The following is a 72,089-nucleotide window of genomic DNA, read 5'->3' as shown; positions in this document are numbered from 1 at the left end:
GTGAGAGATAACCTAAGGGTAAAACAGTAATTTGACCTAGTTGGAGTTACGAACACTTGTGAAGGACTAACTTGCTAATATTGGTATATATTCATGGATACATAAATATATCTGTAGTGAGAAGAGTGTAGTTGTGGGTATTTAGTAGAGTGTACCCACAGTTAACAAATATTGATTAACTTGGTTAATGAGTTTAGCTAATTAATCTCATATAGTTGGATCTTCTAATCTATAGATCCACCAGATCCCCTTGTTAGCTCACTAAAGAATATTAAAGAGGAATGATTTGAATTGTTCAAATGAATTTGAGGAAATTATATATTAATATGATTAATATGTAATTGATTATGGATGTGATCTATAAGTCAAATTAAGTTGGAAAGAAACATTTGAATGACATTCAAATAATTAATTCAAGTGAATTAGATTTACAAAATATTAATTAATAAGTAGGGAGGTGTTCCACATAGACATACGATGTTTATGATAATTAAATATATATGCGTTCAATTGGATTTAATGTATAAATAGTTATTTAATTTATGTGCTAACTAATTAAATAAGTGTTATTTAATTAATTGTGCACAAAAGAAAATTGGAAAAAGACTTGGAGAAAGGGGTTGACCCTTCCCTATATAAAGTGTTTCTTATGTCCCTTTTGGGAAAAGCATTCATTGTGCAACTTTTTTCCCTAAGCCACAAAAAGAAATCCTCTCTACTCTCCCGAATGTTTTTTCCTCCTCACCCTCTTCTAATAGTTGGATACCACCTATCATTCTATTGGAATCCTTGAGAATAAAAAGGTTATTCTCGTGGTCGTGTTCAAGAATGTTCGAGGAGATATTTGTGTTCATGATTTTTGGATGAGTTATTTGTTGGAATATCGAGAGGATCGTTCTAGTAGCTTGGGAATCTACAAAGGTGAGAGTGGTTCTTTCCTTTCTCTAAAGTATGTTATTTCACATGTTTATTCTACACATATTCTGTTTTGGTACACTGATTTTTTTTATGTAAAAATCGATTTGCGGGATGCAAGGCGTTCACATGCTTCCACTCAGGATTCAAATCCCATCAAGGAAATCTATTGCTTCTTACTGTGTGTTTATAGGGAACAACCTTGTCTCTTGGTCATCAAAGAAACAAACAACTGTGGCCCAGTCTAGTACAACAGTTGAAATTGTTTGGTTACAACAGTTGTTGACTTAGTTACATAGAAAACCAGCTTATAAACCAATACTGTGGTGTGACAACATTAGTGTTGGCGCTCTTGCCTCCAATCCGATGTATCATGCTTGAACAAAGCATAGTGAACTTTATGTTCATTTTGTTCGTGGTCACGTTCTTAATGGTAAACTCGAAGTCTGGTATGTTCCCTCTTCAGATTAGATAGCTGACTATCTTAGAAACCATTAATTCATTCACAGTATTTCTTGCTCTGTGACAAACTCGGTGTTGTTAATACCTCCATGAGTTTTAGAGGGGATGTTAGAGAGATTGCCAACAAGGATTAGTCAAAAAGTCAGAAGTTGCTAGCTCATAAAAAATATGCCAAGTCAGGAAGAAAAACCAGGGTGGAAAGATAAGGAGGAAATATGTCTACTATGATTCTTTTAGTTTTGTATCAATGTATATGATTGTGCCATCTATCCCAAGATTGTTAGACATTATTCTCTGATTTTCTTATTCCCAAATTGTAAGCCCTAATTAGATATTTCTATATTTAAGGAGACCAAGATTCTCGATGAATGAATAAGAAAATAACAAATAATTCTCTCAAATTGATATTTTTCCAAAGCTTAATGTGTCAAAAGCCAAATGTCACTCCTTCTACACCCTATTTATGTTGCCATGTGTCTTGTAAATACTCATTCTTAGTGTCTAAATAAACCATCTCCTACTTGCCATTTTGCCTATAAATAGAGGCATTTGGTGGAGATTGTAAGACACATATATTGGTGAAATCTAAAAGAAAGTTGGAGAAAGTGGAAGATTTTGGAGAAATTTCTTATTTCATATTTTGTTAATTTTATGTTTTATTTATTTTAAATATCTATTTATTAATTTTATTATATTATATTGATTTTAATATTATCTTTTCTTGGTATCCATGTTCCAGGTGTGTTGCTTAAATTCACAACATGTTATGAGCACGAACTCCTATCATTTCCCCTGCTGAAGTTAGGTCATAAAGGTAGGTCGGTGTTTTTTCTTTTTATTATAATTAATAAATTTAATGTTATTTTGCATATTTAATATCTATTAAAATTTTAATATAAATACAATATTTTATGATAGTGCTGCCATGAAAAATCACACAAAATTATAGTTTAGCACCCTTGATAATAACAACAATAATTATTTATCATGGGTGCTTGATACCGAAATCCACCGAGATGCTTTGAATCTTGGAGAGACTATTAAAGAAAGAAATATAACATCTAGTCAGGACAAAGTAAAATCTATGATTTTTCTTCATCATCATCTCTCCGAGGGATTTAAAATAGAGTATCTTACAATAAAAGGTCCTCGTATCTTGTGGAAAATTTTGAAAGAGAGGCATGATCAATAAAAAAATAGTTATTCTTCCTAAATCTCGTTATAAGTTAATGCATTTTAGGCTACTAGATTTTAAATTAATAAGTGATTACAATTTCACATTATTTAAAATTAATTCGAAATTTTTGTTATGCGGAGAGAAAATTACTGACACTGACACTCATATCTTGAATATACTCATGCAGCAGCAATATCGAGAAAAGGGTTTTAAACAATATTCTACACTAATTTCATGTCTTCTCATAGCCGAACAAAATAAGAAATTATTGAGTAGAATCATGAATCTCGACCAACTGGAACAATGTCATTCCCTTAAGTGAATGTTGTAAATTTTAATAATCTTGTCAAGGTCGTGGTCATGGTTGAGGTTGTGATCGTGGCAGAGGAAGAAGTAATTATTATTTTCGTGGTGGTCATTCCAATCATCTGAATTTCAAAAAAACCATATGAAATGGTGATCATAAAGGAAAAGCTCCACAAGATAAGAATTCAAAAGGTAATGAACAAAAATGTGATATGACTAGGCATTGGTCACGTATTTGTTGTACATCGAAACACTTAGTTGATCTATATCAAGCTTCCTTGAAGGAAAAGGGGAAAAATGTGGAAGCAAATTTTGTATACTAGGATAATTATATATTTGACTCATCAAATATGAAAAATTTGGATGTGACGGACTTCTTTGAATCTCTTGAAGAGAAGATCGACACAGTTAATGAAATATCAAGTGTTTTTTTTTTTTTTTTTATTTTACTTTGAAAATATCTAGATTTATTGTTGTTATTGATTTTTTTCTCTTAGTAAATGTTGACTTTTGTATATTCCAAATCTTAATTTTCTTATTGTAACTATTTTCTTTTAATGAAGAAACCTAGATCATTTTCATATGTTGGGTCATTCAAACATGGGCAAAGAAGATCTATGTCTAGCAGACAATGCAACTATACACCCAATACTTACAAGTAAAAAATACTTTTCTAAATTGACAATGTTGGATGTAAAAGTAAATATAATATTAGGTTCTGCAAACTTGATTGAAGGTTTTGGAAAAGCAAATATTATTTTGCCTAGAGGAACAAAATTTAGAATTGACAATGCATTATTCTAGCCAATCCAAGAGAAATCTTCTAAGTTTTAAAGATATACGTTGCAATAATTATCATATTGAGACTAATAGTAAGAATAATGTAGAATATCTATATTTATCTTTACTATCTCAAATGAAAAACATCTTTTGGAAAAGTTGTCTACTTTATCTTCTAGATTGTATTATACTTATATACAAGTAATTGAAACATATGCAACAATGAACCTGAAGTTCATGAATCGAGATATATTTGCTATTTGACATGACAGATTAGGCCATCCAGGGTCTATAATGATGCGAAGAATTATTGAGAATTCAAATGGACATCCATTGAAGAGCCAAAACATTCTTCATTCTAATGAATTATCATGTGATGCTTGCTCTCAAGGAAAATTAATAATTATACCATCACCAGTAAAAGTGCTAATTGAATCACCTGCATTTTTAGAAAGAATTCATGGTAATATATGTGGATCTATTAACCCACCAAGTGGATGATTTAAGTATTTTATGGTATTAATAAACGCATCCAGATGATGGTCACATGTGTGCTTATTATCAAGTCGAAATCTTGCATTTGCAAGATTAACTGGTCAAGTAATTAAGTTAAGAGCACAATTTCCTGATTATACAATAAGACCATTCGTCTTGATAATGCTGGTGAATTTACATCCCAAGCTTTTGAGAATTATTTTACGTCAATAGAGATAAGTGTTGAACATCTTGTAGTTCATGTCCATACACAAAATGGTTTAGCAGAATCATTTATAAAATATTTGCAATTTATTGCAAGACCATTGCTTATGATAGCTAAGTTTCCTTCATTTGTATAGGGACATGATGTTTTTCATGCAATGCCACTTGTATGCATTAGGCCAGTAGCTTATCATAAGTACTCACCATGACGATTAGTTTATGGTCATGAGCTAAATATTTCCTGTTTGAGAATTTTTGGATCTGCAGTACATGTTCCAGTTGTTCCATTACAGATGGGTCCCCAAAGGAGATTAGAAATATATGTAGATATGATTCCCGCATCAATTATTAAATATCTTGAACCCCTTGACAGGTGATGTATTTACTGCACAACCTTTTGATTGTTATTTTAATGAGACAAATTTTCCAACATTAGGGGGAGGAATTAAGAAATTGGAAAAAGAAATGACAGGAATGCATCGTTATTGTCTCATTTAGATCCCCATACAGATCAATGTGAACTTGAAGTTCAGAAAATAATTCATTTTCAAAATATAGAAAATCAATTACCAAAAACATATAAATCAAATTCCTAGAAATTGTATTCAATAAAGTTACAGAGATAACTATATGGATTGAAACAATTAAGAAGGATGTGGTATAATCGCCTAAGTGGATATTTGTTGAAAGAAGGATATCAAAACAATCCAATATGTCCGTGTGTTTTTATAAAGAAATCACAGTCAGGATTTGCTATTACAATTATATATGTTGACAACTTAAATATAATTGGAACTCCTAAAGAGCTTTCAAAGGAAATAGAATATCTTAAAAAAGAATTTGAGATGAAAGATCTTGGAAAAACAAAATTTTGCCTTGGTTTGCAAATTGAGCATTTAGCCGATGGAATATTTGTTCATGAATCAACCATACAAGAAAAATTTTGAAAATGTTCGATATAGACAACACATCCTTTAAATATTCAAATGGAAGTCCATTCATTGGATATAAGGAAAGATATATTTCGATATTGAGATGATATTGAAGAACTTCTTGGTCCTAAAGTACCATATCTTAGTGCAATTATGTATCTTGCTAATAATATAAAATCAGATATTGAATTTTTAGTAAATTTATTAGCAAGATTGAAGGAAATATTGTGAGGATAACTTTGATCTGAAGCGGATCGACCAAATTCCATAAATTATCGAATGAAATGTTTACAGTAAACATACAACAGATATGCATTTAAAGTTAAATTACAACATGCTTTTACAAGAAAAGGGTTCAAGATAAATTACATTTGAAGACCTTTTTCTTCATGAATCCTCCCTTGAATGGACACGAACCTTTTTGAATTCCTTCTTAAAAAAAAAAAAAGAAAAAAACTTCGAATAGAAACCCAGACACAACCACAATGGAGTCCTCAGTATTCTCAGGATGAGAACCTAGGAGTGGTGAGCTTTGACTATTTTGGTTTAGAGGAATAGTTTAAGTGGAGGAGGAAGAAGATTGAGACCTTTTACACTAGGCAAACTCACAGAACTTTCCTGTAACTCTCTCAATCGTTCAAAACCATTAGCAACAACAAGAAGAAAACCCTTTTCTTTTTCTACTTTGCCCAAATTTAACCACCACCCACTAATATGGGTGGAGAGAAAAAATGGGGAAGGGAGTTATAAATCCCTTCCTAATTATTCAAAATAATAATAATATAATATAAATAAATATGATAACTAACTTATAACATTATATTTATATTAAATAATATGTTATATCAAATATAACATATAACCTATAGTTTTAATATTGTATCACATACAATTTAAACTATAGTTTCTTTTCTCTGTTTTATGAAATTTAATATAAATCATATTTATATTAAATTTATCAACTATGAATCCCATTCATAGAAAATATATTTGAATCTCATTTAAATATTTATTTCCTTCTATTAAGTTATAATGTATCAAATACATTATGACAATTATACCATATTTTATTAATCACATGAAGAGTTTGTTCATACAATGTTTACAAACTATAGAACCCTAGGAGATTTAGGGCATCCACCGTGAAGGTGCCAAAGTTGGGTATTTTCTTTTGGAGAAATTCGTTGACGTTTAGATTGAGTTACGACAGTTTTAAAAAATTATGTGTTATGGAGGGAACTTATGGCTAATGGACTTAGCACATACAAGTTACTTTCTAGATACACTATACAAATATTAACACCATCTTTATGAATAAACACTTTATCCACATTAAAAGAAAGAGTGTATTTACATTTCAATAAGAACTTTACATAAATAAGGTTCCTCTTAAGTTTAGGAACAATATATACATCATGTAAAACTAGAAACCTGTTCTGTAAAGATATCTGGATCCTTCCCACTGCCACAACTGAGACGACATGCCCGGTGCCTACTCACATTGTCATCTCACCAGCCTCCAGCTTTCGCCAGGATCTAATCCCCTGAAAAGAAGAACAAACGTGATTAGTGGCACTCGAATTAATTATCTAGCTGAATCATCATTCTCCACTAAACAAGTTTCAAGTACAAGTAAATCATATTTACCTTTATCTGCCTTGGTCTTAGCCTTCGCGGCCTTCCTTTCTTTTAGTCAGCGGACAGTTCCTCTTCCAGTGTCCATCCTAGTTGCAGTGGAAACATTTTCCCTTTTCAATTAGTGGCGGACGCCTTCTTGAGGCGACAGGTGGCGGGTTTGCAGGCACCTTCGCTTTCCCCTTACCACCATTCTTCTTCTTCCCCTGTGTAGAGTTAGAAGTAGAAGGTGTAGACTTCGTTCTTGAGGTCGAACCTATGGAACTTCCTTGAAGATGAAGCAACATTTCACTTTGTTAAGAATCATATTGCTAACAAAGTGTAGGAAGTTCTCCGGCAGTGAATGTAGGATTATGCTAACCTGGTTGCCTTCATCGATAGTAAACCCATTGAACTTCACCACAATGAAGTGGACCATCATGTTAAGCACATGTTCAAAAACAGAGGTGCCTTCTTCCATTTTGGAGTTGAATATATACTTAAGAGCCTCGTGCTTGAGCTATTCAGGCGGTTGTCCAAACATCCCCCATAGGGACTCCATGATCTCACGCGCGGAGATGATGGGCTCATGCATTTTGGCCAAGACGTCATTAAGACTTTCCAAGTTATAGGCTCGAGCTTTCTCATTTTCTTGTGTCCATCACTCGTATCCCTCCCGAACATTTCGAGCGGTATTCGGAGCTGGAATAGGACAGGGCTCTGTAAGAGCAAACATGAGATCCTCGATGATTAAAATTGTCGTGATCATGTCTTTCCATGTTGAAAAATTATCACCAGTTAATTTCTCGGTGCTAAGCAAAGCTAATGTTGTTGTGGCTATTTTCAAAACTTGTTGCTAAAAAATGAACAAAACTTTTATTAGATTTTGCTAAACCACATTTTAACCAATTAATTTTGGAAAATAGTTTCAAGTGCCCCAAGTGAAAGACTTTTATTTTGCAATGATGCCCCAGCGAGGCAAGACAAACGTCACCGGTGGGGTGATCAGATGCCCCTTCACTGGGTTGAGACATTCTCAACCATTAGGAAGAACCAACCCTTGGAACTGAACCTAACAGCCACTATTTATTCGGTCCAGAATTGTTAATTCTTGATAATTCTGCGTAAGCTGTCTCTTATACACATCTAGATGTGTATAAGAGACAGACCCAAACACAGTCCTTTAGGGGGACACTCTCAGGGTGCCATGAAGCCGAGGGTAGATCTCACGGTGTGGATTGTATAGGAGAAACGTGAAAAGGTTAAATGAAGCATCATACCCCAAATGCCTCCCACTGAATGTTCTACCTAGGGGTTTATTAACCTAGACAATCCGACTAATGATTTTAGTCTAAGTCATCTTTTTAAGTCTGCTCATAAACAACTTTTGTCTATGAAATAAACAAGTTCAAGTAGTCACATTTAAACACTTTAATGGACTGGCTTTAACTTGCATGCATGCATCAAATCTATTTAATTCACCTTTCTAAGTAGGTTTCCAAGTAAGGGTGTTACATTTCCGTCAACTTAAATACCCCAACCTAGCCAGAACCCGCCTTAGACAAAAGGTCCCTTATTGATAGATCTGCTACACTTTAACCTTTTATTAGTTAATTTAATCCTATTAATCTGATTAAAAGATTAAAACCTAAGGGTTGCTAATCATATTAGAACCGTGATCTTAGGTCTATGTCATCCAAGTTTTAAACATTGTAAAATCATGAATTAAACCTAAGTGATCATGCATATCTTTCTTATTGCTTTTAGTTCTAATTTCTCTTTAACTGTTAAAAAAAACAACTAAAACACATTGTGCATAACTAGATATTTATAACGCTTATAAAGAAACCTATGTGTCATGCTTCATGCAATGCCTAGTCATTACTACACATAAATTATATATATATGTAATAACCAAGCAAACATGCTTTCCATACACCCTTATACTCTAACAATTATAATATAAAGATGATGCATGTCAATGCTTTTTATGCATGCAAAAATTTAACTCTTATATTATATGATGTGTGAGCATGCTTTTACATAATTATATTATGCTTCTCTAAATTATAACATTTACAATAAAGAGATGATGCATGACCAATGCATAACCTAAGGTGGGATTTACTATATGTGCATACCATATGACATATAAATAACCATAAATCTCATGTAATAAGCCAGAGATTAATGGATCGGGATGAACCTTTACAAAATCGGAATGAAATAATTCTATCTATTACATTTTTCATCGAGCAAATTGGTTTACAGGTGAACCGAGTCTACTGCCAAGCGAAACTCCATCATTTAGTAAATGTCGCAGGTAAACGATCGCTTAGCGCACACTAGACGATAGCTCGAAATGCTAAACGATCGCTTAGACGAATTTGAGGCTGCGAAGCCTGATCATCTAGGCGATCGCTTAACACACGAAGAGGTAAATGATATATCGTGCATTACTCCGCGATCGTATAGTTAGGTACTAAGCGATGAAGCTTGTTGAGCTAAACGATCGTCTAATGCGTGCGCGTGTTAAATGACATGGCTTTGAGATTCATGGCTTTGATCCATTCATCGACTCCATCTCGAGATTCATGGCTTTGACCCATTCATCCCGGTCAACATCCTCAATTGCCTTTTTATAGGACAACAGATTCTCAACGTTGCCATCTGTCACCATAGCTAGGATTTCCGTGAAACCCAGATAGCGATCAGGCGTGTTTATAACCCTCCCACTGCGTCGAGGTTCTCTTAATTCTTGAGGTGGGACTGACCTACCAGATGAACTATCATCAAGAATTCCGGTTGATGAAATAGGTTCTTGAACAACTCTTGTTGAAGTTTCAGTAGTTTCTTTGAAAAGCTTACTTAACACGACTTTACTACGTGGACTGTGCTCCCTGATATGATCCTCCAACAGGAAAGTAGCGTTCGTGGAAACAAACACCTTGTTTTCAGATGGATCATAAAAGTAACCTCCTCTGTACCTTTGGGGTAGCCTACAAAGAGGCACAACCTCGATCGTGATTCAAACTTCTTGAGATTTCCCTCAAGCACCTGTGCTGGGCAACCTCATATGCAGAAGTGATGTAAACTAGCTTTACGCCCGTTCCACAACTCCAGAGGTGTTCTTGCAACACTCTTAGAAGGAACACAGTTGAGAATGTATACCGCAGTCTCCACTGCGAAACCCAGAAACTGGTTCGATAAGGAAGCATAACTCATCATCGAACGAAACTGCTACACCATTTTGCTGAGGTGTACTCGGTGTCGAGAGTTGGGAAACGATTCCATGTTCTAATAAATAGTCCTGGAACTCAGAATCCAAAAACTCTGCACCTCGATCTGATCTAAGTGTTTTTATTTGTCTATCCAAAGTATTCTCAACTACGACCTTAAATAATTTGAACTTTTAAAAAAATTCATACTTTCATTGCATCAAATAGACATACCCATATCTCTTTAATATATTTATATTTATATATATTTATGTTTAGTATCATCAGTAAAACTGATAAATTACTCATAGCCTCCTCGAGCTCGCACATACATACGACCACAAAAGTCAGAATGTACTAATTCAAGAGGCTCTTTGACTCGATAACCTTTTCCAGTAAAAGGTCGTTTAGTAATCTTACCTTGCACACTGGTAAATAATTTTCCTCTAACTCGCTTAGAAGACCATTCTTCACCAATCTCTCAATCCTACTGAGAATTATGTGCCTTAATCGAAGGTGCCAAAGTCGGGCATTTTCTTTTGGAGAAACTCGTTGGCGTTTAGATTGAGTTACGGTAGATTTAAACATCTCCATGTTATGGAGGGAGCTAAAGGTCTTAGCACATATAAGTTGTTTTCCAGTTTAGCTGTACAAATTTCAACACCATCCTTACAAATAAATGCTTTATTCAATTTAAAAAAAAATATTGTAATTGTATTGTAATAGACACTTTACAGAAATAAGGTTCCTTTTTAGTTCAGGAACTACAAAGACATATTTTAATATAAGAAACCTATTTTGTAAAGTAAACTGGATGTCTCCCACTACCACAGCTAAGACAACGTGCCCGTTGATGACGAAAATCAGTGAACGCAATTATGCGATGCATGTCTTAAGGTATGCGTTAATTCTCATGCGTTGATGGTTATGCGTTGGAATGAAACTATGCGTTAACGAATGTATGTGATGACCATGCGTTCCCGTCACAAGTTTTCTGGCGCTCACGCCAAGTATAAAGGGAACGTAAGTTTCTCGGGTGATCCGAGGTTGAACTCAGGGACTTGTAACTAAATGCTATGCAGTAATGTGTATGCAGCAGATGAATAAAAGAATGATAGAGGGTATAGGCTACAAATTACTCCTACTCTTAACTAACAGATTAAGCGATGAGAATATGAATGAGAGGTAGAGACACGACATCCGTTGACGCATAGTAAATGGATGGAAAAACAGATAAAATGTGATGATATCTTCATCACAACCCTAAGATTGACCGCAAGGGCAACCCTAGCCAACGGCAACTAATGCGTTCATGCCATACATGCTCACCGCAAATACACGTGATTTGTATTAACAAATGGAACTTATTCCTAAGTCTCCATTCTTGCTTATGCGATCTTAATCTAGCTCCCTGAGCATAGATTCTAACCTAGCTCTCCCGAGTCTTAGGTTCTTTCTTTAGACTCTATCCCGAGTAGCTCTAAAGGTGTGATGGACACATACATAAGACAAGGTAACCGCAAAAGCCTGGTTGACGTAAGATTATTCCTATCTCTAGTGAACACTTGCTTACAATGCTTAATGCGACTGATCACTTACCCTCTTAGGTAGTTAGTTGTTGCTGATTTTACTCATAGACAAGCATTACGTCTGCTTATAGACAAACGTTGCTACAACTTCACACTAAGCAAATAAGGTTTTCTCACAATACTCATGCAACGCACACCTCCCGGTGGTTTGCTACATGCTTCATATTCCTATGCCGCATGATTAAGTATGCAATACTCTAACAGTCTCACTAAGTGATACAATGAATATTAAAGATGATAAGCAAAGAAAGATGGAGATGGAATCGAAGGAAACGTAGAAATGCATTGAACACACAATTTATTAATTTCTTAATCCAAAATGTAATACAATACAATATAAGAAGAGGAGAGAAAATGAAAGGCCCAGCTGGAAGTAATGTCTTGCTTCCAGCAGATGTGGGTCAAGACTGTCGGTGGTGCCATGGAAGGGCGGTGGAGTTGACTCTCTCGAGATCTAACTCTGTCGAAGGCTTCGGTCGTCACTCAGAATGGATGAAGGAATGAAGAACTCTCAAGCTTTCTTCTAACGCTTTGATCTGGATCACAAGGATCCACCCGAAGGAAGGAAACCTTGGAGGGAAACCTTTGATGGTCTGAAGTTATGCTCAGCAGCTTCTATTTATAGAGCTTGATCGTCGATAGCATTAATGGACCTACTCTGATTTTGACATTCACGGCGTGATAGTCCTTTTCAGAATCTCTACTGCTAACGGCGTAGTAGATGAAACGTCAACATCATCTTTCTATTTTCCCGACATATGCGTTGATGCTATTATGATTATCATCGTGTAGCCGCAATCTTGAAATGACCGCATTCGCTTGGTTACCGCAACTTCTACACGATGATCGCAATCGCTTGACGATCGTAACTTCTATGCGATGGACGTATGCAGTTGATTACTGCAACACCCATGCGTTGAACGTATGCGTTCGCGTTTGCAATGGAGAATTTCTCCGCATGCACTCGTCTATGCGATAACCCAGCTTCCACGTCTACGTCCGTTTTTTGCGTTAACTACAAAGATAGACAACTGCATTTTCTCATGAGTTATTAATATAATGTTGAACGACGCAAACTCATTTTCTCATGAATTCCTAATATAATTGCCACATATTCTACTTAACAACCTTCATACTTCTAAATAAAAGGCATAAGATTACGTGCATTTCTACATGTCATCACCCGATGCCTACTCGCAACGTCATCTCACCAGTTTCCAACTACCGCTAGGTTTTAATCCCCTGAAAATAAAAACATACATGATTAGTGACACCCGAATCTACTATCTAAGCAGAATCATCATTCTCCACTAACCAAGTTTCTAATACAAGCAAATGATATTTACCTTTGTCTGCCTTAGCCTTAGCCTTGGCAACCTTCTTTTCCTTCAGATAATGAGGAAAATTCCTCTTCCAGTGTCCGTCCTGGTTACAGTGGAAACATTTTTCTTTTTCAACTGGTGGTGGACGGTTCTTCTAGGCGACAGGTGGCAGTTAGCAAGCGCATTCCCTTTTCCTTTACCATCCTTTTTCTTCTTCCCTTGTCCAGAGAAGTTAAAGGTGCAAACTTTGTTCCTGAGGTCGAACCTCGATAGAACTTTTTAGAGGAAAAGACAACATTTGCCTCACCTCCCTTTTTCTCCTTACTTTTCAGCAAGGATTGGTAAGTCTGCAACTTGTTGAGGAGAGTGGTAAGAGAGTAGTCCACTTTGTTAAGAATCGTATTGCTAACAAAGTGGAGAAAGCTCTCCGGTAATGAATGTAGGATAATGCTAATCTGACTGCCCTCATCGATTTTAGACCCATTCATCTCCGCCACGTTAAAGTGGACCATCATATTCAGCATGTGTTCACGAACAGAAGTGCCTTCCTCCATTTTGGAGCTGTAGATGTGTTTCAGAGCCTCATGCTTGTGCTGTCCAGACGGCTGTTCGAACATTCCTCACAGGGACTCCATGATCTCATGAGCTGAGACCATGGACTCATGTTTCTTGGCCAACACGTTACTAAGACTGGACAGAATATAGGCTCGGGCCTTCTTGTTTGCCCGTGTGCAACGCTGGTATGCCACTCGAACATTTCGAGTAGTGTCTTGAGGTGGAATAAGAGGCCATTCCTCCATAAGGACAAACTTCAGATCCTCGAAGATGAGTATCGTCGTGAGCATATGTTTCCAACTTGAATAGTTTTGGCCATTCAGTTTTTTGGCGCTAAGTAAATTGATAGTGGCTGATGCCATTAAAAATCGTTGCTGAAAAAAAACAAATAACCTTTTATAAGACTTTGCAAAAACCAAATATTTTAATTAACCAATTCATTTTAGCAAAACAGATTCTAAGAACCCTAAGTGAAAAGACTTCTATTTTGCAATGATGCCCTAGTGAGGCAGAACAAACGTCACCGATGTGGTGATCGGATGTCCTTTCACTTGGATGAGACATTCTCAACCATTAGGCAGAGCCAACTTTTGGAACTAAACCTAATAGCCACCATTTGTTCGATCCAGAATAGTTAACCCTTAACAATCCTGCGTAGTGTAACCCCTCGTTTCCAGCTCCAGACTCTAGCACTAATGCGCTCACCGTAGGGAAAAAAGCATATTAGGACAAGAGACTAAGTAACCCTATCCTCTTACAGGAGATTAAATAAAGAAATGCGCAAAATAGTCATCCCATAGGGGGACACACCCAAGGTGCCACGAGGCAATGCGCAGAAACTTTATTCAATCCAACGAGGGAAACCGAGGGATATGCTTTCGCACTTCCCGCTCCCACTTACTATGAACACTCTCTCCATCCACCTTGATATTGACCTACCTAAACACCATCCATTTGGGGGACATGCCAAAGGTGCCTCGAGGCCGAGGGTAGATCTCAAGGTGTGAACTATGAGGGAGAAACGCGAGAGGTGAAAATGAAGCATCAAATGCCCGAAGAACTTCCCATTGAATGTTCTACTTAGGAACCTAGACAATCCGGCTACTGATGATGATCTAAGTCATTTATTAAGTTTGCTAAAAAATACCTTTTGTCTTTGAAATTAAAAAAAAAAAAAAAAAAAACAAATCAAGTAGTCACGTTAAACTCTTTAATGGGTTGGCCTTAACTTTCTTGCATGTATCAAATCTATCTAAATTACCTTTCCAGGTAGGTTCCTAGGTAGGGGTGTTTTGTTGCCTCATCTTAAATACCCCAGCCTAGACAGACTCGCCTTCAACAAAAAGTCTATTATAGATAGACTTGCTACATATTAATCTTTTACTAATTATTTTAGTTCTAATTTTTTTTTATAACCATTTATAAAATAAACAACTAAAACACTCATCCCACATAACGAAGTATTTATATGGATTATAAATATAACGTTAAATAAATAAAGCATACATATATATAACCCTTATATTATATGATGCATGAGCATGCAATTATGTAAATTAAATCATGCTTCACTAAATCATAACACTTATAATAAAGAGAATATGCATGACCTAAGGTTGGATTTATCTATATGTGCATACCATATGACCAAAAATATATATATATATATATATATACACATTACATGTATAAGACCATGGATTAATGGACTGGGATGAACCAAAACAAAATCGGAATGAGAAAACCTGTCTCTTATACACATCTTTATATTATATGATACATGAGCATGCACTTATGTAAATTAAATCATGCTTCTCTAAATCATAACACTTATAATAAAGAGAATATGCATGACCTAAGGTTGGATTTATCTATATGTGTATACCATATGACATAAATATATACACATTACATGTATAAGACCATGGATTAATGGACTGGGATGAACCAAAACAAAATCGGAATGAGAAAATAATCTATTTACATAATTCAGTTGAGCAAACCAATACCTGTCTCTTATACACATCTAGATGTGTATAAGAGACAGCGTCTAGTGCGCGTGCGCGTTAAACGATACGTCAAGCATCCTATTGTCTACACAACCCAATACTCAGCGATCGCGTAACCGATCGTCGACACGATGCGATCAACCCTTGATCGCATACCCCATCGTCTAACTGATGTGATCAACAACGATCGTGTACCCCATCATCTGCACGATGCAATCAACCCTTGATCGCATACCCCATCGTCTAATCGATGCGATCAACAACGATTGCGTACCCCATCGTCTGTAGGATGTGATCAACCCTTGATCGTCTTTTTCCTCGAAGAACCACAATACTTGCTCTAATCTTCTTCACGAATGACTCAAAAGTCAAACAGACTTTGAATTACAGACTCGATAACGATTATCAAAGCCCAAAAATGCAGTGGCCTTTACAAACAACCAGAGAATTCAACAAACTGAGGTTAAATCCCAGAAATTTCCATTAATCCACACATCCACAAACAAATTAACAATTAAAATAGAGAGTAGACATGTTGCACCCACCATGGATGTAAATGAAAATCTTTTGTAGCAATGAATTGGAATATCAGAAAACCTGGCTCTGATACCAATTGAAGGAACTCTTATTCAAGTGTACCTACGAGCGGAAGCAGATCTTTCTAATTCATTATGACAGAATTACCACATATACATTTAAAACATACTAATATGCATTCATAATGCTAAAGAGATCAAGAGATCATACCAGATGAAGATTTCTTCTTCACAGCGTCTAAAACCCAACCGTCTACCTCGAACAATCACCACTCGGATAAAAGGAAACAGAGATGAAACCACCAATCAGAGCCCTCAGTATTCTTTGAGTGAGAATCCAAAATGTGGGCTTTGTTCGGATTTGGTAGAGGGAAGGAGGAAGAGAGACCGTACACAACGATCAAGCAAGTGGGAGATGAGGTCGTCTATCGCATAGACAAGATGCTTGATCGTTTAGGTGAAGTATACGATAATGTAGGAAAAAGTAAGCGATCGTCTAAACTATGGTGTAGGAAAGGGTAAGCGATCGTATAAACGATCGTGTAGGAAAAGGGTGAGTGATCGTCTAAGCGACCATGTAGGAAAAACTAAGTGATCGTCTATACAATCTTTTGGTAAATATTGGGAGCTAAATGATTTCTTAGGAAAAGGTAAATGATCGTTTACTTAATAGCGTGCGAAGGTATAATCGGTAAGCAATCACTTAGCAATATCGTATATGTAAGCGATCATGGAGACACTATCGTATAGGCATTGATTTTCTAAACGATGACACTCTCTTTAACACAATATCTGTACCTCCATGCTCAACACACCGTCAGCTATTTATGCATCTCAAAGTGATCTTTCAATACACTCACTTGTTATTTAGAACAGAAGAGACACCGTCCCATTTCCTTTATAACCATCCAATGAATGTGATCTCATCATAACTTATAACTAAATATTATATATTAATTATAATATTTTCCTCTGCTAGATATAAATCATATTTATATCAAATTTCCTGCAAATTAATGTATCTTATACATAAAGTTAATCATATCATATTTAATTAACTCGTTCAATTATATCATATATAATTGAACTCCCTATTGTCAATTTGAACATTTCAAACTGACCCAAAAACTGACTCTCAACTTGTATCCAAGCTACCAAGGGGACCTTATAGACCTATAGCTCGAAGCTCCAATGGTACATGAATAGCTGACTGAACGCTTTAGTCACGATAACCACCATCCGTTAACTACCAGGCATTCCACTAAAGATCGCCAGTTGAACTCTTCTTGCCATAGATATATTTCTATGTTCATTAGATATAACCAATCATCAGTACGATGACCCTTCACAGTTGCTCGTAATTACAATAGGCCAATTTACCGTTTTTCCGCTGTAATTACATCTTCCTCCTTAAGTACCACTGATCCATCTAACGAACACAATCCCAATAAAAACTCAGTTCAATGGTAATATTAAAGAACTTCAATTTGATAATGAGGGAGAGTTCACTAGCATTCATCAGTTGTGTTCTTCTCTTGGAATTTTTTCTCGTTTCTCTTATCCTTATACTTTAGCCCAAAAAGATCGAGTAGAGAAGAAGAACAAAAACTTGGTTTAATTGGGCTTTACATTGTTGGCTGAAGCTTCCATGTCTTTGCACTTCTAGTGGGATGCTTTTCTAAATGCGACGATTTTAATTAACGGCCTCCCTGTTGGGGTTGATGTCCTAAATCTCGTAAGGTCCTATAATTTGTAATTGTAATGTACTAACATCTTATTTATTTAATAAAATATATGATATTGTATTTCATTTTGAGTTGCATTATTCACAAACCAATAAACTAAGTTCCAATGTTATCTTGTAGCTTAAACATGTATGTAGAGACATATGGGGCGGATCATATTTAAGTGATAACTTAAAGGATCTGTAGTAGATGGATAAGGCTGGATACCTTTTCTTGGTGACACTACGAGTATGACCTGCTTTGTAGATGTTACAATTGTTATAAAGTGCTACAAATGATCTGATCTTGATCATTCATGTAGCGACATGTGAGCGGGGATATTCTATTCAAAAGATTTTGTATAAGACTGGACCACAAAATGCTTAGTCTCATTATTTAATGTCGTTCATAATAGAGACTTACATTTCACTAGGATGACCATAGGTAACATGACCTGAATCCTAAGTGAGTTGTGAACTCCTGCCTATAAAGGTAGTCTTTTAATTTTATGGGTGAGAGTGGTCAGATCACTGACTCAAAAAGCCTACCAATTATAGGGATTCATCTGATTGGGAAGCTGGGAACTGTTGGGATTGGTGTCCTAATTCTCCTAGCAGTCTCGTAGTTTGTAAACACTCTGGAAAAAAATATTGTTATTAATGAAATAAGTGTTATTTTATAAGCATTTACTCAATCTAATAAACTAAGATCCAAGGTTATTTTATGTACCTTAAGCATGTATGTGGAGATTACAAGTGGATCATGCCTTAAGTAATAACCTAAATGGTATGTAATGTAAGGATAAAGTAGGGATACCTTATCCTGGTGACACTACGGATATGACCCACTTTATAGATGTTACAAATGTTGTAAAGTGCTACAAATGGTCTGATCCTGATCATTCATGTGGAGACATGCGAGCAGAGGTATCCTATACAAAGAGTTTGTATAAGACCGGACCACGAAATAATATCGTTCATAATTGAAACTTACATTTTACTAGGATGACCATAGGTGACATGACCTTAATCTTGAGTGAATTGAGAACTCCTGCTCATGAGGACGGTCCTTTGATTTGTATGGGTGATAGTGGCTAGTTTGCCAACTCAACAAGCCTACCATTTTGGGGTTTTTTCTGATTGAGAAGCTGGGAACTCAGCTACACAAGATAAAATTCACTCCTTCCGTTAAGTAGGAATAAGTAGATAAATTGCTTCATTAAGAGTTGATTCTAGTGGCCACACCCTCTCTTGGGAAGAGAGGTCTCAGTCATAGTAGGATTATGATTTATTGTTGATTAGAGGAATAAGTGGTACTTAAGAAGTTAGATGTAACTACAGGGACAAAACGGTAAATTGGCCCAGTTGTACTTAAGAGCGATTTGTGAAGGGTCATCGCACTATTGATTGGTTATATCCAATTGACATAGAAATATATCTGTAGTGTGAAGAGTGCAACTGTCAGTCTTTAGTGGAGTGATCAACAGTTAACGAATGGTGAATCTCGTGATTAAAGAGTTTAGTCAGTTATTCACGTATCGTTGGAGCTTTAAGCTATAGGTCCATAAGGTCCTCTTGGTAGCTCCATGGGTTCAAGTTGAGAATCAGATTTTGGGTTAGTTTGAAGCATTCAAATTAACAAGAGGAAATCTGATTATATGTGATATAATTAAATTGATTCAATTATATGTGATATAATTGATATGATGTATTTGATACATTATAAATTGGAGAAATTAATAAAAATATGATTTATATTAAATACCATAAATAGAAAAAGAACTATAGTTTATATGTTCCATATGATGAAATATTAAAATTATAGGTTATAAATATAATATGATAAGTTGGTTCTTGTATGTATTTATAATATATTAATTATGTGGTAGTTAATTAATCTTTTTCTATAATAACCGAATTGAGTGGGAGGTTATTGGTAGCTTTATGGTAATTGTGAGATAAAAGGAAAATTGTTGTCCAAGTTGGTTGGTTGATTCATTATATCATTTTACAAAAGAAAAAACTATCGAGTAAAATAGGTTTACTAAATGATAGCATCTCACAGCCTACATGATCAAGTATCGAGTTTACTATACGATAGTTACTCATTTACTCGTTGCTACATGATTAAGTGGTAAGTCTATACGATAGGCTTCTTCTTACTACACGACCGAGTATCTAGTCTATACAATAGACTTCTTCCATCTCCGACTTACTCGATCGTCTACTCGATCTTCTACCTCTTTCATTCCTCTATCCAAAGTCACACAGAGCCCACAACTCCTAGATTCTCACACCAAGAATACCAAGGTAACTCTTGTGGTGGTGTTCTAGTTCAGTTTGAGGGTCGAGGACCGAGTTGAACTCGATTGTGATCAAACTTCATCTAGTCATTCTTTGAGATCGAGTTTTGATCGTTGCTTTCGAGTTCGTGCTATGGAACGAGTTTCTAAATGATTGAGGGATACTTGAAGAAAGGTTCTTCAAAGATTTGCATACTCTATCCCTTGTCTATTCATTTAAAGAAGCATGTTGCAATTTATTGTTTATGCATAATCTGTTCTTATAGACTGTAATGTTTTGAGTTCTTTCTCAATGAGATTTGGAACAATCCACTTCTGCTCATTGGATGTCTATTCAGAGTTCCTTTAGGAACACAGCTACATAAGAGGGAGTTCTTTCCTTCCCCAACGTTGGGATAAGTAGAAAAATTGCTCCCTTAAGGGCTGATTCTGAGACTTGAATGATGTGACGCCACATCTTCTCCTAGCCTGAGAGGGGTTTAGTCATAGTTGGACTATGATTTATAATTCCTTAGAGGGATTAGTGGTACTTAAGGAGTTAGATGTAACTACAGGGGCAAAACAGTAATTTTTTCCTAACTGTACTTACAAGGAATTTATGAAGAGTTATCACATTATTGATTGGTTATATCCAATGGACACAAATATATATATGTATAGAGCAAAGAGTGCAGTTGACGATTTTAGTGGAGTGCCCATCAGTTAACGGATAGTGAATGATTTTCTTAAAGAGTTTAGCTAATTTTTCAAGTACCGTTGGAGCTTCAAGCCATAAGTCCTTGAGGTCGCCTCGGTAACTCAACGGGATTTAATGAGAATCAATTTTGGATTAATTGAAATTTTTCAGATTAATTAAGCGAATTAGTTAATTATATGTGATATAGTTAATTCTAATTATATATGATATGATTACTATAATGTATTTGATACATTATAATATAAAGTATTTATGAGAGGAAATAAATATTTGAATATGATTTAAATATTAATAATATGAACTGAATCCATATAGTTAAATTTAATATAAATGTGATTTATACTTAAAGCCATTGAAGAGAGAAAGGAAACTATAGGTTATATTGGAAATGATACAATATCTCTCTTTTCTCTCCATCACATTACTGAAAGATAGAAGTTGAGGGGTTATCATATCTATCATCTTCTTCATCGTAATTTAGGGTTACAAAAGAATTTTGTAAGTTTAAGAAAATCTTTCCCTATCGCTCACTTATCTTCCTCTTTCAATTAAGGTCTTTTCCTCACCAAATAGCCAGAGGCCCACACACTTTTGGATTCTCATCCAAAGAATACAGAGGCAACCTATAGGTGTGGCCATTTGGGATAAATTAGGGTTTCAAGTTCGTGAATTTTTCTTGAGAAGAGGATAGGTGAAGAAAACGTTCGTCAAGGGTGAGTCTCCTCTTCCATATTCTCTTTTTAATTTTTTTAACATGTTGTATTCCGAATTAAATGCATAATTTTTTTTCTGTTATGTATGTTGTAAAATTTCATTATGTAAAATCTTGGGAGGTGGGATGATCCACTTCCGCTTATAAACCCTTAATTGGATTCTTCACTCTTCACACCAGATCTCAATGGTAAATCACTGTTGCATCTTCTAAACAATAAGCAACTTGATATTTCTCAGATTTGGATCTTTGGCTATGCATGTTACCCATGCCTCTGTTCGTATCAACAACACAAATTCCAGTTTCACTCTGAAAAGTGTTTACTTAGGGTTAAGTATTATTCACAAGGGTCATCGGTGTTTAACGAAACAAGGCAAGATTTACATTTTTAGAAATGTGAAGTTTATTGAGAATGATTTTCCCTTCTCTTAAGGTTTTCAGGTGGAAATGTTAAACTCACCAAGCCAGCATGAGTAACCTGGATTTCACTCCCCTTATAAATAACCTTCTTCATCTTGGAGTGTTGTCTCCTGTTTTGACACCTTAGTCCAATAATGTCTCACCCTCTCTAAGCCCACTTGTTCTTCCTAGTCCATCAACCCATTCTCCAAATGAGTCGTCCAATCCGTTATCACCAAATAATCAAACCTCCTTGGCCTAACCATCGAACCCTTCACCGACTCAGTCCAACATCTATCTTGCACTAACTCAACTACTACCCTCTTCTTCAATTGTCTTTCCATCAAGCCCCCTTCACCTGAACATTCATTGTTGAACTCTTCCTCTCCGTTAGTGTCTGTGCCACCTTCTCGCCCTCAACCATCTCATCCTATGATTACCAAGGGAAAAACATGAATATTCTGTTGGGGTTGATGCCTTAAATCTTGTGGGTCCTATAGTTTGTAATTGTAATGTACAAATATTTTATTTAATAAAATATGAGATATTTTATTCGATATTTAGCAGCATTAACCCACAAACCAATAAACTAACATCCAAGGTTATCTTCTTTAGATTAAACATCTATATAGATGTAAGAGTTAAACAACATGCAGTGGAAGTATCAAGGATCTATAAGCATTCTAATTCACTAATTTTGGAAAAAACTAAAGCATGCTCTTCTTAAAAAGTGGGTTTTCAAAACATACCTTTGATGAACTCTCCAAGAAAACATATGTTCAGTTATTGTCTTCACTTGATATCAACGTGAACCACCTCAAAGCCTTCCCTACGATGCAAATTGTTGTTCGAGAAAATCCATTTTCCTTTTTGTGCAACCATGCAAATTGTTGTTCCATTTTCTTTTTAAAACAAAAATTGATTTTTAACCATTTTAATTCAAAATTGATTATTGTGCAAAAATTAATTTAATATTTGATATTAAATTAATTTATTTTCTTAAATTAATTAATTTAATATCAAATATTAAATTAATTTTTGCACAATAATCATCTTCATATAGTTAAATTTGAACGTTTCAAATTAATTTCTCAAGCTACCCTAAAGCTTACCCATTTACGAGCTAGTAGGGAAACCTCACGGACCTACAGATCATGGGCTCCAACGATTCGAGATTAATCGGCTAAACTCATTAGACCGATCTAACCCCCATTCGTTAACTAATGGGTGATTCCACTAAAGCCCATAGCTGAATTCCCCTCACTGTATATATATTATATCCACTCCTGTCTCTTATACACATCTAGATGTGTATAAGAGACAGATGTAACCCCCATTCGTTAACTAATGGGTGATTTCACTAAAACCCATAGCTGAATTCCCCTCACTGTACATATATTATCTCCACTCGATATAAACATGATTAGTAAGTTAACCTTTCACAGGTTGCTCGTAATAACGACTAGGTTGAATCTCTGTTTTACCCCTGAAATTACTTCTTGTTCTTTAAGTTCCACTAATCCCCTAATGAACAATTGATTTGTGATACAATCCACAAATCGAATCCCTCTCAGGCCAATAAGAGGGTGAGGCCTCTTTTTCAAGACACAAAATCAACACTTGAAGGGAATAACCTCTCTACTAACCTTAATCGGGTAGGAATTAATTCCCTCTTGCGCCCTATATTCTCAACTATTCATCCAGTCTTATCCCCAAAATGGTAGGCTTATTGAGCAGAGGCAATTGGTCGACTCTCACCGTTTGTAGATCAAAGGATAATCCCAAACAAATAGGAGTTCATAGTTAGCTCAGGATTAAGGTTAAGTTACCTACATCATCGCTTTGAAATAGTTAGTCTAAAACAGTAAACAACGTTATAAAGTAAGAGTGACAAGTTTCATGGTCCGATCTTGCACAAAACTCATTTTCATAGGACATCTCCACTCCTCATATCTCAACAGGCACAAATTAGGATCACTTCATATGTAGCACTTTACAACACTTTGTAACAACTACAGAGTAGACCGCATCCAATAGTGTTACCAGAATAAGGTACCCAACCTTATTCATATACGATAGATCATTTTGACTATTTACTCGAACCTGATCCACTTGTATGTCTCCACATAAAGTTCAAGTACTCATATAATAGTCAAGGGACTTAGGTTTATTGGATTTCTAAAAAACAATATATTCAACAACAACATTATCGAATTCTCAGAATAAGTTCTAATGTTTACAAACCACGAGTTTTAGGATATAGAACCTAACAATAGAAACATACACCTGGATCATATTTAAGCGATAACCTAAATGGTCTGTAGTAAATGGATAAGGCTGTAGATGTTACAATTGTTGTGAAGTGCTATAAATGATCAGATCCTGATCATTCACGTGGAGACATGTGAGTGCGAGTATTTTATACAAAGAGGTTTGTATAAGACCGGATCACAAAATGACTAATCTCATTATATAACCCTATTCATAATCGTGACCAGATCCCGAAGATGACCATACGTGCATGACTTGAATCCTGAGTGAGTTGTGAATTCTTGCCTATGAAGGCGGTCCTTTGATTTGTATGGGTGAGAATGGCCAGATCATTGGCTCAATAAGCCTACCATTTTGAGGATTCTTCTTATTGGAGATTTAGAAACACAGCTACACAATATAGAATTAAGTCCTTCCCTAACGCCTAGGTAAGTAGATAAATTGCTCCTTTAAGAGCTAATTCTGGGGCTTGAATAATATGGTGTCACACCCTCTTTTGGCTCAAGAGCGGTTTGATCATAGTTGGACTATGACTTATTGTTCATTAGAGGGATCAATGGTACTTAAGGAGCTAGATGTAACAACAAGTGCAAAATGGTAATTTTGGCCTAGCTGTACTTGCGAGCAATTTTTGAACGGCCATCGCACTGTTGACTGGTTATATCCAATGGACACAAAAATATATCTGTAGTGCAAAGAGTGCAGATGTCGGTCTTTAGTGGAGTGACCAACAGTTAATGGATGTTGAATAATTTAATTAAAGAAGTCTAATTAGATATTCAAGTACCATTGGAGCTTCAATCTATAGGTCTATAAGGTCCATTCTGTAGCTCAATAGAAATTTATGAGAATCAATTTTGGATCAATTTGAATTGTTCAAATTAGTCGAGGGAATGAACTATATGTGATATAATTATTTTAATTTAATTATATATGATATCATTAATATATGTTATTTGATACATTATAATATAAAGTTTAATTGAGAGGAAATAAATTAATTATGTGAATTGTATTCATATAATTAAATTTAGTATAAATGGGATTTATATTAAATACCACACATTAATGAGAGAATTAAAACTATAGGTTATATTACATTTGATACAATATTAAACTATAGGTTATGTGTTATATATGATATAACATATAGTTATATATCTATATCTATATATATAGAATAAGTTAGTTATTTTATATAGTTATTTTATATATATAATACAATATTTATTTAAATTAAAATTAATTTAATTTAAATTTAATTTTAAATTTAAAGGGAGGGAAATAACTTCCCTCCCCTTATTTCTCTCTTAAACTCACGTAGTGAGTGGGGGGCAGTTAGAGAAGTGACCATCATGTTCTTCATAGAAGATTTACAGAAATGTTTTTTGAGTACGCTCTCTCTAGATTCCACGAATTGTCACAAAAAACTCTTCCTTTCTAATTTTTTCCCCTCCCTCCCCTAAAACTCAGAGCCCACATACACTTGTGGGTTGTCTAACCAAAAGAGAATATGGAAGTCTCACTTGTGGTGGTGGTCATTTTGGATTGTGATTGTTTGAGGAGGGATTTCTTTAAGAAATTGGTTTCTTCAAGGGTAAGTCTGATCCAACCTCAACATCCTAAAAAAACTAAGTTAACAATTACAAATAGCAACGAGTCTCCGGTATAAATAGGCAAACCGAGTCTTGAACCGTCCGACAAATAAACATGTCTCCTTTGATCATGTACCAAATCCTTTTTACTCAATCGCTTACCAACGCTTCCTGAGATTAAATGATCGTTTAGCAACAATCGTGTACCTTTGACTATGCGATGAAGCATGAAGGCACGCGATTGTGCAGTGCACATCTTGCAACGCAAGCCTTAAACGATCATCTAAACGAAAATGATGCGGTGAAGCATAATCGTCTACACGATCGCTGAGCAAGCTTAAGGTATCATATACCGTGTGATCGTGTAATCAGTGACTATGTGATGAAGGATTCTAACTACACGATCATTTAGTGCACGAGCCTTTTATTAAGTGATGAACATCAAATTCTCTACGCGATTCAAAAGTATAAGGTGTGGTTAGTTACAGATGGATTTAATCAGCACCCAGGGGTAGTTTTTTTTTAGACGTTTAGTTCAGTGGTAATGGCTTTGATTATCTGGGCCATTCTGAATATTGCTGTTATGAAAGGTAGGGGTCTCTGGCAGTTAAACTTCAACAATGCTTTCCTCAATGGCTCCCTCGAAGTGGATGTGTATATGCATCAACCGTCAGGATATGTTGATAGTACGTATCATGATTATGTTTTAAATTGGATAAGGCCATCTACAACCTCAAATAGGCCCACAGGCATGAAACAATGCGTTATGTACAACCTTGATATGTTGGGAATTAAAAAAATTGAAGTCAGGTACATCTCTATTTATTTTTCATTATGGAATACCTATCACTTTGTTACTAGTTTATGTGGACGATGTTATAATAATCCATAACAATTGTCAGCTTATCAATAAGCTCATTCAAACACTTGATGCTCAATTTTCTTTAACAGATTTAAGAGCCTTAAATTATTTTCTAGGCATTCATATTCATTATCTCAATTCTGGATTTGTACTAACTCAGTCCAAGTATGTAGACGATCTCCTACATAAGCTAGACTTATCTAACCTTAAACCATTGACATCTCCATGCTCTATGTGAAGGAAATCAAACATGAGGATTTCCATGAGCAGCAGTAGAGATTGTTCCAAATTCCATTCTAGTAAACACAATCAATTACAATCTAAGAATGAAACTAACAGGTCATGCAAAACTAGAAATTACAGCATGTTTTAAGATGATACAAGGGATAGAGGATGCATACCTTTGAAGAATCATTCTTCACGAATCCCTCGATCAATCTCCAAGCATCCAAGAATAGCAATACTTGAATGCAAAGACCGAAACAACACGAACACAACGGACGACCAACACTTCCTCGAAACCAATAGAGTCTAACTCGATCCACAAACTGAGTGAGGACACCATAACAATGGTTACCTTGGTATTCTCGATGTGAAAATCTAGGAGTTGTGAGCTCTATATGATCATGGCTTGAGAAAGATACTGGAGGTCTACGATCGAGCAAGTGGGAGATAAGCAACTGGTCTAACGTATAGATGATGTGCTCTGTAGTTTAGTAAACGACAGCTTATCGTATAGACCTAGCCACTCGATCGTGTAGCTACAATCAGCTGAATGACTATCGTATAGTCAAAGGTAAGTGATCATTTAGTCTCTGCACAACTATTGCTTAGTGAAACTCTTTCTTTTGATAGCTTCTTCGTGAGCACTTTTCCGAATGAGGCAACCACTAATTTTAGGAAAACAATTTTCCTTTTATCTCACGGTTACCATAAAATCACCAATAACCTCCTACTCAATAGATTATTAGAGAAAAAGAAATTAATTATCATATAATTAATATATTATAAATAAATATGATAACCAACTTACCATATTATATTTATAACCTATAGTTTTAATATTTCATCTCATGAAATATACAAACCATAGTTCTTTTTCTATTTTATGGTACTTAATGTAAATCATATTTACATTAATTCCTCACACCAATTATATCATATATAATTGAATTTTCTCTTGTTAATTTGAAACTTCAAACTAACCCCAAGAACTGATTCTCAACTTGAATCTATTGAACTACCAAGGGGACCTTATAAACCTGTAGCTTGAAGCTCCAACGGTATGTGAATAACTAATTGAACTCTTTAATCATAGGATCCACCATCTGTTAACTGTCGGACACTTCACTAAAGACCAGCAATTGCACTCTTCTCACTACAGATATCTTTCTATGTCCATATCAACCAATCAACAGTATGATAACCTTTCACAGATCCTCGTAAGTACAGTTGGGCTAATTTACTGTTATGCCTCTATAGTTACAGCTAACTCCTTAAGTACTACTAATTTCTCTAATGAATAATAAGTCATAGTCCTACTACGATTGAGTCCTCTCTTCCAAAAAGAGGATGTGACCACTATGTTCAGGACTCAGAATCAGTCCTTAAGGGAGCAATCTATCTACTTACCCTTGCTTCAGGGAAAGAGTGAATTTTGTCTTATGTAATTGAGTTCCTAGCTCCCCAATTAGACAAATCTCCAAAAAGGTATGCTTATTGAGTTGGCAATATGGTCATTCTCACCCATACTAATCAAAAGACCGCCCTCATAGGCAGGAGTTCCCAAAACAACTAGGATTAAGGTCATGTCACCTATGGTCATTTAGGTGAGATGTAAGTCTTAATTATCAACGGCGTTATATAAAGAGACTAATCATCTAATGGTTCGATCTTATACAAACTATTTATAGAACACCCCCGCTCGCATGTCTCCACATGAATGGTCAGGATCAGACTATCTGTAGTAGTTCACAATACTTGTAAACCTTTACAAAGCGGGTCGTATTTGTAGTATCACTAGGATAAGGTATCCCTCCTTTGTCCTTATACTACAAACTTTTTAGGTTATTACTTAAGGTATGATCCACTTGTATATCTCATATACATGCTTAAGTTTACATACAATAATCATGAATCTTTGTTTATTGGATCTGAGTAAATACAAATAAAATAACTCTTATTTTATTAATAACAATGTGTACAATGTTTACAAACTACGAGACTTCGACAGAATTAGGACACCAATCCCAACGCTATGGATACTCACTTGTCTCCATCTAATGAGGTTCCCTTGGCTGATCCTTACATGTATCGAAGCACTATTGGCGCTTTATAGTACTTGACTCATACGCGATCGGATATCACATATATTGTGAATCACTTAAGTCAATTCTTAAAGGGCCCAATGTATGTTTGTTGGCAGGCCACTAAAAATGTGATACGATATGTGAGTGGCACTCAACATTTGGTCTTCTGTTTGAACTGGGCATGAATTTAGATATTACAGGCTTCTCCGATGCAGACTAGGCTTATAATATAGATGGTAAGAAATCAATGTCCAGATACTGTGTATTTATTGAGAATAATCTTGTCTCCTTGTCCTCTAAGAAACAAACAGTCGTGGCTAGATTGAGCATTATGTCAGAATAAACCTCTTGCTGATGCCTCCTCAGAGATTGTGTGACTTCAACATTTACTTAATGAAATTCAAGTTCCCTCTTCTCACAAATCGATATTATGGTGTGACAGTATCAGTACAAGGGCTCTTGCCTCAAACTTGATGTTTCATGCTCGCACCTAACATATTGAAATTGACGTTCATTTCATATGAGATCAAGTGCTCAAAGGAAAGCTGGAGGTTAGGTATGTTCCTTCCTCAGATTAGTTGGTTGATTACCTCACGAAACCATTGAGCCATTCTCAATTCTTCTGTCTACGATCCAAACTTGGTATCGTTGATCTCCCTACGAGTTTAAGAGGGGATGTTAGAAAGGATGACAAGCTGGACATGTTAAAAGGTCAACAAGTGACTCCTCAGGATAAATGTGCACATCACAGTGTAGTGGCAAGCATGACAAATGATAAGAAAGGTTGTAAGCTGTTACAATTCTTCCTCTTGGTTGTTATGCTGAATTCTCATTCCCCTCATTTGATTGGGCCATCTATTCTTTTTGTTCAGGATTGTATATTTCGTTTAATTAATTTTATTCTCATTCTATGTAACCCTAGATTGGGTATTCTTCTGTATAAATTGGGCCTTCAGTGCCTCAGTGAGCATTAAGATAAAATAATATCAAAGCATACATCTCAATTTTTCTAAGGTTGGGTTGTATGTCCTAAAAACTCACAGTTTGGAATCTTTAAACTTATTCTATTTACAATAAGTTTTTATTGAGGTTTATTCAATAAAGTTGTTATTGAATATATGAATTGTTTATGTCATTTTAAAAAATCCTAAATCTAATAAACTAAGATCCATGGCTATAACATGATACTTGAACTTTATGTAGCAATATTACAGTGGATCAAGTTCGAGTAAATAGTATAAACGGTTTATAGTATACAAATAAGGCTGGGTACCTTGTCTTAGGGAAACTATCTGATGTGGCCCACATTTGATTTAGTACAAATGATGTGATCCTGAATCGTTCATGTGGAGACATGCGAGTGGAGGCATCCTGTGAAAAGAGTTTGTATAAGAGCAGACCAAGAAATAAGTCACTCTTCTTATAACATCGTTTACTGTTTAAGACTGACTATTTCAAAGTGCTAGGTAACTTGACGTTAATCCTGAGCTAATTATGAACTTCTATGTATTCAGAATTATCTTTAGATTTGCATGGGTGAAGGTTGACTCAATAGTGCCAGCTCAATAAATCTTCCATTTCAGGGGTAAGACCGGGTAGATAGTTGGAGACATAGGGCGTTAGTCAGAATTCACTCCTACCCGCTTTTAGGGAAAGTAGAGAGGTTGTTCCCTTAAGTGCTGTCTCGGAGTCTTGAACAAGGAGCCCCACCCTCTCATTGGCTCAAGAGGGACTTGGTTTAGTGATTGGATCACAAACCAATTGTTCATTAGTGGATCAATGAGACTTAAGGAGAAAGATGTAATGTCATGGGTAAAACAGTTTTTGACCCAACCGTTATTATGAACAACCTGTGAAGAGTTGACTTACTGATTATGGTTACATCGAGTGGGCAGAAATATATCTACAGTGAGTGGGTTGCAACTATTGGGCTTTAGTGGAATGACCCCATAAATAATGAATATTGATTTATTGGGTTATAGAGTTTAGCCAGTTAATCTCGAATCGTCGGAGCCAATGATTTGTATGTCCATGAGGTCCCCCTACTAGCTCAAATCGAACTAAACCTTAGAACAGTTTGACAAATGAATTTGAAGTGTTCGAATTTGGGTTTTGGAGTAAAGTGTTAAAGATATATTTAACCTAATATTGAATTGTGAATTAAACCTAAAGGGAGAGAGAAAGATATTCAAATAAGATTTAAATATCAAGAAAATGAATAGAGATTCACATTGATTGAGATTAACGTTGGATTTAATATTAAATTAGATTAATTAAATTTTTAATTAATTATTTAACATTAATTTAATTTCAAATTAATTATTAAAGTTGGTTTTGAAATTAAATGAAATTGGTCAAAAGTGCATTAAAAGTCAAAATTGTTGACTAGGTCAAAAATACAATAAAAGTCGTTGACTTTTGAATTTGAAGGTCAAAATGTCAAAATGTCAAAATGTTGACTTTGGACATTTAAAGTCAAACTCTGATCTGTTGACCAAGTTAGTGTAAGAGTATATTAACATGTAGCGGAGAAAAACAGAATCAATAAACACTCTAATTATATTTAATTTGAGTTTAAAACATGCTTCAAAGTAACTATTACAGAAGAGGTTTGTTGAACACAATAGTTTTGAACAATCCTCTTCAATACCAGCTGAGTTCAACGTGAAAGAGCTACAATCTAAAAGTAGACCACCACCAAGATCTTCTCTACTATTCTCTTGCAAGGATTATGGAAACGCTAAATTGAGCTGGTTATATAGAAGATATGAAAAGGGTTTAGAGGGTTATTGATTTCTGCATAATTCTTCAAGAAGTTCTTGTAAGCATGAATCAATTGTTCAACTTAGCACTTCAATTTATAGAGCTTTCATCATGCAAATACAAAGAGTTCATGAAGGCCAGCTCCTACTTCATGGAGAAAATGGAATTGAGTGAATAAGTTGCCTTGCACCATAGTGGAGATTTCCAACTTTTGAAAATATCCACTTTGAGTTTTGATTTTTAAAATGGTTTTTCAAGAAAATGATTTCCAAAATGAACTTCTAAATTAAACTTATTTGATTTGATTTATTAGCTTTATAAAAATTAATTCAATTAATTAATTTTTAAATAAAATAAGTAATTAAACCTTTTAATTAATTTTATTAAGTTAATATCTAATATTAAATTTATATAAAAAACAACTCCATCATAATGAAATTAATATTATACAGTTAATCGTTTCTACAATTTCATTTAAATCCGATAAAATTAAACATTTCATTTGTATTTAATACAATAAATAAAAACTCTAATTGAATTTGAACATTTCAAATTCTAAACCTTAATTTCAAATCTTATCAAGATTACTCAATTTACTAATCTAAATTACGAGCTAGTAGATGAACCTTATGGACCTACAAATCACGAGCTCCAATGACTTGTAATTAATTGGTTAAAATATTTAAACCGAGTTAATTATTATTTGTTAACTAACAAGACATTCTACTATTGCTCGATAATTTCACTCTTCTCATTGTAGATATATTTCTGTCTATTTTAACCATAATCGGTAAGTCAATCCTTCATAGGTCGTTCGTATTTACAATTGGGTCAAAGATTATCATTTTATCCCTATAAATACATCTTACTCCGTAAGCTTCCACTTATCTTCCATTGAACAATTGATTTATAGTCCAACTTATAAATCATAACCATCTCTTCCATGAGAGGGCAGGGTCCGGTTGTTCAAGACAAGACATCAGCGCTTAAGAGAACAACCTATCTGCTAACCCTAAATCGGGTAGGAGAGAATTCCATATTGCAAAGCCATGTCTCCAATTATCTATCCGGTCTTATCCCCGAAATGGGAGGCTTATTGAGCAACGCTGTTAGACTACTCTCATCTATGCAGATCAAAAGATAATCTTGAATAAACAGGAGTTCATAGTTAGCTTAGGATTAAGATCGAGTTATCCTAGGTCATTAAGTTTGAGATAGTTAGTTTTAACAGTAAATGGTTATTATAAAGAAAAGTGATTATTTCGAGGTTCGGTCTTATGCAAATCATTGCACAGGATGCCCTCACTCACATATCTCTACATGAATGAATTTTGGATCATACAATTTATATCAATATACAAAATGGGCCACATCCAGTAGTGTCACCAGGATGAGGTACCCAATCTCATCCGTATACTTATAAACCATTTTGGCTACATACTAAAACTTGATCCACTTTTATGTCACCACATAAAGTTAAAGTATTCATGTTATAGCCATGGATTCGTTTATTGGATTTTTATAGAAGGATGCAATATCAATAGTAATTTATTGAATAAAAAACTCAACAACCTTTTTATTGACAAATAGAATATGTAAACAACATTTATGAACTGCGAGTAAGCCATTCCCAACAGTTAGTGGAAAGATCCAAGTTTCATTTAGTGGGAAAATCTAACATTTAGTGTTGCTAGGTGTTGATTTTGAAGGAACACTGTTAAAGTTCCTTGAGCAGAAGTGGGGATCGAACCCAAATCCCAAAAATTTACAGAATAAAATTTTACAGAAACAATACAAAAAACCGTACACTTTTAATTCAGAAATTTATAGCATACTCAAAAGGAAATATAAAAAATAATAATAATAAATTAGAGTTCAGAACCCATACTTTTGAAGAAAAATTCTTCAATTGAATCCCTCAAACCGACGAATACCACCACGATGATGTTGGGGTTGATGCCCTAAATCTCTTAGGGTTCTATAGTTTATAATTGTAATGCATATACATTTTATTTATGTTATAAAATATTTGATTTTTTATTTCAAAAGTAGTTGCATTAACCACAAAGCCAATAAACTAACATCCAAAGTTATCTTGTAGATTAAACATGTATGTAAAGACATACGGGTGGATCATGTTTAAGTGATAAACTAAATGTTCTATAGTAGATGGATAAGGCTGGATACCTTATCTTGGTAACACTACGAGTATGGCTCGTTTTGTAGATGTTTCAATTGTTGTAAAGTGCTACAAATGATTTGATTCTAATCATTCATATAGAGAAATGTGAGTAGGGATATTCTATACAAAAGAGTTTGTATAAGACCGAACCACAAAATGTTTAGTCTCATTATATAACCCCTTCAGAATAGAGACTTACATTTCACCAGGATGACCATAAGTAACATGACCTGAATCCTGAGTGAGTTATGAATTCCTACCTATGAGGGCAATCCTTTGATTTGTATGGGTGAGAGTGGCCAGGTTGCCGACTCAACAAGCCTACCATTTTAAGGATTCGTCTAATTGGGGAGCTGGGAACATAGCTACACAAGATGGAATTCACTCCTTCCTTATTGTCGGGGTAAGTAGCTAAATTGCTCCCTTAAGGGCTGATTCTAGGGCTTGAACAATATGATGCCACACCCCCTCCTTGCTCGAGAGGGGTTTTTATCATAATTGGACTATGATTTATTGTTCATTAAAGGGATCAGTGGTACTTAAGAACTTAGATGTAACTATAGGGGCATAAAGGTACTTTTAGCCTAGTTGTACTTTCGAGCAATTTGTGAAGGGTCATCGTATTGTTGATTGGTTATATCCAATGGATACAAAAATATCTGTAGTGCAAAGAATGCAACTGTCGGTCTTTTGTGGAGTGCCCGACAGTTAACGGATGGTAAATAATTTAATTAAAGAGTTTAGTTAATTATTTACGTATCGTTGGAGCTTCAATGGGATTAAATGAGAACCAATTTTTGGATTAGTTTGAATTGTTAAAATTAATTGAGGGAATTAATTATATATGATATAATTACTTAAACGTTAATTATATGTGATATAATTACTATATTGTATTTGATACACTATATATTAAGTATTTATGAGAGGAAATAAATATTTGGATTTGATTCAATTATTAATTATATGAATTGGATTCATATAATTAAATTTAATGTAAATGTGATTTATATTAAAAGCCATTGGTGAGAGAAAATTGAAACTATAAACTATATTGTATTTGATACAATACAAAAACTATAGGCTATATGTTATATGTGATATAACATATAGTTATGTATATATATATAATAAATAAATAAATAAATAAATTATATATATATAATTAATGCAACACGGAGAAGTTAAGGGTTATAAGAAGAAAAAGAAAAAGAAAAAGTATTCCTTCATCTCTAAATCTCCCTTGTCCTCTACCTCCAAAATCACCAGAGCTCTCATTCCTCCTGGATTCTCACCAAAGAATACTGAGGTCGCTATCATGGTGGTGCCCGAAGGATTCATTGAAGATAGTCTTTCAAAGGTAACCCTAATTTATTCTTTTATTTTTTTTAGCATGCTATATGTATGTTTAAATTTAAATGCATAATTTTATTTATTCTTTGTAAAAATTGTGATTCTGTAAAGAATTAGGATTTAGGAGATCCACTTCCACTCAAGAATCCCTTCATTGTGATTCCATCATATGGCTATCTCGGTATTCTCTAGATGATAACCTAGGAGTTTATGAGCTCTGACTATTTTGGAAGAGAGAGAATTTGATAGAGAAGAGAGAAGGAGGAAGATGATGAGATTTATCAAAGAACGTTTCTGTGTCTTGAGAGAATATCTCTGTTTTCAATTTTCACACACTACATGGAATGGGGAACCACCCCACTTACATGTCTGAGAGTGCAAGGGGAGGGAGTTAAAACTCCCTCCCAAAACTAGTTTTAATAAATTAAATTAAATCTATTTATTTATTTAATAAAATATTTAATATATATATGTGTGTGTGTGTGTGTGATAGCTACCTTATGATATGATATATATTAAAACTATATGTTCTATCAAATATAACATATAACCTATAGTTTCTATATTGTATCAAATATAATATAACCTATAATTTAAATACTCTCTTACAAATGGCTTTTAAAATAAATCACATTTATATTAAATTTAATTATATGAATTCAATTCATATAATTAATGCTTGAATCATATTCAAATATTTATTTCCTCTCAAATATACTTTATATATTATAATGTATCAAATATATTATAGTAATTATATCATATATAATTGAAATTAAATTAAATTAATCATATCGTATACAATTAATTGCCTAAATTAATTTGAAGAATTCAAATTAATCCAAACACTGATCCTCATTAATTCCCATTGAGCTATAGAGGGGACTTCATGGACTTATAGCTTGAAGCTCCAACGATAAGTGAATAATTAATTAAACTCCTTTAATTAAATTATCCACCATCCGTTAACTATCATGCACTCCACTAAAGACTAACAACTGCACTCTTCGCACTACAAATATATTTCTGTGTCCATTGGATATAACCAATCAACGGTACGATGATCCTTCACAAATTGCTTGTAAGTATAGGTGGACCAAAATTACCGTTTTGCCCATTTAGTTACATCTAACTCCTTAAACACCACTGATTCTCCTAATGAACAAAACATTATAGTCCAACTATGACCAAACCCCTCTCAAGCCAAAAGAGAGTGTAGCGCCACATTGTTTAAGTCCCGGAATCAGCGCTTAAGGGAGAAATTTATCTACTTATCCCGACATTGGGAAATGAGTGAATTCCTTCTTGTGTAGCTGTGTTCCCAGCTCCCCAATCAGATGAATCCCCAAAATGGTAGACTTATTGAATCGGCGATCTAGTCACTTTGACCCTTACAAATCAAAGGATCGCCTTCATAGACAGGAATTCATAACTCACTCGTGATTCAAGTCATGTTACCTATGATCATCCTAGTGAAATGTAAGTCTCTATTATGAACGGCGTTATATAATGAGACTAAACATTTCGTGGTCCGATCTTATACACACTCGTTGGTATAGAATATCCTTGCTCACATGTTTCCACATGAATGATCAGGATCAGATCATTTGTAGCACTTTACAACAATTGTAACGTCTACAAGCGGGTCATACTTGTAATGTCACCAGCATAAGGTATCCAGTCTTATCCATCTACTACAGACCATTTAGGTTATCATTTAAACATGATCGATCCGTATGTCTCTACATACATGTTTAAGCTACAAGATAACCTTGGATGTTAGTTTATTGGTTTGTGGTTAATGCAGCTCAAATTAAAATAAAACATCATATATTTGATTAAACAAATAAGATGTTTATACAATACAATTACAAACAATAAGACCCTACGAGATTTAGGATACCATCCCCAACAAATTCCACTTGAAGACATCAATCCCACTAATTCCCACTAATAAGTTAATTAATTTGTTAGTGTCAAATTTTCATTAACTCAAAATGTCAACTAGAAAAAAAGTATTCCTGGGTTTTCAAGAAGAAAAAGAACATGCCCAACATTATGATTACGAACAGACTGCCCTATTCGGCAGAGAATCACGGGCCTTTCAGAGCAAGGTTCTTTAGACTATTGTTCTCATCAAATATACCGAACTTAAGTGAAGCAAGGATTGTGGCCACTCTCCGGGGATGCATGATGAGGAGAATATCCTTATGGTATAGTTTGGTTTTTCCTACTACGGTTTAGTGAACGATCGAACAGTTGGAGTTATTATAAGGCTCGAACATGTGTAAGGTGAATAAGAGTTCTTATTGGAGTTGAATCTGAATAAACTCTTACTGTTTTGGTGGAGAATACCCTTGAATAAGAATTGGTTAACATCCCCCCTTTTCCTTTCTAGAGTTCGAATAGGCTAGGTACTCGAATGGAAGAAGACACTGTTAGGTGCCCTTGTTGAAGGAATTGAATCACATTGTTTGTCATGGTTCCTGTGAAAGAATAGGCTGCAAGTGAGAGTGATAGAATTAGCTCTACATAAAAAATTGTTTATATCTGGATTCGGCTCTTGAAAGCTCATGTGTCGTATGTGGGAATATATGGGCTAGAAAATCATGTTAATAATCACCGCAGGGCCTTATGCCCCGAATGCTCAGCTAAAATATCAAACGAAAAGTCATGACTAACAGAATGGAGGTATTATTTTCTCTCGTGAAAGTCTCTGTCTCTCAGTCTAAAAGTCCCTTTTTTTTTCACAGCGTCAAGGCTCTATTTCTAGAGTTGTTCGTTGATTATTGGTGGGGTTCCCATTCTGATAAGTCGCTATCGTTTGACATGGTAAGTGAGAATATCAGCACTGCTATCATGGTCAATATTCTGAATACTTGCTAGAAGATCCGCTGGTACCAGTTCAAAGATCCCAAGACATGTGACCAATTGTTTGTTCATCGGGTAGAGGTTCTACACATGCGACGAAGTCCTGCGATCAGTCTGCAAAATAGATACTTTGGCACAACATGTGTTTATGAGATACTTCAGCGCAACTTTAATATGTAGCATGAATTCTTAACAAAATTGGCACATATTCTTCTTATCTATCCTCATTATTCTAAGTAAAAGACTATAATAATTTGTATTTCTACAAATTATCAGAAGACTCTCGTGGTAGTCTATGAATCGTTCGTGAGGAGATTGGAGTCGATCAAGAGAAGAATTTAGACTACAAAGGTTGTACTCTTTATCCCTTTTGTTAATTTAACTTGCATGCTTATTCTTTTGAAATTTACATGATTAGAGTACTTTGGATCCTTTTTCGCTTCTGCTTTGCATGTGTTCGTTCCATCATCTGATTCTCAAATCTTAACTCGGTCTAGGTCCATCCTCAACATTGAAAATAGTCCACCCAGCAAGCCTTAAGCTACCTCATTACAAGATGGAGGAATGAAATTAAAATCCAACATTTGAATGCAACTCATCCACTCTATAATCTCTTCTAGAAAAGCTCCAATTTGAGAATGTAACGTAGAATTTTCATGAATGGGCTTAACCAATATTTGTGCATCGGATTTAACCCAAACATATTTTGATGCCCCACTTCACCGACGATCTGAATCCCAAATTGAAGGAATATTGCTTCAGCAGCCACAACATCCCACGTACTTTCCACAAATTTGGCCCCAGCCACCAACACCTCACCCCCAAAATTTCGTACGACAAAACCCCTAACCCACGCTGGCAGAAGCGTCCTGCGAAGTGCCTACGTTCAGTTTGATCTTCAATCAATTTGATGGCCTCCATCTACTCACCACCAACCGCCTTAATTCCATCATCCAATCTGCTCCCAACTGCACAACACCAATCGGGACGCCTTGATTAACATGGTTCCGATCTGCCCATAGAGCCCAATAACCCACACAAAAAATCACCAATTTTCTTCTTAAAAGCTGGGTTGCTGCAGAAATACACACCTCTTGGATACAGGAGCCTTGTGTCACACAATCTAAAACAGAACATTAATGGTACAACAGATGTTTTAATACTTTAACCACCAAAAGAGAATAAAATTTAAAATTTAAGGACCAAAATAGGATATATAAAATACACACCTCTTGGATTTATGTTATGAAAAATATATATTATTCAAATCCTCCAAAAAAAAATCTATTTTTGTTTTTTTTTTTTTTGTGATGGTATATCTGTAAATAACTACATGTCTGGTATGGTTAAAAAAGAATCTCAACTCTCCTTTCCTAAAAATAAGGTAGGCATTTTTTTGTAATTTTCCTTCAAAATTTTCTATATAAAAATGGTTTAGATATTTTTTAAAGGAAGCTCACTTAAATAGCTATAGATGCGATTGACCTTCATTTTTTGAGCTACAAACACGTTAGCCAAGGCCCAATCAAGTTGCCTCGGCCCACCCGAACCAAAAACGAAGGGAGAGAATTCACTAAAATATTGGCTTTCTTTTATAAATATATCAAATTGAATTAAAATAAGGAAAGTTATAGAAAAATTCTTATAAATAGAAAAATCTCAAAAAATATTAATAATTTATAGTAAAAGTTCTAAAAATGCGTTGTACTTTTGAAACTTTTTGTTATAAAGTGTAAATATTTTTAAATATTTTTTTATATTTAAAAAGACTCCATAATTATATATATATAAGATAAAGGAAAATTATACTTGTCGCATCAAAACTTTCTATTTTTTATTTTTTAAAATAAACAAATAAGAATATTATTTTAATTAAAATAAAATCACAAAACATTTCCAGGGATGTGACTATTTTGTTTGGTAATATTTAAACGATAGTAGATTTGGAAAGGAGAGAGAAAAAACAGTTGAAGAGCAATAAGCAGGCCATAAACGCAAAACAGAGTAGTGCAATCAAAGAGTATTCGAGAGGAAGAAGAAGACACAATGATTATAGTGGTTTGACATTGAGTCTATATCCACTTTGAATTCGAGAATTTCATTAATGTTGAGTATTGAACTTTTACGAATACAAAAAAGTCACAAAATGAAGAAGATGAGAGAAATATCTATCAGCTCCCAAGACTTCACGCAAATTCCACTAATGACCGTTGGTCATGAATAATGAAATGACCAAGAATCTATCTGGGAATAACAAACACACGTGCCTGAAGAAAGCCCATTTTAATCAAAGGCCCAAAAGGTTAAGAAGCCCAATGAGGAGTGAGTCATAAAATTAACAAATCACCCTCTTAATGGAACAACTCAGCTGCAACAAATTTGAACTCTAATGATCTTTAGACATAATTTCATAATTATGGAATAAACTTCAACAATCTTTGAGCTTTAATAAGCCACACAGATAGTAAAATCAATCATTAGAAACAAGATTTGTCAACATATATGCTAGACTGTAAGAAGTATGCACCTTTAACAAATTTATCTAGCCATTTTGTACAACCTCTCTAACATCATGGAACCTAACATCAATGTATTTGGTTTTATAATAAAAAGTGAGATTTTTGGAGATAGTTAATGCACTTTGGTTGTCGCAATGTAACTTAACTGAGTATGGCAGGAGGGACATCTCAGAGATTAAAACTTTAAGCCATACAGATTCTTTCACAATATCAACCAAAGCCATATACTTGACTTCAGTAGAGGATAAAGCTACAACCTTTGAAGTATTGATCTTCAGCTAACCATATTGTCATACAACATGAAAACATATACCTTGTCAATGATCGTCTCTTATTCATGTCAGCAGCAAAATCAGAATCAACAAAACCAATAATGACATCAATACTATCAGTGTCCTTGGTGTATAACAATCCATTTTGAACCTTTAACATATCTTAAGAGCCATTTTCAAGCTTCCCAATGAACTTTTCCAGGGTTGCTCATAAATCTGCTTATAATACTCATTGAGTAAGCTAGATTAGGTCTGCTATAAGTCATCCCATACATGAGGCTACCAACCATATAGGCATATGGAACGATTCACTTATCTTCTTTGTCTTGCTCAGTATTTGGAGATTGATTAAAGGATAATTTGAAATGTTGTGCAAGTGGAATTTTGATAGGTTTACTAACGTCCATATTGAACCCCTTGACAACTTTGTTCAAATAATCAACTTGAGTGATAAACAAAAAATGTTCCAACTTATTTCTGGTTAATTCCATTCTCAATATTTTCTTAGCAGTTCTGAGGTCCTTCATTTCAAATTTCTCATTTAGCTGTTTTTTATCTTCAAAATTTCAGTAGAATTATTAGATGCAATGAAAATATCATCAACATATGACATCAACAAGACAAAAGTGTTTGGACCAACAGTTTTTTTCTTTTTTATAAACACGAGTCAAAAGAGTTTTTAATAAAACCCTTTAAAGTAATGAAAGTGTCAAAACACTTGTTCCACTATCTCGATGATTGTTTTAAGCCATAGATGGTTTTTTATAGGTGAAAAACCATATTTTCCTTTCCAACTTGCTCAAAACCCGGGGTTGCTTCATATATATGTTCTCATCCAAAGTTCCATACAAGAAAGTAGTTGTTACATACATTTGCTCAAGTTTTAAACCAAATGGAACAACCAAGGACAATAAGACACGAATGGATATGTGTCTTACCACTGGAGAGAAAACTTCACTAAAATCAATCCATTCATCTTGTATGAAACCTTTGACAACTAACCTTGCCTTCTAGCGAGGTTTTTGGAGAACATTTATGTTGGGTTTAACCTTAAAAATCCACCTACAATCAATGATTTCTTATTTTTAGGTTTGTCTTACCAACGTCCAGTTTGAGTTCTTAATAAGAGATTGCATTTCAGTATTCATAGCGTCTAACCATTATTCTTTATGTTCAGAATTCAAGGCTTTTCTATAGGTATTGGGTTCGGGTGGCAGATTATCTCTGTAACAGTTTAAAGCAACAACAACAAAATCAATTTCATCCAATCTGACTGGTGGTCTAATAACCCTTCTTTTTCTATCCCTTCCAAGTTGATAAGAACTTAATTGAGGGGAATATGGTTCTAGAGTAGATGAGTGATGCGTTCTTTTATGCGATGAAATAATGGTGTAGAATGCGATGGTGGAATATGCGTTGTGCAAGCAAGTTTTCTCAGAAAGACCCAAGTATAAATCCTACTGGGTTTTTTGGTAAACCCAGAGTCGAGCATAGAGAATAAGGAAAATAGTATGCGATGGTAAATTTCGACTACTTTGCGGTAACAAATAAATCAAGGTGTTGGTTGGTTTTTTGTTTAGGGTATAAAAAGTGTATGCGGCGGATTTGAGAAAAGAGTAATTATGCGATAGATACAACGAGTATGCGGAGGAACGGGTTGAAAAGGTCTTTAACTAGTGTTTCCTAAGAATCCGTTCAAGCTATACGATCATGCTACACTCATCCGACAACAATTCATTTTCCAATGCAAATGCGATGGCTCCTAATTTTAGGACGCATGCGATGAATGCGATAGTGTCTATTGAGCTTATTCCTAAGTTTCTACTTCTTGCTTATGTGATGATGAAAGATGTACACAAGGACAAGGTGACCACATACAATCCTATCCTTTCTCTAGGGTGCATGAGATGCGTTAATAGCAAACAGAGCTTATTCCTAAGCTTCCATCTCTTGACTATGCGGTTCTAATCTGACTCTCGCGAGCCTAGATTCTAATCTAACATTTCCAAGCCTAGATTCTATCCTTAGACTACCCTCCCAAGTATCTCTAATGGACGAATGACACATACATAATATAAGATAATTGCATAGAATGAAGATCTCAGGTTATGTTAGCTAAGTGCTTCTCAACCCATTCGACAAATTTAGCTACTCATGCGTATTGTAAAGAGAGTGGACAAATATAAAGATGCAATTTCCATTTTTATAAATAGGTTCAGAGTACAAAATGACAATAGAAAATAAGGGTAGAGAGCCTGGTAGCAATATCTTGCTTCCTAAGGCTGTTACACTGTGTTATCTCTATTCTGCCCAAAAGATGTTCTTGCTTCCGCAAGAGTTGGCCCTCTCTCTGATTTCGACGCTCCCTGGAACTCTTCCGAGTTCACCGGAACGATCTCTGAGTGTAATCTCCCTTCACTCGCTTCCACCTTCTAAGTAAAAGAAAAATTATGAACAAGGCTAACTTCTATCTATATTGTGAATTCTGTAAACTGAGCGAACTATCCAACTCCTTAAACGAAGGTGGCCTTTAGTATTTATAGAGCTTCAGGGTGAGAAATTTTTCTCTCGAATGATTGCACTGATGGGATGTCATTAATTCTCTGTTTGATGGGCTGAATATTTGTCACCGAAAAGTTGAGTGTACTTGCTACAGTATGTCGTTAACGACTTTTCAACTTAATTCGAAATCGACTGTCATCAGCTTTCTGTCCCATCATGATTTATTAAGCTTTCACCCAGATGCGCCCACCTTGATGCGTCAGCTCTATGTGGCCACCTTCTTGAGCAAATTTTTGCGAGCGCAAATGATCGCATAGCCTTGCGGTAGCAATCTCTTAATGTGTTCGGACGTTAATTTCTTTGGATCGCATTTCCGCCTTGCGTCAACGCATTTTCTTGCATAAAATACATAAGTTAGTTGTTTTAATGCGATGGACGCATGCGATCGTAATGTTGTGAACTTAATGCTTTTGGATGTAATATTGTATATTTTTACCATCGCAATCCTGCATTGTTTTATAACTTTGCACTGTAATAACGTGCATTTCTGCCCGCTATCAAGGAGGAATCATCTTGATTATTATTATCTTGATCAATGAATTGTTCTTCTTATGGAGAAAGGTTAGAATCAATTTAATGTTATCAAATTTATTTTTTTAGAACAACAAAGATAGGTTAAGGATCAAATTTTTTACCTCTAAGAAGGAAAGTCATGTGAATTACTATTGAGTTAAGTTCACTTTGACATCAAAACACTTGTTCTAAAAGTTAATCTCAAACATTCCCTTGAGTCATTCAAATTAATCACTTTTAGGTTTTATTCACTACTACAAAATCTACATTACTTGACACTTGTAGTTTTTAATTACTTGATGTTTGTGTGGAAAAAAAAACATCAAGTAATATGATTTTGGACAAAAAAATGTCAAGTAAAAGTATAAAAAAAGCGGATATTGATGGAATATTTCGGATATTTTCACGTGAACCTTTACTTGACACGATTTTCGTGTCAAGTAATATAAGGTCTTACCTGACATTTTTTTCATGTCAAGTAAAATGGTTAAAAAAACGGAGATTGACAGAATATTTCGGATATTTTCACGTGAACCTTTACTTGACACGATTTTCATGTCAAGTAATATAAGTTCTTACTTGACACATTTCATTTGTCAAGTATAAGAAGCTCTTACTTGATTCGTGCCAAGTAAAAGGGTTAAAAAAGCGAAAATTGACGGAATATTTCGGATATTTGATAGGCCTCCAATTATGTGCCGCTCATCGTCTACTTCTACTAAGTGATCGTGTAGCAGAGCTCAACGATCGTGTAGCATTTGGTAGGCGATCGTATAGCATTTGGCAGGCGGTCATATAGAAACTAATAAACGATCGTGTAATGTTTTGTAAGCGATCGTGTAGTTCCGAGTAAGCGATCGTAGGGTGTTTGTTAACGATCGTCTAGTGTTACTCAGCGATCATGTAGCATTTGGTAGGTGATCGTATAGAAACTGGTAAGCGATCGTGTAATGTTTTGTAAGTGATCGTGTAGTTCCGAGTAAGTGATTGATGCGTGGAAAATGGAGTGAATAAATATGCGTTCATTGTTCGTTCTCCATGCGTCACTGGTCATGCGTTGAACTGAGGGATATGCAATATGCGTCTAAGAATCTATGCAATGACCATGCGTTCTTGCCACAAGTTTTCCTTATCTCTCGCCAAGTATAACGAGATCGCAGGTTTCCCAGGGTGATCCGAGGTCGAACTCAGGGACTTGTAGCTAAATGTTATGAAGTAATGTGTTCATGGTGAAGAATAAAAGAATAATAAAGTTTAAGGGCTATGCGCTACTCCTACTCCCAACTAAACAGATTAAGCAATGGAAGTATGACAATGAGAGTTAGAGACACGGCACCTGTTAACGCGTAATAAGATGCATGGGCAAATAGATAAGATGGTGGAGGGGATGACTTCACTGTAACATTAGACTTGATTGCAAGGGTAACCCTAGCCAGCGCAAGTTATGCGATTATGCTATACACAATTGACTAAGATGCATGCGATGCATATGCGATAGTGTTGATAGGACTTATGTCTAAGTCTCTATTCTTGCTCACGCGATCTAACACATAAATAAAGTGACTGCATACCATCGTATCCTACTTCTGGACGCATGCGGTGTGACCGCATACTATCATATCCTATCTATAGGGTGCATGCACTATGTAATAGCAAACAAAAATTATTTCTAAGTCTCTATTCTTGATTATGCGATCCAATCTGACTCTCTCAAGCCTAGATTTGGTTTTTAGACTACTCTCTCAAGTATGACCAAATGATGAATGATGCGCTCATAAGACAAGGTAATCACATAAAACATGGTTGACATAAGATTATTCCTATCTCTAGGAATATTACTTACCTTGCTTAGTGAGTTCCACTACTTACCCTCTCAGGCAGTTAGTGGCCATTGATTAGCTCATAGACAAGCATTGCTATAGCCCCACAGTAAGCAAATAGGATTTTCTCACGATACTCGCGCAACGCACACCTCTCGTGGTTTACTACATGCTTCATATGTCTGTGCCGCAAGATTAAGTATGCGATACTCTAGCAATATTACTTAGTCATTGCAATGAAAGTAAAGGATGATAAAGAAGAGGTAAATAGAGATGGAATCGAAGGAGATAAAGAAATGCATTGATCACAAAATTATTAATGTCTTAAGCCACAATGTAATACAATACAGAGATAGAAGAGAAATGGAGGGCCAGATGGGCAATGTCTTGCTTCCATCAGATGTGTGTCAAGGCTGCCGGTGGTGCCATGGATGGGCGGTGGAGTAGTCTCTTTTGAGATCTATCTCCAGCAAAGCTCCGATCGTCACTCAGAATAGTTGGAGGAATGAAGAACTCTCAAAGAATGTCTTCTCACGCTTTCGCCTGTGATCACAAGGATCTGCCCTATGGCAGAAACCTTGGATAATTTGAAGTTGGGCTCTAAGGCTTCTATTTATAGAGCTCGATCGCCGACAACATTAATGGACTTGCTCTGAATCTCTGCTACTAACGGCGTGGTAGGTGAAATGTCAACATTACCTTTTGATATTCTCAAGGTATGCGTTCATGCTTGATTTTCGAAGTGTCATCGCATTCCACCACCCTTGCGTTCATCCTTCTATTATGGTTATTACTCTGTAGTTGCAACCTCGATGGACGCATGCGGTTAATGGCCGCAACATCCATGCATCGAATGTATGTGAACACCTCTGCGATGGTGAGATTCATCGCATGCGATCGATTTCTGCGATAGCTACAAAAATAGACGTTTGGAAGCAAAATAACGCATAATATTGGGTTAGCCGAGATTTTCAATGCTGATCGACGCAAGCTTACTTTTCTCATAAATTCTTAGTATAATCACCGCATATTCTACTTATCCGCCTCCATAATATTAGACGTTTTGATAGGTATTAAGGCCTTGAAACTCTTTTGGAATTGTTACATAGTTGCTGGAATTTGCGTTTTGTAACAATTATTATTGAACTTTTCGTAGGTTGGATTACGTTGTTGTATTTTAACACTTATTTATATATTTTGAAATTTGGTGTTATCACCTTTTATTCTATTTTGCAGGTTGACTTGCTTAAATATGGCTTGCCTGAACTTTAGTTCTCGATTTTTAGACTTCAAAGCTCAATATATAGATTAAATAATGTACTTTGTTGAGAAGTTATTTATTAAACAATTTGTTACTTTTGTGTTTGTTAAAAGTTGAGTTTTGTATAAAAAAAACAACAGTTGAGATTTTATTTTGTGCATGTACATGTGAAAGAAAAATATTGTTGTAATTTGTGAGGAGTGTTCATAGTTGAACATATGTATTTTTAGTGAATATATTGAGTTGATAGATCTTAAATGTATAATGTTTATTTATTTGATGTAATTGTATTGTTGGAATACAAGGCAGAAAATGAGAATATCGATTGGGGCATTTAATTTGAAAACAAAAAGACATATACTTGTCACATAAAAAAGGTCAAAGAGTATCACACTATACTTGACACTCGAATAAACTTGACATACCACCAATGTCAAGTGTATTATCTTTTTTGACACAAAAATTGTATCAAGAAACATTTGTCTTGATGTTTTTTTGGAGTCAAGTTATCACACTATACTTGACACTCGAATAGTTAACGCTTTTATAAATGTCAAGTATACCCTTTACTTGACATTGGAAAAACGTCAAGTAATCCAGTTTCTGTAGTAGTGATTGTAGAAAATCACTTTTAAAAGAGAAGAACCAAACATCATAATGATATATCAAATCACTTTTCATAAATCACTTTTATTAAAATCTCTATTCTTAAAGGCACTCACAAACATGACTTTAATCAAGGCTTAAAATGTCGATAATTTTAATTCTATAGAAATGTAGATGGAAATATCAATAATATGTTGATTTCGTACTTTTAAAAAAATTATAAAATTATAAAATTAATTTAAATTAGTAAATAAATATTTTATGATTTTCAAATAAGTCAACATATCTATTATTCATATTATATCAATTCATTCTTCGTGTCGATTTTAAAATCATGAAAACATGAAAATATCAATATCCTATTGGACTCATTTTTCTCTCACGGAAAGGATTTTTCTATTATTGACAACTAATAACAGCTGCCATGCCCAACTGCAAACAATACAATTCAAATCAAATAAATATTCATTTTCTCCACTTTTTTCCCTTTTTTTTTCCCAAAAAAATGTGAAGTAATAAATATAAATAAATAAAGGGACCAGGCAGGTACGTACTAGGTAACGTGCGTTGACATGGTAAAGTCATATATTTGGGTTGAGTACGCCAACTCGTTGTTGTTTTCTGTAGGATCTCATAATTCTACAATCATAATAATCCAATTTTCTCCACATTTCCCTTTAGAAATAATAATGTCGATTATTTCAATTTCTTCTTCTTCAACCTTCCTTCGTTCCACCAATATCCAATCCCACCGCCGCCGCCATGGATCCAACCTTAACACAACTCACATCTTACCTTTCCCAACTACCACTAATCCCAAATACTCAACTTCTTGTAGACATAATATCGATATGGCCATTTACAGCAGCGGCGACGCCAATGGACTTCCACCTCTTCCTCCTCTCCCTGACACTCCTTGGTAATTCATTTCTCATTCAATCAGCTTTTTTATTTGCTTTATTATTTGAAATTGGATAATTTTGCAGGCCATTATGGGTAGCTGGAGTGCTAATGTCTGCAGTTCTATCCATTTGGCAGACCAAGAGCTATTGGGGTCCTTTTCTAACCTTAAAAGGTAAGGAATATTATTATTATAAACATTAATCCTAAATCCTAATGTTTCCTTCATTTTTTTTAAATTAAGATTATGAACACTCGCTAGTTGTTTGCTTCATTATCTATTTTCTATCAATTTTATCAAAAATTAGTCTTTGGAAAACAAAAACAAAAGTAGTTTTTATTTATTTATTTATTTTTTTTGAAAATTTGCTAGTCAATTCTTCTACCTAAGAGAGATAAAAAAAATATTATGGTAAGAAATTGAGGAGAAATATACTTACTTTTCAAAAACCAAATGATTATCAAAGGAGATCTAAACTAATTTGAACATTTTTTTAATCTATATATTAAGTTGAGAGAGAGGTTATTTGGGATTTGTCGGAATGCCTTGAGTCTATTATATGACACTTCGAATGACTAATTAAACCCTAAAGTGCCTTGGATGATATATTTAATTATTTATGATTATTTACGATTATAACCTTAAGGTTTAAAAGAGTGAATTGTATATTCTTTAACCCTAAAGTGCATATTGTTCTGAAATTCTCTCTAATAATATTGTTGTTCTCCTATTCTGTGGATGTAGTTAACACAATGTTAATGAACCACGAAAATCTGTTTGTCGATTTTTTAGTTTTTTTTTTTTATGTTTTCTTTAATCGTTAATTATCGATTTCGTAATGGGGTTGGTTTACGTTATGGGAATATGATGATTGCATTTTGTATAGAGAAAGTTGATAAAGTGGTGGATGTGGTGGAGGAGGTGGCAGAAATGGTGGAGACGGCAGCGGAGAGAGTGGATAAGGTGGCGGAAGAGATTGCGGAACATCTCCCGGAAGGCAGCAAACTCCAAAAGGCTGCATTATTTGTCGAAAATGCAGCCGAAAGGATCGCTAAGGATGCGGATTTGGCAGGAGATATTATTGATAAGGTTAGGCCTTTTCTCAAATACATTAAACTTGCCCCCTTCAATATTCATCATTAATGATGTTTCTTTCTATGTCTAATATGGTTCAACGTCATAAATGAATTGACAGTTCTATTCTATTCGGCACATAAACCGTAACATAAATTGAAATCAATATCTGAAATGACTTAATATTAACCATTACTTATTTATTAATTAATTCATTATTTTCATTTAAGAAAAACATTTAACTTCAACCTCGAATATTTATGTTAATAGGGATGGAAAAAATCTCCAAGGGATCGGGTCCTCGTCCCGACCCCATCCTCATCCCCGTCCCCGATTAAATTTTTTATTTTTTAATAGGTCCCCGCGGGGACGGGGATGGGGAGTCCCCCACCTCGACCCGGCCCCGTTGCCAACCCTATATGTCAACATTGCATATTTAGATCCATATTATAAAAGTGTTAATTTCTAAACTCTGTCGTTTAAATAATACTCTTATTCTTTTAAAAGTTGCAATATTATCAACTCTTTAAGTAAAAATACTTTAGAATGTTAGACAAAAATTCGGGAAAAGCGAAATTAACGTTGCAAAACTATTTTAGGTCATAACCACACTCTCAAATAACCAGCCACACTTATTTGAGATCCTAATTTATTTTTCAAGATTTAACGAGTTTCTAGTTCAATGATAGTTTATTATAGTTTTCAAAAATAAAAATGATACATATTGCTAGAGATTTGGTTTGTTGACTTTATAGTTTTCTCTAAGGCAATGGTTATGTAGATCTCTCAAATAAAGAGTAACGACCAGTTGTGACATTAGAGTATTTTCCTGCAGAATATTTTTTCATATTTAGAAATATCCTGCTGTGAGATTTAGTCTGATATGTTCCTTTTTGAAGCGCGACTTTTTATTCCAAATGAGGACTTATTTCCTTTATTAGATTTGTTTATTTAAAGTGAGTAATGCATACCATTTAGGGTTGCCACATTTGTGTAATTGAGCAAGAATATTTTTCAGTACTCCGATCGAACTATTTTACATAGTGTTCTTGCTTGTTTGCTCATTATTCCACTGTGCATGTTCTTCATCTGTTGAGTGTAACACTTTGAAAAGTGTCAAGGTCTTAGGGGGAGCCTAAGTCATTGCTGTCAAAGAAGGGATTCTTAATCTTAGGGGAAGCCTAAGACTCAGCTTCAGAGAAGGAGTTCTCTGTCTTAAGGGGACATAAGAGTTGTCGATGAAGGGAGTTCACTTATCCAAGAAGAAGATAATCAAGTTGAGAGGAGTCCCACACACTATCGAATGTCGAATTTTCAGATGCTAATATTAACATACTTAGGGAGAGCCTAAGTTTAGTTGAGAGGGAGTCTCATATCTAGGGGAAGCCTAGGTACAATATAAGTTAAGCTCTACGTGAGCCATTGTAGTAGTTGGTGTACTATAGATAAGTACTATATTGTAAATTGCTTAACTCTTTAATATTAATAAATTATCTTTCCTGGGCTTTCTGCCTCCCAGACGTAGGTGTTTATCACTGAATTGGGTTACCAAATGTTGTTTTGGTATTTTTGTTGTTATAGTTGTTGTCAGTGGTTTTGGTTTAATATTCGTATATCGAGTGGCGTGTCACCCTAGTGCTTTTTCAATTAATATTAGAGCAGGCCACCTTTATCTCAGGTGCTATGATCAAGGAAGAAATCAAGGAAGGAGACTTACCACTCGTCCGTCTATGCTTGATGGAACAAACTATTCTTACTAGAAAGCTCGAATGACTGCCTTTCTAAAGTCGATTGATAGCAAAACTTGGAAGGCTATTGTATCCGGATGAATTGATCCTACCATCAAAACTGATAATGGAAAGGAAATTTTGTAGTCAGAATCTTATTGGTCTGGAGAAGAAGATGAAGCCTCTTTGAAAAATTCTCGTGCCTTGAATGCCATATTCAATGGTGTATATCGTAATATATTCAGATTAATTAACAGTTGTGTCTTAGCTAAGAAGGCATGTGACATATTTTCTATTGCTCATGAAGGAACATTTAAAGTAAAGATGTCCAGGATGCAGTTGATGACATCAAAGTTTGAGCATCTTAGAATGCACGAAGAAGAATTCATTACTTGAGTCAACGTACATTTGCTAGATATTGAAAATGAGTCATTTGCTCTCGGAGAGAATATTTCAAAAGAAAACTTGTTAGGAAGGAACTTAGATCTCTACCCAAGAGATTTGACATGAAAGTCACAGTCATTGAGGAAGCTCAAGATATAACAAAGTTGACTTTTGAGAATTATTTGATTCCTTAATCACTTTTGAAATGTCCCTGGATGGGAAAGTCGAAAAGAAAAATAAGAGAATTGTCTTTCAATCTGCGGTTAAAGAAGAGTTGTTAAGTGACAATAGAGAATCAGAAGATCCTATTGCTGAATCGATTGTTTTGCTTTCAAAACAGTTTAACCGTGTGCTAAAACATTTCAGTAAGAGGTCTGGCTCTTATAATAATAAAGAGGTCTGGTTCTTATAATAATAACAAGTCTAACGAGTTTACTCCTCCAAATCAATTCAAATCTCAAAATAGTAAAAGGGAATCTGACAAGTCAGGCAATCTACTTTCGCACAAGGAAAAGGACTTCAAATGTCGAGAGTGTGGTGGATTCGGTCATATACAGGCTAAATGTCCCACTTTTCTGAAGAGACAGAGCAAATAATATGTATTAACTTTGTCTGATACTAAATCTGAAGATAGTAATGACTCAAAGGATAATGTCAACGTGCTTGTTAACAACATCTTCTCAGACACCTCATCATATGATATTTCTGAATATGATATGTATGCAAAGACCGATCATGATACTATAGGAATTGAGTCTATAGATCTTCTTATCATACTCTTTTTCTCAAATGGCAAGATGATCAGAAAGCTTTTGATGTGTAGAAGGTAAGAATTGAGACTTTGATAATTGATAATCATAGACTTATGTCTACTATTGTAGATTTGAAGTGTGAACTCTCTGAAGTTAAAGCTGAAAAGGATTTAGTATGCAAGAATATTACAATGTTGAATACTAGAACTGAGTCTTTGGAAAAACTTTTGACAGAAGGAAAATCTACTGGTGATAACTCTGGGTTTGGATTTTATAAAAAAGGAAATCAACATTACAACCAATCAAATCTAAAAAGGAAACAAAAGATTGAGTTTGCTAGAGCTGAAGATCCCGAGTCTTACGGTTTTACAAGTAAATCTACCAATGACGTTGTATTGAAAGATAATCCCTTGACTAGACCAAGGTGAGTTTGTAATTATTATGGAAAGGTAGGGCACAAATGTCCTTTTTTCTATTAGTTATTGAAAATTCCCTATAGATCCACATATTCCAAAAGTACTCACTACTTCTCACATAACCATTATAAAAACTAGACAAGAGTTAAACAATTGTGGAGAGTGAAAAATGTTAAAAAAAAAAAAAAAAAAAAAAACTTCGCTCAGATTCTCTATTAAAGGTGACTGGTATTTCTATAGTGGAAGCTCTAGGCACACGATTGGTGAAAAGAGTTATTTGTCTAATTTGAAATTTGTCAGTTCCGAAAATGTCATTTTTGGTGATGGTGCTNTATTGAGTTGATAGATCTTAAATGTATAATGTTTATTTATTTGATGTAATTGTATTGTTGGAATACAAGGCAGAAAATGAGAATATCGATTGGGGCATTTAATTTGAAAACAAAAAGACATATACTTGTCACATAAAAAAGGTCAAAGAGTATCACACTATACTTGACACTCGAATAAACTTGACATACCACCAATGTCAAGTGTATTATCTTTTTTGACACAAAAATTGTATCAAGAAACATTTGTCTTGATGTTTTTTTGGAGTCAAGTTATCACACTATACTTGACACTCGAATAGTTAACGCTTTTATAAATGTCAAGTATACCCTTTACTTGACATTGGAAAAACGTCAAGTAATCCAGTTTCTGTAGTAGTGATTGTAGAAAATCACTTTTAAAAGAGAAGAACCAAACATCATAATGATATATCAAATCACTTTTCATAAATCACTTTTATTAAAATCTCTATTCTTAAAGGCACTCACAAACATGACTTTAATCAAGGCTTAAAATGTCGATAATTTTAATTCTATAGAAATGTAGATGGAAATATCAATAATATGTTGATTTCGTACTTTTAAAAAAATTATAAAATTATAAAATTAATTTAAATTAGTAAATAAATATTTTATGATTTTCAAATAAGTCAACATATCTATTATTCATATTATATCAATTCATTCTTCGTGTCGATTTTAAAATCATGAAAACATGAAAATATCAATATCCTATTGGACTCATTTTTCTCTCACGGAAAGGATTTTTCTATTATTGACAACTAATAACAGCTGCCATGCCCAACTGCAAACAATACAATTCAAATCAAATAAATATTCATTTTCTCCACTTTTTTCCCTTTTTTTTTCCCAAAAAAATGTGAAGTAATAAATATAAATAAATAAAGGGACCAGGCAGGTACGTACTAGGTAACGTGCGTTGACATGGTAAAGTCATATATTTGGGTTGAGTACGCCAACTCGTTGTTGTTTTCTGTAGGATCTCATAATTCTACAATCATAATAATCCAATTTTCTCCACATTTCCCTTTAGAAATAATAATGTCGATTATTTCAATTTCTTCTTCTTCAACCTTCCTTCGTTCCACCAATATCCAATCCCACCGCCGCCGCCATGGATCCAACCTTAACACAACTCACATCTTACCTTTCCCAACTACCACTAATCCCAAATACTCAACTTCTTGTAGACATAATATCGATATGGCCATTTACAGCAGCGGCGACGCCAATGGACTTCCACCTCTTCCTCCTCTCCCTGACACTCCTTGGTAATTCATTTCTCATTCAATCAGCTTTTTTATTTGCTTTATTATTTGAAATTGGATAATTTTGCAGGCCATTATGGGTAGCTGGAGTGCTAATGTCTGCAGTTCTATCCATTTGGCAGACCAAGAGCTATTGGGGTCCTTTTCTAACCTTAAAAGGTAAGGAATATTATTATTATAAACATTAATCCTAAATCCTAATGTTTCCTTCATTTTTTTTAAATTAAGATTATGAACACTCGCTAGTTGTTTGCTTCATTATCTATTTTCTATCAATTTTATCAAAAATTAGTCTTTGGAAAACAAAAACAAAAGTAGTTTTTATTTATTTATTTATTTTTTTTGAAAATTTGCTAGTCAATTCTTCTACCTAAGAGAGATAAAAAAAATATTATGGTAAGAAATTGAGGAGAAATATACTTACTTTTCAAAAACCAAATGATTATCAAAGGAGATCTAAACTAATTTGAACATTTTTTTAATCTATATATTAAGTTGAGAGAGAGGTTATTTGGGATTTGTCGGAATGCCTTGAGTCTATTATATGACACTTCGAATGACTAATTAAACCCTAAAGTGCCTTGGATGATATATTTAATTATTTATGATTATTTACGATTATAACCTTAAGGTTTAAAAGAGTGAATTGTATATTCTTTAACCCTAAAGTGCATATTGTTCTGAAATTCTCTCTAATAATATTGTTGTTCTCCTATTCTGTGGATGTAGTTAACACAATGTTAATGAACCACGAAAATCTGTTTGTCGATTTTTTAGTTTTTTTTTTTTATGTTTTCTTTAATCGTTAATTATCGATTTCGTAATGGGGTTGGTTTACGTTATGGGAATATGATGATTGCATTTTGTATAGAGAAAGTTGATAAAGTGGTGGATGTGGTGGAGGAGGTGGCAGAAATGGTGGAGACGGCAGCGGAGAGAGTGGATAAGGTGGCGGAAGAGATTGCGGAACATCTCCCGGAAGGCAGCAAACTCCAAAAGGCTGCATTATTTGTCGAAAATGCAGCCGAAAGGATCGCTAAGGATGCGGATTTGGCAGGAGATATTATTGATAAGGTTAGGCCTTTTCTCAAATACATTAAACTTGCCCCCTTCAATATTCATCATTAATGATGTTTCTTTCTATGTCTAATATGGTTCAACGTCATAAATGAATTGACAGTTCTATTCTATTCGGCACATAAACCGTAACATAAATTGAAATCAATATCTGAAATGACTTAATATTAACCATTACTTATTTATTAATTAATTCATTATTTTCATTTAAGAAAAACATTTAACTTCAACCTCGAATATTTATGTTAATAGGGATGGAAAAAATCTCCAAGGGATCGGGTCCTCGTCCCGACCCCATCCTCATCCCCGTCCCCGATTAAATTTTTTATTTTTTAATAGGTCCCCGCGGGGACGGGGATGGGGAGTCCCCCACCTCGACCCGGCCCCGTTGCCAACCCTATATGTCAACATTGCATATTTAGATCCATATTATAAAAGTGTTAATTTCTAAACTCTGTCGTTTAAATAATACTCTTATTCTTTTAAAAGTTGCAATATTATCAACTCTTTAAGTAAAAATACTTTAGAATGTTAGACAAAAATTCGGGAAAAGCGAAATTAACGTTGCAAAACTATTTTAGGTCATAACCACACTCTCAAATAACCAGCCACACTTATTTGAGATCCTAATTTATTTTTCAAGATTTAACGAGTTTCTAGTTCAATGATAGTTTATTATAGTTTTCAAAAATAAAAATGATACATATTGCTAGAGATTTGGTTTGTTGACTTTATAGTTTTCTCTAAGGCAATGGTTATGTAGATCTCTCAAATAAAGAGTAACGACCAGTTGTGACATTAGAGTATTTTCCTGCAGAATATTTTTTCATATTTAGAAATATCCTGCTGTGAGATTTAGTCTGATATGTTCCTTTTTGAAGCGCGACTTTTTATTCCAAATGAGGACTTATTTCCTTTATTAGATTTGTTTATTTAAAGTGAGTAATGCATACCATTTAGGGTTGCCACATTTGTGTAATTGAGCAAGAATATTTTTCAGTACTCCGATCGAACTATTTTACATAGTGTTCTTGCTTGTTTGCTCATTATTCCACTGTGCATGTTCTTCATCTGTTGAGTGTAACACTTTGAAAAGTGTCAAGGTCTTAGGGGGAGCCTAAGTCATTGCTGTCAAAGAAGGGATTCTTAATCTTAGGGGAAGCCTAAGACTCAGCTTCAGAGAAGGAGTTCTCTGTCTTAAGGGGACATAAGAGTTGTCGATGAAGGGAGTTCACTTATCCAAGAAGAAGATAATCAAGTTGAGAGGAGTCCCACACACTATCGAATGTCGAATTTTCAGATGCTAATATTAACATACTTAGGGAGAGCCTAAGTTTAGTTGAGAGGGAGTCTCATATCTAGGGGAAGCCTAGGTACAATATAAGTTAAGCTCTACGTGAGCCATTGTAGTAGTTGGTGTACTATAGATAAGTACTATATTGTAAATTGCTTAACTCTTTAATATTAATAAATTATCTTTCCTGGGCTTTCTGCCTCCCAGACGTAGGTGTTTATCACTGAATTGGGTTACCAAATGTTGTTTTGGTATTTTTGTTGTTATAGTTGTTGTCAGTGGTTTTGGTTTAATATTCGTATATCGAGTGGCGTGTCACCCTAGTGCTTTTTCAATTAATATTAGAGCAGGCCACCTTTATCTCAGGTGCTATGATCAAGGAAGAAATCAAGGAAGGAGACTTACCACTCGTCCGTCTATGCTTGATGGAACAAACTATTCTTACTAGAAAGCTCGAATGACTGCCTTTCTAAAGTCGATTGATAGCAAAACTTGGAAGGCTATTGTATCCGGATGAATTGATCCTACCATCAAAACTGATAATGGAAAGGAAATTTTGTAGTCAGAATCTTATTGGTCTGGAGAAGAAGATGAAGCCTCTTTGAAAAATTCTCGTGCCTTGAATGCCATATTCAATGGTGTATATCGTAATATATTCAGATTAATTAACAGTTGTGTCTTAGCTAAGAAGGCATGTGACATATTTTCTATTGCTCATGAAGGAACATTTAAAGTAAAGATGTCCAGGATGCAGTTGATGACATCAAAGTTTGAGCATCTTAGAATGCACGAAGAAGAATTCATTACTTGAGTCAACGTACATTTGCTAGATATTGAAAATGAGTCATTTGCTCTCGGAGAGAATATTTCAAAAGAAAACTTGTTAGGAAGGAACTTAGATCTCTACCCAAGAGATTTGACATGAAAGTCACAGTCATTGAGGAAGCTCAAGATATAACAAAGTTGACTTTTGAGAATTATTTGATTCCTTAATCACTTTTGAAATGTCCCTGGATGGGAAAGTCGAAAAGAAAAATAAGAGAATTGTCTTTCAATCTGCGGTTAAAGAAGAGTTGTTAAGTGACAATAGAGAATCAGAAGATCCTATTGCTGAATCGATTGTTTTGCTTTCAAAACAGTTTAACCGTGTGCTAAAACATTTCAGTAAGAGGTCTGGCTCTTATAATAATAAAGAGGTCTGGTTCTTATAATAATAACAAGTCTAACGAGTTTACTCCTCCAAATCAATTCAAATCTCAAAATAGTAAAAGGGAATCTGACAAGTCAGGCAATCTACTTTCGCACAAGGAAAAGGACTTCAAATGTCGAGAGTGTGGTGGATTCGGTCATATACAGGCTAAATGTCCCACTTTTCTGAAGAGACAGAGCAAATAATATGTATTAACTTTGTCTGATACTAAATCTGAAGATAGTAATGACTCAAAGGATAATGTCAACGTGCTTGTTAACAACATCTTCTCAGACACCTCATCATATGATATTTCTGAATATGATATGTATGCAAAGACCGATCATGATACTATAGGAATTGAGTCTATAGATCTTCTTATCATACTCTTTTTCTCAAATGGCAAGATGATCAGAAAGCTTTTGATGTGTAGAAGGTAAGAATTGAGACTTTGATAATTGATAATCATAGACTTATGTCTACTATTGTAGATTTGAAGTGTGAACTCTCTGAAGTTAAAGCTGAAAAGGATTTAGTATGCAAGAATATTACAATGTTGAATACTAGAACTGAGTCTTTGGAAAAACTTTTGACAGAAGGAAAATCTACTGGTGATAACTCTGGGTTTGGATTTTATAAAAAAGGAAATCAACATTACAACCAATCAAATCTAAAAAGGAAACAAAAGATTGAGTTTGCTAGAGCTGAAGATCCCGAGTCTTACGGTTTTACAAGTAAATCTACCAATGACGTTGTATTGAAAGATAATCCCTTGACTAGACCAAGGTGAGTTTGTAATTATTATGGAAAGGTAGGGCACAAATGTCCTTTTTTCTATTAGTTATTGAAAATTCCCTATAGATCCACATATTCCAAAAGTACTCACTACTTCTCACATAACCATTATAAAAACTAGACAAGAGTTAAACAATTGTGGAGAAAAAAAAAAAAAAAAAAAAAGTAATGTGGTTCTAACTTCAGTCAAATCCTCTGCTAAAGGTTGCTAGTATTTTGATAGTGGAAGCTCTAGGCACACGATTGGTGAAAAGAGTTATTTGTCTAATTTGAAATTTGTCAGTTCCGAAAATGTCATTTTTGGTGATGGTGCTTGTGGAAAAATTATTGGGAAAGGAAAAATCAGTTAACCAGGTCTTCCTCCACTGAAAGATGCAATGTTGGTTGAAAGACTCACTGCTAATTTTATTAGCATCAGTTAGCTGTGCAACCAAAGACTGAAAGTGAGCTTTACCAAAGACAAATGCATTGTCACAGATGATGTCAAAACTCTCTTAATGACTACTGAATGAGAACTTTTAGCAAATCACGAGTTGTCACATCATTAATGAAAGCCCAAGCCTATTGGAAAAATTATAAGTTGAATTGGGCCGAGTAATTAAAATCTCTTAGGCCCAACCCAATTCAAACCCATGGTGAAATTTGGGCTAAATTAAAGATTAAGCTCAAGCTCAGTATTTCGGCCCAACAACAAATGGGCCTAAGCCCAACTTTAGCCCAAACCTAATTTTGGCCCAATAAAGTAATTAGGCTCAAGCCCATGTAAGGCCCATGAGAAACCTCTATAAATAGAGGCCTTATCTCTTCATTTACAGGAGGAGGTTGGAGGAATTGAAGACAAAAATCCTCTGAAGATCTGAAGTCTGAAGCTCCAAGGATCTGAAGAACATAACTCCTTCAAAGCTTTGAAGATCAGAAGACAATAAAACTCTGAAGATTATAAGACATATCAAAGCTCTGAAGATCATAAGACATATTAAAGCTCTGAAGATTTAAGTTCCCAAGATCCAAGACTCAAGCTCTTAAGTGCTGAAGACCGAAGCTTCTCAAGCTTCGAAGACTGAAGTTCTCAAATTTTGAAGAACTGAAGATCTGAACTATTTGAAACTTTGAATATTAGAAGATTTCAATAAACTGACCATATCTTCACAACCTACAAGCTGAAGATTCAATCTCCTCAAACCGAAAGGCTAAGCCCAAGCCCACCTGTGAACTTTATAAATAGAGAAGCTATCCTCATTTGGAGGGGTCAGCAATTCTACACTCTAGAGAGCTTAAAGAGAATTATCTAGAATTAGAAGACTTCTTCATTCCTGAAGCTGACCACGCTTGAAAACTGATGTCCTTTGAAGATACAAGCATTCTGAAGACTTAAGTCCTTTGAAGATACAAGCATTCTGAAGACTGAAGTCCTTTGAAGATACAAGCATTCTGACCACGTTTGAAGACTAAAGTCCTTTAAAGATACAAGCATTCTTCCAAGACTCGAAGCTCAAGAACATCCATACGTCCTACTTTTATACATCAAGCGTACGCATTCAAGCGAGAGAGAATCAAAGGATCAATTACTAGAGATCAAACTACATTACATCAAATCAACATCAACATCAATACCAACTTAAGTTCAACTCCACGAAACAAGTTTCTCCAAAAGCCTCGTGCGAGCATTAATCATTCAAGAAGATCAACAAGCCCAAAAGCCGATCGTCCAAGAAGATCATCAAGCCCAAAGGCCAATCATCCTAGAAGATCAACAAGCCCAAAGATCGATCGTCCAAGAAGATCATCAAACCCAAAGGCCGATCATCCAAGAAGATCAACAAGTCCAAAGGTAGATCATCCCAGAAGATCAACAAGCCCAAAGGTAGATCATCCCAGAAGATCAACAAGCCCAAAGACCGATCATTCAAGAAGATCAACCAGCTTAAAGATTATAGTTTATTTTGAAAGCATCAAAATATTATGTATTAGAGATTGTACTCACTTTCCACAGAATTAATACAAATGCAAAGTTCAAGTTCCACGAAATAAATTTCTCTTGAAATTTCGTGCGAACAATGACACATTGATGTTCTTCTGATAATTGTTATATGTGAAGTCCTGATCATTCTTCACAGGTTTTTCATCTCGCTAGACAAGATGAAGCTAGGGTTGGAAAAAATTCCTGCAAGTTTCTGCCCTGATCGAGGCAGGGAATCCCCAGTTTGACCGAAGATGGGGATCAAATCGGGGATTCTAACTGGTTCCCCGGTCGGGGACGGAATGAGGTACAAGGACGGGGACAGAGACAGGGCGGGTAAACTATTTGTGAGTTTCTAAATTCACATCTGAAAGCATGTCTGGCGAGATGTTAGACACATTAGTATTAACAACTGAAGTGATATTGAGATCTTTTTCAATAGGAGGAGAACCAGGCGAAACAGTATCATCATCAATTATAACATTAATAAACTCCATTATAGTATGAGTTCATTTGTTGTAGACATGGTAAGCTCGACTATTTGTGGAATATCCAAAAAATATACCTTTATCAGACTTGAAATCCTATTTTCTTCTAGTCTCTCTATCAAACAGAATGTAACAAACACTTCCAAATACATGAAAATATTTCACATTAGATTTTCTACCTCTCTATATTTCATAAATAGTGCTTGAAGTTCCTAGTCGTAAGACCACTCTATTATGCATATGACAAGTCGTGTTTAAAGCTTCTGCCTAGATGTGAAATGGTAGATATTTTGCATGTATCATCACACAAGCCATCTCTTGAAGTGTTCTGTTTCTCCTTTCCACAATCTCATTCTAGTGTGGTATAATAGGAGCTAAAAATCCACGGTGAATTCTAGCAGACAAACGAAACTTAGTGAATTGAAAGTTCTCAAACTCCCTACTATGATTACTTCGAATACGTATCACATTCAGATATTTCTCATTTTGTAGTTGAAGATGGAGGCCACGAAAAATAGAAAAAGGTATCTGATTTTTCACGAAGAAAAAGCACTCATGTGTATCTGGAGAAGTCATTGAAACAACTAGAACATATCGTTTGCCTCCTAAACTCTCAAATTGCATAGGTCCCATTAGATCCATATGAAGAAATTCCAAAACACGGGAAGAGCTTGAGTGACCTGATTGATGGAATACACAAGCATGCAACAAAAGTAAATAGAATCAATAAGCATTCCAATTACATTTAATTTGAGTTTTAAAGCATGCTATTTCAGAAAATCAAAAGTGAGTTTCAAGTTTCACATACCTTTGTTGTATTCTCCCCAATCCAAGTTGCATTTCACGTCAATTCAGCTCCAAATTGTTAGTGAACCACCAAGAGATCTTCCCTACTATTCTCAGCTTTGAATTTGAGTGGTGGAACTCGAATTTGAGTGAATTTGTGAAATTATTTTTCTGGATTTGAGAGAAAAAAGAAGATGAATGCATAAGCCATTTTCTTCAGCTCAATCCTCAGACCTCTTCTCTCCAACTCGAAAATCAAGAGTTTTATCCACTTATTCCATGCAAGCACTCATCAACAATCCAAATTGCCAGCTCCAAGTTACAAACTTTAGTGGGATTTGTGTGGGAATGCATGAAGAACACCTCATGTTATAAAAAATGTGGGAAAACCCCACTATCAAATTCCTAATTTCCAATATATTTTTCTAATTTCTAATTTCAATCAATTGTTCAGTTAATTAAAATTTGATTATCAAATTTAAAAATAAAATCCAATTTCTTAAATTGGATTAAGATTGGAAATCAATTTGATATTTAATTAATTAAACACATTTAATTAATTAATTGATTTAATATCAAATATTAAATTAATCACACAACTAATATTAGATTATTCTCACCCCGAGCATGTGTATAAACTCAACAAGGTCCTTTATGGTCTCAAACAAGCTCCCAGAGCATAGTACGAGCGTCTAACCCAATTTCTTGTTAACAATGGGTACAGACAATGGGGAGTTGATAAAACTCCATTTGTAAAAGTGATTGTTTAAATTTATGTTGATGACATTGTTCTCAGAGGAACGTCCCATGAGATGGTTGAACTCTTTGTAAAACAGGTGCAGGATGATTTTGAAATGAGAACTATCTTATTTTCTAGGATTTCAAATCAAACAACTTAACGATGGAATCTTTATCACTCAAAGAAAATATGCCAAGAATTTAGTGAATAAATTTGGCCTTGAAAGTGCCCGTACTAAAAGAACTCCTACTCCAACTCATGTAAAAATGTCAAAAGACTCCGGTAGAACTAATGTTGATGAGAGTCTCTATAGAAGCATCATTGAGAGTTTGCTTTATTTGACTTGCCAGCAGACCTGACATTGCCTTTGTTGTTGGTGTATGTGCTAGATATCAATCCCGTCTTAAAAATAGCCATTTATTCAGTGCAAAGAGAATCATCAATTACATAAATGGGACTAGCGATTATAGCTTATTGTACACCCTTGATATCAGCACCACTGTAGGTTACAACTGTGATGTTGATTGAGCAGACAGCTCAAAGGATAGAGAGAGTACATCTGGAGGTTGTTTGTTCTGAGGGAACAACTTGATTTCGTGGTTCAACAAGAAACAAAATTGTGTTTTCCTTTATACAGCTGAAGCAGAATATATTGCAGCAGGGAGTAGTTATACTCAATTGATTTAGATGAAGCAGATGTTGATGGAGTATGATGTCCCACAAGATGTCATGACTCTTTTCTATGACTATAAGAGTGCGATTAATACATCCAAAAATTCAGTTCAACACAGTCCTACTAAGCATATAGACATCAAACATCATTTTATTCGTGATCTTGTATAAAGCAAACAAATTGTGTTAGAGCTTGTTAACATAAAAAATCATGACAATTAAGGTCATGGACCGTCCAGCTAAAAATCTCGGCCCATCAATTGTGAAAGCCCGTAAGGCATATCATGAAATTAACTTGTCTGATTATGGTTGGTGAGAACTCAGGGAAGTTTAACCAGGTTTTAACTTCAAATTGTTGTTTGAATTCAAATTATAGGCAGTTTGATCATGACATATTTTCTTGTTGCATTATGGTTTTTTCTCTCTCTCTCAACTGCCTCTATTCGAAGTTTTTATTCATGACTATCTCACTTAGTCATCTCTAATGGTGAGTACTCGCCAAGGGACTCACATCAGACAGTAAAATGGTAAGATATAAAGAAAAAGCTAAGCACAATATGCATGTTGTAGATGAAGTTCCACCGCCCTCTACAAACAAACATGGTGTTCGTGTGCGAGGTTTTCCTATTCAAATTAAGGAAGTTGGAGTTCCTCCTTCCTCTGCAAAAAGAAAAACTTCTGGAGCAAGTCAGCCATCAAAAACTAAAGAGAAAGAAAAGATAAGTTCATCGTTCTTAACGATGGTTGATTTAATTGGGGCTGGTGTTAAAAATTTTTCCAAACAAAACTCCTTCCAGTGATGAATCTGATCACATGCATGAGTATATTGTCATGCCTAGAATTCCTAAAGAGATTGTTGAACTTTTTGTAGAAGCTCACATAGACGCTAGGGTTTCCAAAGGTAGTTTAGTTTATGGTGTTATTCTTAAATCTAGTTCTATTTTTACTGATATGACTGTTCAAACTCCTGCTCCCAAGTTGTGTTCTAATGTTGTTAATCTAGATTTTCATGAATCTGAGAAGTTGTCTGTTCTTACTTCAATTGTAATGTCGATTCGTGATAATGTTGAAATTGCTCTTGATTTAGAAAAAAAAAATGAAGGTGTAAATACTTCCGATGAAACCTTTTTGAACTCTATTGTTGAGAATATTGTTTTTGCCTCCTCTGTTCTTGATGTTATTGATTCGCAAAGTGCTCCTGTGGTTCCTATTATTATTGACACTGGACCTAGTGACGAGGCTCAAAATGTTAAAGTAAATGTCAAGACTCTGTATGAGGTTTCCTCTTTACCATACCAAAATCCTGATAATGTTGATTTGTTGGTCTCCGCGGCTCCTAAGAATTTGAAAAATGTTGGTGAATCTGAAGTTGACATTGATTCTAGTGACCCAAGTTTAGAGAATTCTCCCCGCTCCACTCATTCTGATGATGAAGATGATATCTCTGTTTCTGCTCTTCGATCTAAGAAAGTTGTTGATATCCTTATTACTACTTTCAATGCATGATACATGCTTTATATGGTGGGATTTTAAATCTGCATGGCATACTATATGCACATACAAGATTTATTTAATTATAACATACATTCGACAATGCATAAATAATTAAAACACACTGAATGGACCAGTTTTGGCATCCTCAGCAAGAAAACAAGCTAAATATTATAAGAATAATAAAAAAAGAAGTCTTGAACCTGCATTGGATTGCACGAACTAACTCCAAATTGCTCGAACCAAACCTTCAATTCACCAAATAGGGCTGAACCAAACCTAAATGAACCGAACCGGTCAAACCAAAGCCATTCGAACCAGAATTAACCCGCGCACGCATTCTGGGCTTAATGAAGAACAGCGTTGCAATTCTATTCAAGCAACGTTGCAATGCTGCGAAGGTAGTGGCTTGAAATCTCAGTTTCTACTGCTAAACTTTCTTCCAATCATCTTCAGTTACAACTTAATTGCAACTCTATCCACTCTAACAAATTTAAAGACCCTTAATCACACATTGAGACCCATAAAAAAATAGCCAATTACAACAATTACAACATAATTGAAGATAAATCTAATGCCAAAACTGAAAAATATCCATATCAATACCCATTTTATACAACTTATGAAAAATACCACCAAGCTAAACTTAACATAAAAAGAGTGCTTAAATCATGCTTTGATACCAATTGATGGTATTGAAATTCAACATGTGAAAGAAAACAAGATTTTAAGCACTCTAACTACATTAATTTTAGATCTAAAGCATGTAAGCTCATAACAATTCCAGAATTTAAGGTTTCATTGAATACCTTTGAAGAACACCAAATTAGCTCTAATCTTCAGCTTGATTCTCCTCTCCAATGGTTTGTAGACCACCACAAATGTCTTTCCTGTTATTCTCTGGCCTTATATTGGATGGTGAGATCCAAAATGAGAGTTATTTAGGGAATTATAGGAGAATTTTCTGAGTTTTGAGTCTAGGAGATGAAAAACAATTTCTTCATAAAATTTCAATTTGCATGAACCTAATCTCAGCTAAATAAACTTGTATTTAATGAAGTTTAACATGCAATCTTATTGCATGCAAATTGACATCAAACAACTTAAAATGAGTGGGAAATTAGGTGTTGAAGAAAGTGGAATTTGTGAGACTTCTCCACTAATTTCATTTTCTAATTAAAAATGAATTTCATAAATCCATTTTAAATAACAAGTAATTCCAATAATTAATTTTAAATAATTAATTAAACAACAATTTCTGACTAATGTCCCTTATGTGTCTTTGGATGGGGTCTCTTTTCACACTGAAGAGAGTGCAAGTCTATAGAAGTATGTTGTAAAACGAAATATTATGGATGAGAAAGAATTATCTTATCGTACTTAAAAATGTGTTAAGCTTATGGAATTGATTCAAACTGCTGATCTTAAAAGAACAGTTTTGAATTTGGGGCACTACTATCTTCAGCGGATTCGTGAATTCATTGTGAATCTTCCCTCAGACTTTGCAGAATCAACTAGTCTAGATTTTCAGAGGGTATACATTAAGGGCATGCTTTTGTTTTCTCTGTTGCAGTGATCAACCAATTTCTTTGTCATACTGTGCCTAAAACTACGAGAGAACAACGTCCTTCTTTAAGAGATTTGATGTTTGAGTTAACTGAAGGAGCACGTTCCAGTTAGCCACATAAAGATCAATTGTCTACAGCTGTCTTAAGTGTTAAATATCCCCTTTTGTATAGGATTGGAATTTATAATTGGTGTCCTTCACACAAATCTGGTTTGTCCATTTCTTTTGCTACTTTGATGTATCAAACTGAGACTATATCATAATTCAATTATGGTGTGTTTGTAATCAACCATATTAAACATCACATTGGGTCCACAACCTTGGAATTGCCTATTTGTTTTCCGCACCTCATTTGTGGTATCCCTTTTTCTCAAAAGCCTAATCTTGTCACTACTTTAGATGTGATTGGCCATCTCACAGTCTCTTCTCCATCAATCCTAAACTTTTATAGGGTCATCATATTCCTGATCTGTATACTACCACGACTACTTATCATCTTGATGGTTCAAGTTGAGATTTAATAGCTTCTTCGTTTGATGGTCGTATTCTTCAATTGCTTTCCACTATCACATGATCTGGAGTCTTTGGTGCGCCAGCTTCAGGAGAAAAAGGCTGAAGTGGATGTCGTTTTACTGATCATGCGGTCTGTTTTATCTCGGGATGCAGATGCTCCTCTTCTCAACAACGACGTTGATGTTTTTTTTTTTTAACAGCCAAAAAGGAGGAGTTGTTTGTGGTTTGGTTCGATGGAGGCTTCTGACTGTTTTCTACTCTTGATTATGATGTATTTTTGCTCTAAGGACTAATATGATTAGTTTGTTTATGTTGCTCTTTTGATGTTATTGTTTTTGTCAAGACTTTCAGACATCTTTGCTTATTGTTGAATGGTAGTTTGTTTTTGTTCTGCCTATAAAAAAAATTATAAACCAAAGGGAGAGTTTGTTGGAGATTTGGTTTGTTGGCTTTATAATTTTCTCTAAGGCGGTAGTTCTACAAATGTCTCAAATAAAGTATTAGCATCCAGTTGTGACATTAGAGTATTTTCCTGAAGAATATATTTTCATATCTGGAAATATCTGGTTGTGATATTTAGTCTGATATATTCCTTTTTTAAGCGCAACTTTTTATTCCAAATGAGGACTTATTTCCTTTATTGGATTTTTTTTTATTTAAAGTGAGTATTGTAGACCATTGAAGGTTGCCGCATTTGTAATTGAGCAAGACGTTTTTCTATATTCTGATCGGACTATTCTACATCGTCTTCTTGCTTGTTTTCTCACTATTCCCATGTGCATGTTCTTCATTCGTTGAGTGCAATACTTTGAGGAGTTTCAAGGTCTTAGGGGGAGCTTAAGCCACTGCTGCCAGAGAAAAGATTCTCAGTCTTAGGGGGAGCCTAAAACTCAGCGTCATAGAAGGAGTTCTCTGTCTTAGGGCCTAGGGGGACCTTAGAGTTGTTGGTGAAGGGAGTTCACTGATCCAAGAAGAAGATAATCAAGTTGAGAGAAGTCTCACATACTGTCAGGTACTAAAGTGTCATATGCTAATATTAACATTCCTAGAGGAAGCTTAAGTTTAGTTGAGAGGGACTCTCACATCTAGGGGGAGCCTAGATGTAGTGTGAGTTAAGCTCTACATGAGCCACTGTAGTAGTTGGTATACTACAAATAAGTACCACGTTGTAAATTGCTTAACTCTTTAATATTAATGGATTATCTTTCCTGGGCTTTCTACCCTTCAGACGTAGGTGTTTATTAGCGAACTAGATTACCAACTGTTGTATACTTGTTTACATGTTGTTGGTATTCTTGTTGTTACAGTTGTTGTCAGTGCTTTCGATTTTACCTATGTATATCGAGTGGCCAGTCACCCTACTGTTTTTTCACATATATTTAACTAAATGTGCTACTGAATTACTAAATTTTGTCATTCTTTTCGAATATATCTTTATTATTTAAAAAATATCAAAATATTACTATTGACTTTTCATAATTGTTTCAATATTAGAGTAGAGATGATCTAAAAATGAAATTTTGGATTACGCACCATTCTAGTCCAATACCACACCATTTCAAATATAAATTTTAATTATAAATTTTAAAGAATTTCTATATGAATAATTTTGAAATGTTTATAAAAGTTCAAGATAATATTGTAATTTTAATAAAAAATAAGACCATATTTTAAACAAATAATAATTTCATTAGTGTGTATATACTTTGCATGTGTTGTTAAATAGAAAACAACATTAACTAAACTAGAAGGTTCTTAAAGTATCTACAAAATGATATCAATGTGTGAATTAGGCTTTTTTTTAGAATTATGTTGAAATATGTAAATTGTAAATAAATACTACAAAAGTAAGGATCTAAAAGTGTCTTAAGCTTTCTATATGTTCAAAGGAATTCTAGAAAATTTCTTTAGATAAGGATGAAGTTATAAAAATATCTATGTTATTTTAGAATCCTAGAATGACCTAGAATGAACCTTATACATAGGCCCCAAGGATCTCACACTTATAAATAGGATATATATCCTCATTTGTAAAATAAGCAAAGAAAGGAAGAAAACAAAGCAAAGTAAGAGAGTTAGACAAACATAGAGTGAAAAAGTGAGTGGATGAGTTTTCAGAGAGTGAATTTTTTTTTATTAAAAGTGTGAATCTTTATAGTTTATATCTTCTTCATAAAAGTTTCTTCCTTTTAATGAGACCGTCTCTTCTTTTTGTGTCAATTTTTTTTAAAAAAAAAAAAAAAAAAAAAAAAGAAGTAGCGTTTTAAGTATAAATATAATAAGGGTAGAGGACTTAAATAACAGACTTTTTAGTTGCTAAAAAATCTACGCATCCATTGAGTTAGGCTTGTTTCGCTCAAAAAAAGAAAAGAAAAAGAATATATTATTTCCCCTCTATTTAAACCACTGTAGCTTTGGTGGGAAAAATTTTAAGTTTCAATTACTAATTTCATATTCTTAATAATACATGATATTTAAATATATTATTACTTTTATCCACGTGTTTTCTGAGGACTCCCTATCTAACCAAATGACGTAATTGACCCTTCTCCATTGAGAAATCTAGTTTGGCCTCTTTCCAAAATCTTCCAATCCTGTGTCCTTTTAACTTTAGAATTCATTGACGTTTGGTTTTGCATGGTTAGCTAACTTTAATAATTTTCAATTATGCCACTTGTGTTAGGTTAATGAGATTATTTATTAACATATTTATTTCTTAGACCAATTGTCTATTTGGACTATATATGGGATTAGATAAACATGAACTCCATCTCAAAACTAATTTGACAATAAAAGAAATAGGCAATGCATTTTATAAATATTATGAGACCTTTTTGTTTTTGTAATGTTAGATTCTCAATATACCCTTCAAGATGGTATGTCTTTGATTCATCATTCTTGAATTAGGCTCGGTAACTATCTTTAGTTAATATTTAGTTTCCTCTCCAAACTAATTGTTAATGAGATGATTAAGCTATGATATCTTATCAAGAGGGTATGTTGGATCCTCAATATACCTCTAAAGATGGTGTCTCTTTGAGTTTCATATGGATTTGGTCTCAATTGTTTTTGGACCTAATATATTTGTTTGAGTTCATGGACTTTTTTTTTAGTACAATGGGGAGTAGGGGGATTCGAATCACGAATCTTGATTTCTAACACATCCGGATGTCAATTGAGTTATGTTTGGTTTGGAGGGTTTCATGGACTTTGATATCATATTTCTTAGACCGATTTTCGAAACATTAAAAAGATGAAAATATAATCCAATCTTTATAAGATAGATAAATTACTTCGCCATTTAATTTGAAGATGAAATTTCATCTAATAACCTTATAATTTAATCAATATATAAGTATATTATTATTTAATTTTATTAATGTAGACTTTTTTTTTTCCTAATGTGATTTCTTCTGTGAATATAAACCTCAGCTTGAGGCCGCGGAAGAGGAGTTGAGTTCATTTATTAAGCAAAATGGAGAAAGTAAAGAAGTAGAAGACTCAAAGCAAAAGAATGATCAAACTGAAGCCCTCGACGAACAAAGCCAAGGAGCAACCTCTTAATTAAATGATATGATATATATGGTTTAATAACTTTAAAATGGAAGCTACTTGCCAATTTAGACAATAGTTTCTTAGATCAAGCGCACCTATTACCACTCTAAATGTTCTATCGTTGAACACATAAAAAATATATATTTGTTATATATAAAGATTACATTATAGGACTAAGGGTTCATTGTAGCCGTTTTTATTTTCTTTTCTTATTCTAGTGCCACAGTTCAAAAAATTAAAATACACGCTGAATATGAACATAATTTTTGTGTTCATAGACTAACTTAAGAACTCTTGAGTGGTTATTCAGATCGTGCGGTTGGATGTTAATCTTTGTTATGTAAGTGGGATTTTATTAAGGAGAATAAGAGATTCATGTTGGTTCTTCTCCTTAGATCTATTTCTTTCAGTTGCCTGTTGTTTTCTACGTGGTGGTTATTTTCTTTTTTGTTGTTTTTTCTTCTCTCCCATTTGTATTTTGATTGTATCACTACAAGATGTTATCTTTAGGGCCTTTTGTTTTTTTCAAAATGTAGATAATTAGAATTTTAGATGCCCGAATTATAATTATTACGAATTATAGATGTCCAACATCTTTAGATTACCATATTTGTTTTTAAAGATATTTTTGCAAATATCTAAAGATATTTTGATAAGTGTATTTGTTTTGTAGGATTTCTACTCGAGAATGTCTTAAATTTACATAATGTTCTAAGAATGCTCTTATAGTTATTTGTTAATTTATAATTAATTTGATATAATTTGAACTTATATAACATATTTGTTTTGATCAAAATTAAATTTCTTTTAAAATAATACAATTTATATTATTTTTTTATGTTATTTTTCTCAACAAAATAATATTCATAATTTAAGATTCTTTATAAAATGAAATTTAATTTAAATTTGAATATATTGTTAAAAAATAATAAAAATTACGATATAATTTTTAAAAATATGATATATATGGTTGACAGTATTTATTTTCATTATAAATAAAGATTAATATATATGTAAAATAAAATAAAATAAAAAAGGAAGAACAAAAATGTAAAATGGGGATACTCTTAACTCAAGAATCGAATGTTCCATCTAAAATTCTCCAGATGCCCTCCATTCAAGTATTCTAGGATGTTCGAGAATCTTTAGATGCTCGAACATCTTACAATATCACAAAACAAGCACGACAATCCAAATGTCCATTTCATGGGAATCTAAGATATCCACGAAACAAATGGCCTCTTAGTGACGTTTTTTTTTAGTGACAAAGTAAAATTGTTTCATTAATAGTTGGTTTTAGCAACATTAAATAAAATCGTCACTAAAATTTGACTTTTAGCAACAGGATTTAGGGATATGTCGATGAATGTTTTAGAAACGTCGC

The 72,089-nt window shown here is 34.4% G+C and overlaps 2 protein-coding genes across 5 annotated transcripts; both read left to right on the top strand.

The window, feature by feature from the left end:
- The first annotated feature begins 48,345 nt into the window (after positions 1 to 48,345).
- LOC120076742 lies at positions 48,346 to 51,045 on the top strand. 2 transcript variants are annotated; one of them, XM_039030644.1, is made up of 4 exons: positions 48,346 to 48,626; positions 48,694 to 48,782; positions 49,495 to 49,697; positions 50,804 to 51,045. In XM_039030644.1, the coding sequence occupies exons 1-4, from the start codon at positions 48,397 to 48,399 to the stop codon at positions 50,819 to 50,821; spliced, it is 540 nt and encodes a 179-aa protein (XP_038886572.1). In that variant the 5' UTR covers positions 48,346 to 48,396; the 3' UTR covers positions 50,822 to 51,045. The 2 variants fall into 2 exon arrangements, with proteins under 2 accessions (XP_038886572.1, XP_038886571.1); XM_039030643.1 differs by having other exon boundaries at positions 50,797 to 51,045.
- A 3,256-nt stretch (positions 51,046 to 54,301) lies between these two features.
- On the top strand, positions 54,302 to 70,948 carry LOC120076681. 3 transcript variants are annotated; one of them, XM_039030577.1, is made up of 4 exons: positions 54,302 to 54,582; positions 54,650 to 54,738; positions 55,451 to 55,653; positions 70,583 to 70,948. In XM_039030577.1, the coding sequence occupies exons 1-4, from the start codon at positions 54,353 to 54,355 to the stop codon at positions 70,712 to 70,714; spliced, it is 654 nt and encodes a 217-aa protein (XP_038886505.1). In that variant the 5' UTR covers positions 54,302 to 54,352; the 3' UTR covers positions 70,715 to 70,948. The 3 variants fall into 3 exon arrangements, with proteins under 3 accessions (XP_038886505.1, XP_038886507.1, XP_038886506.1); XM_039030579.1 differs by lacking the exon at positions 70,583 to 70,948 and adding an exon at positions 56,760 to 57,001; XM_039030578.1 differs by lacking the exon at positions 70,583 to 70,948 and adding an exon at positions 56,753 to 57,001.
- The last annotated feature ends 1,141 nt before the right edge of the window (positions 70,949 to 72,089 follow it).

The sequence above is a fragment of the Benincasa hispida genome, chromosome 4 (assembly GCF_009727055.1).
Source record: "Benincasa hispida cultivar B227 chromosome 4, ASM972705v1, whole genome shotgun sequence".
Classification (NCBI taxonomy): Eukaryota; Viridiplantae; Streptophyta; class Magnoliopsida; order Cucurbitales; family Cucurbitaceae; genus Benincasa; species Benincasa hispida.
This window is presented reverse-complemented; position numbering and strand designations above follow the sequence as displayed.

Bases quoted from the DNA above. Each gene is read 5' to 3' on its own strand.
- LOC120076742 (XM_039030643.1), top strand. From the start codon at position 48,397: ATGTCGATTATTTCAATTTCTTCTTCTTCAACCTTCCTTCGTTCCACC. The intron at 48,627-48,693 runs GTAATTCATTTC...ATAATTTTGCAG, and splicing joins CCTCTCCCTGACACTCCTTG to GCCATTATGGGTAGCTGGAG. The intron at 48,783-49,494 runs GTAAGGAATATT...CATTTTGTATAG, and splicing joins TCCTTTTCTAACCTTAAAAG to AGAAAGTTGATAAAGTGGTG.
- LOC120076681 (XM_039030577.1), top strand. From the start codon at position 54,353: ATGTCGATTATTTCAATTTCTTCTTCTTCAACCTTCCTTCGTTCCACC. The intron at 54,583-54,649 runs GTAATTCATTTC...ATAATTTTGCAG, and splicing joins CCTCTCCCTGACACTCCTTG to GCCATTATGGGTAGCTGGAG. The intron at 54,739-55,450 runs GTAAGGAATATT...CATTTTGTATAG, and splicing joins TCCTTTTCTAACCTTAAAAG to AGAAAGTTGATAAAGTGGTG.